The sequence below is a fragment of the Sorex araneus genome, chromosome 2 (genome assembly GCF_027595985.1).
Source record: "Sorex araneus isolate mSorAra2 chromosome 2, mSorAra2.pri, whole genome shotgun sequence".
NCBI classification, from domain to species: Eukaryota; Metazoa; Chordata; class Mammalia; order Eulipotyphla; family Soricidae; genus Sorex; species Sorex araneus.
In genome coordinates, this window is record NC_073303.1 from 36,464,322 (window position 1) to 36,536,083 (window position 71,762).

At 49.8% G+C, this 71,762-nt stretch overlaps 1 protein-coding gene across 1 annotated transcript; it reads left to right on the plus strand.

Moving 5' to 3' along the window:
* The first annotated feature begins 33,682 nt into the window (after positions 1 to 33,682).
* LOC129401646 (patr class I histocompatibility antigen, A-108 alpha chain-like) lies at positions 33,683 to 45,362 on the plus strand. Its single transcript, XM_055124379.1, has 8 exons — positions 33,683 to 33,710; positions 42,529 to 42,795; positions 42,971 to 43,249; positions 43,778 to 44,053; positions 44,173 to 44,289; positions 44,716 to 44,748; positions 44,883 to 44,930; positions 45,078 to 45,362. Exons 1-8 carry the CDS (start codon positions 33,683 to 33,685, stop codon positions 45,080 to 45,082), a joined length of 1,053 nt encoding a protein of 350 aa, XP_054980354.1. The 3' UTR covers positions 45,083 to 45,362.
* Positions 45,363 to 71,762: the final 26,400 nt, after the last annotated feature.

Consider the following 71,762-nt stretch of genomic DNA (forward strand, 5'->3'; position numbering starts at 1 on the left):
AAATGGTATCTCATTGTTGTCTTGATTTTTATTTCCCTAATGCCAAATGATGTTGAGCCTTTTTCATGTGCCGCTTTTCATTTCCTCTTTTAGAATTTTTGTTGCTTTTTTTTTTTAAACCCTGGAGAACATATGAGGACACTCCAACTCTGATGACTGAAGAAAAATAACCACACCCTGAATCTCCAGAGCTGGGCAATCTGATCAGACCTCACAGAGGTGACTCTCTGTGGGTGGCAAGAAGAAAGGGAGCCCCAAATGCCAGTGAGCTGAGGAGTCACCTGGATGGTTTCTGAAATCCCAGAGGGTCCGGCTGGAGGAGAGTCTGTGTTTATAACATGGTTGGAGGTGAGGTTGCTGGTTTCAGACCCACGTTAGCAGGAAGAACAGAGACCAGAACACCAGTGACATTACTGACTGCCCCTGTCCCCAGGTGGGCCCTTGTAAATAAGTGACACCTGCGCTCCAGGCCCCACATGCTGACAGAGACTTGGGAGAGGCCTGAGTATGCAACAAGCCCAAAGCAGCCCCGGGGTTCAGCTAGATGGGAAATCACTGAGTCACTCACCAGAGAGTACCCCGGGTGGTGTGGTGCTTAAAATATATGGTTAATTATGTTCAATTTCCATATCTTCTGGGAAGAAAAATGCAAGAGATCCCTGTGATTGGAGATCCTGTGTGTTTCTCTGTGTGGGGTGTGGGGTTTGGCCATCGGAATGAGGAGGTTGGTGTGAGCCCAGCAGCAGGAAAACATCTGAATCTATTTCCTAGGTGGATTTCCTATCAGTGCAAACAGTGGATGACAAAAATTTTTTAATTTTTTTATTTTATAAAGTAGTTCACAATATTTGATTGCACTTTATATTCAAACACCAACCCCAAACCATTACGCCTTCCCACCACCATATTTCAGATGAAATAATATATTTTGTATTATTTGTTATGAAAAACCACTGATAATGCTACAAAAAATATCCTAAGAAGAAAGGGTATGAAGATTGTTGTATTTCACCCAGGGACCATTAAGACCTTTTATAAAACTGTAAAAAAAAATTCCCTCTAAGATTGGTCGCCTCCTACTGTGAACCCCGTAAAGTGTGTGCGGTCCTCTTGGAGTGCACGTAGGGTGTGTCTTATGGAGTGTCGCTCGGTCCAGGAATAGGCTCACTCTTGGGTGAGACTCGGCCCGAGCGTGTGGAGAGCTTCTGTGCACAAGGCGCTGTTGAGTGCTGGAGGTTTTCGGCTGCCGGGGCTGGGTGCCTTGGGGAGGGGAGGGGTCTCACCCACCCCCCTCGGGGTGCCCCAGATGAAACAGCATGGCGTGGGGTCCAGCAGCATGGTTATGGTGAGTGTCTGACAAATTTTCTTAATATCAGATTTAGTAAAGGGCTAGAGAGACTTGAAATGTATCTGTGCATCAGGCAACACATGGTACTTATACATGTAACATGCAAAACAGACACACTCAGAGCAGACATGGAATACATAACGATATCAGTATAATTATGTGGGCGAGTTCATCACAGTAACACTAGCAGGCTGGAGGCCACACAGGAGCAGAACCCACCATCCTCTCTCGTCCCCTCTCACAGGACACACAGTTCCTGCTGCAGGTCACAGAGTCACTGCCCACGCCCCTGACTCCCTGACACTGTTCACTGGGCTCCACACGAGGTCACAGCTGCTTCTGGACACTGAGGACACTGCTGCCACTCACCTCCATGACAACTGCACCTGCACTGGCCCAGCTTCTGAGCCACCATGTCCTGAGTCAGAGTCCATCATGTGGTCTCCTGTCTCGGGCTCATGTCGTGTCCATGTAAGACCGTGCGGTGGAGATTCCTCTCTCAGGGAGGGAGGGGCTCTGCCCCCCAGCCATGTAGACTCCCCTCATGGGGGAGGGTGAAGGGTCTGAGGATGGGGGTGAAGGGTGAGGAATTGGGAGAAAAGACAAGTTTCCGTTTTCTGAGCTTTATTGGAGCATTTCCCCTCATCAACTGTGTGGAGAGGCTCCCCCGTGCCTGTCGCACACCAGAGACTAGGGCTGTGGGGAGGTGACTTTCTCTATTCACAGCCCGGTCAGGCGGCTCAGGACCGTGGAGGCGTCACTCACACACATGCTCTCAGCAGCCTCCTCTGCACCCGCCTGACTGAGATGTTGACACTCGGGCCTCTGCGCTGAGTCTGGATGGAAAGAGACTTTAGGGCCTCGCCTGAGGGAGTTTATTTTGCGTGTAGAAAAATACAAATGATTTGTGGTCATGGTGGAGTGTGGTGGCTGTCAATACTCCCCACATCCTTTGCCCCTGAGAGTGGAGACAATCCCCTCTCCCGAGGTGGCTGGACTTGCGGGCTCACTCCCCGTGGACAGAACAAAGCCAGGGGCTGTGCAGCTCCCAGAAGGCTGACGAGCCCTGTGGGCCCTGCTGGTCTACACTCCTGGGCACTCATGGAGATCAGTCACCGTGTAGTGTGGACACGGCTGAGGACACCCACACGGCAGGGAACTGAGGCTTGTCTCCAGTGGCACATGGATGAGCTGTGACACTCTGAAGCAGACCCTTCCTGCCAGAGACCCAGAGTCGGAGCCACAAGCCCGACACACAGCGGCCTCCCACACAGTGACAGTGAGTCCTTGTTAGTCCATCTCCCAGGGCGGGAAGCTGGGGAATCATTTATCTCAGAGGGTAAATAGAGGATCAGTCTGGTGGTTTCCTCCTTTAAAACAACAGAGACAGAGAAATTGATCTGATATATTTAAATTGTGATATAAATAATATGCCAGAATGACCAGCCAGATGCCCAGAGCTGTGATCTGGGATGAACCTAGACCCCCTTGTAAAGTCGTACTGTGCGCCCCAGAATCAGGAACCTGGACTGGCCCCCAGGGCACACAGGCCTTGTCCTCCCTCCCCTGGGTGTTCTGGGTCTGGAAGGAGCGAGATCCCTTAACCACCTGCCCCTGTTCATCCCCTGTTTCCTTCTCTCATTGTGGGCTGGTTCCCAGGAGAAGGTGCCTTCCTGCCTAGAAGCAGAAGGAGAAGAAAGTATGGGGACCCTGGGACCTATATTTCATCTGTGAGCACCAGACATTCAGGGGAGTCAACCTGGAACGTGGGAACCAGCTATTATGACCTGTTCTTCCCTGAGACATGAGTGTGGGCTCCCCAGATTGGGACAAAACACCATCAGACCCTTCAGCTGACAGGGAACACCCGCTTAGTGCACCAAACCCTGTCCTTCCTAGAGACCCAGGGAAGGCCTGGCTGAGCAGGAGAAAGGGGCGCTCTCATCTCTGCCACACGAGGGCGCTGTCGTGCTGCTCTCCGGCTCTAAGCAGCCCTGGAGCACTGAGGGGTCTGGGTCAGCATTGTTGGTTGACCTGGAGACCAGTAGTCAATGGAGTGAAGATTCTCTCTGAGGAGCCCTAGAAGCAGGACTCAGAGGAGGGAAAGCTCAGGAGTCCGTCCTGTTCCTGACATTTACATCTTTTATTCCCAGAACGCGGCTCTCCAGGCCCTTGATGGCAAGCCCTGAAAAAACTTAAAATTAAATCCATTCCCTTCATGAAGGTTATTTTTATTTATATTTAATAAAATTACATAATAATTTTGATTTGCAAAATTATTCATAATACAGTTGTTTCTAGCATTTAAATTTCCAACACCAATCCCACCCTCAGTGTGACCTTCCTTCACCAATGCCCCAGTTTCCCTCCCACCACACAACCCTCCTCCTTATTAGGCACATAACAAATTTATCCCATATTGCTTGTTCCAAGAAAACTTAAAGGAATGGCACATGGAATGATTGAAAATAAAGCAATACAATTTCATTTGTGAGGATTGATTTTGATAGGATTTTAACCCATGTAAATAAATTAAAATAATTTCATAGAGTAGAATACTCACTCTCCACTGTATAAATAAGTTTTCAACTCTGGTGTCTAATATATATTACATTAACTTGAATTTTGTAGGTAGCTCTCTCGTTATGGCAAGAATCATGTCTTCCCTGTTGTTTTTTTGCTAATCTACTTTGGAATTTACACTAAATGTGCAACTCCTGCAACTGTAAAATTTAGTAAGAGAGACGAGAATGAAATTTAAGGGGGAAAATATGAATATGCCGATAAAGTATAATGTGTTTTATCCAAAGCGAGGGAATTTTGGTTTATCTTAGAAGAAATTATATTATAGAAACTGTTTAAGTGCCTACTAAAGCAGATGAGAGATTGCTATAAAATCTCTATTGATGAATTAAAAGACTGATAAGACATAAAGACATAGAACATTCAATATTAATGCTATGTTAATTAATTGTTGAAAATATATAAAATCCACTGGCAACCTAAGAGTAAACATAAATCTTCATCTAGTAGAGGGCAACCATACACACCACGAGTGAGTGCCACACTCGGTGGCACGTGCTGAGAAATGTGTCCTTTAGAGAAGCTCCTTCTTTTTTTTATTGAATCACAGTGAGAAGATTTACAAAGCTTTCCAGTCTGAGTCTCGGTCATACAATGATCAAACACCCATCCCCTCACCAGTGCACACCCCCCCACACACCAAGAATCCCAGTCTACTCCATCCCACCCCGCCCACCACCTATGTGGCAGATGATTTCCACCTTACTCTCTCTCCATAGAGAAGTTCCTTTTAAACTTCCTTTAAATCTGGTTTCAGGGCTGTGCATTCCCTAAGCCCGTCCCTGAAGCTTTATATCATTCCTCCAAATGTGAATGATGATCTAGCTGACTAGAGTATGGTTGGTGAGATGTGCGTTTTGTTGAGGTTTTCTACGATATCCCTCTCTTCTGGCTCATTTGATAGATCTAATGCAAATTATATGGGCGTTCCTTAGCATGTATGTTGCTTTATTGCACTTGCTATTCTCAATATCATGTTTTCGTGTTTGAAATTTGTTACTTTGAGTATGATGCATCTTGGAGTTTTTCTAGTTGAGCCTATTTTCTTGGGGACCCTTTCAGTCTCCTGGATCTCTATGACTATAATCTTCAAGTCTAGGAAATTTCTACTTATGATTTTTCCAAATGTTGTTTCTTCATCAAATTTTTGTCCATTTGTCTCTTTTCAAAGACTCGAGTGATTCTTCTATTTTTCCTCTTGAACTCATCACATAATTCTCTTGTAGGCTGTTTATTACTTTTTAATATTTTCTACCTTCTGTTATTTTCTAGTGTTTTCCACTTGAGATCTTTGAGATCCTTGATATTTTATTTAGCTGCTTTTAATCTTTTGTTCATACCTTCTATTGAGCTTTCTGTATCACCTACCATAATCTGCATTTCTGCTGGTAGTACTCTCATTTTAGTACTCATTCTTCTGCACTGCTGGCCATGCTTAATACCTGTACTATTGTTTCTTTGACCTCATCCAATAATCTCACAATGGTGTTATTAAAATTATTGTCTGAGAATTTGCTAAGTTAGTTGGTGCTGGTGGCGCCCTCCGTGTTCTTGTTTTCACACATTGAGCTTGGTGGCCTCTGTGTGTCTTCCCCATTGGGCTTTCTGTGCTGCCACTATGTTGTGAGTAGGGAAATTTGGAGGAGCTGTTACTTTAGGAGTCGTGGAACTGGCCTGTTGATATGGTGGAGTTAAGAGTTTGTGTTTGCGGGGCTGGAGCAATAGTAAAGTGGGTAGGGAGTTTGCCCTGAACGCGGCCAACCCAGGTTCGATTTCCAGTATCCCATATGGTCCCCCGAGCACCGCCAGGAGTAACTGTTGAGTGCAGAGCCAGCAATAACCCCTGAACATCGCCGGGTATGACCCAAGAAGGAAAAAAATGAGTTTTTGTGGCTTCTGGAAATATACCCTGGGGGCCCAAAAACACATCAGAAATGTCATCTGCACTTCGATGTTCATTGCAGCACTGTCCACAATATCCAGAATCTGGAAACAACCCGAGTGCCCAAGAACAGATCACTGGGTAAAGAAACCATAGTACATCTACGCAGAAGAATACTATGCAGCTGTTAGAAAGAATCACTGTATCACTGTCATCCTGTTGTTCATTGATTTGCTTGAGCAGGCACCAGTAATGTCTCCATTTATCTCAGCCCTGAGATTTTAACAGCCTCTCCTTACTCATCTTTCCCAATGATTGGAGGCTCTTTCAGGGTCAGGGGAATAAGACTTGTTATTGTTATTGTATTTGGCATATCGAATACACCACAGGGAGCTTGCCAGGCTCTTCTGTGCAGGCAGGATACTCTCAGTAGCTTGCTGGGCTCTCTGAGAGGGATTGAAAATGTATATCAGAGAATACAAGCAAGTATGTTCTAGTCTAGCCCATTGATGTGCCTAAAGCAGCACGCATGTGTTTGGTTTTAATATACTTGCTTGGTATATCAAAAGTAAACGAGGACTGGGCTGGAGAGATCATACAGCGACTAAGGCACTTGCCTTGCACACAACCAATGAGATTCGATCCCCAGCATTCTTAAGGGTCCCTCAAGCACTGCCAGGAATGATTCCTGAGAGCAGATCCTGGAATAACCCCTGAGCATTGCTGGGTATGACCCCAAAACAAAACAAAGAAAGAATAAATGAGGGAGGGCCAGAGACATAATACATAGATTGAAGAACTTGTCTTACATGTAGCTGACCCTAATTTGATCCCTGGCACAACATATGGTCCATATATATATATATATATATATATATATATATATGGAATATATATATACACATATATATACACATAAATATATTCAGGTATAAACCCTAAGCACAGGAGGTGTAGCCCCAAAATAAATAATTAAAAATAATTGAGAGGCTAGGTATGGTTCAGTAGTAAAGCACTTGCTTTGCACTTGGGAGGCCCTGAGTTTGATTCCTGGCACTGAAAAAATAATTGTAGTCATATTTCTCCCAAACAGAAATCCCAGGTAATGTAGAAAAATCAAGTACTGATACCGATGCTGTTCCCACTGGTATCACACTATCACAGAAAAGGAAGAAAATTTTGTTGTTGGACAGGGAAGTTGCTAGATAGCGAACATAAAAGATCTCGATGCTCACTTAGGTGACTTATGAGATCCATGGGGGTTGACAAATAATACAGCAGGTAGGGGGCTAGTCTAGCACCCCATATAGTCCCAAGCACCCCCAGGAGTGATCCCTGAGAACAGAGCCAGGAGTAAGCTTTGAGCCCCTAGGAATGATCCCTGTGAATAGAGCCAGGAGTAAGCTCTGAGCAAAGCCAGGAGTGGCCTGAAAAAGAGAGACAAAAAGAAAAAGTAAAAGAAAGAAAACACCCAGAGGCCTCAGATCACTCATCCATAGCTGTTCATTCTCTCCTCTCTCTTTTTGTCTTTGGACAGTTGCTAAATAAATTTTTAAAGATAGTATGTTTGATCAAATAAATTAGTAATAACCCTGCAGGGTCTTTTTTCTTTAAAAAATGTTTTGGGATCACATCTGGCAGTGCTTAGAGCTTACTCCTGACTCTGCACTCGGGGATCACTCCTGGCAGTGCTGGGATCACATGGGATGCCAGGGACCCATGTACTACTGCTCTGGCCCTTCTTATTGATTTATGTATTTTTCTTGCCGAGAACTCCAGTTGTTTTCTAGACTCGCAATACTTCTCCTTCTGGTTTCCTTCTATAACATACAAAAGTCCCAATATTTGGGTTAGTATGTGGTGGTACAAGCATTGAGTTGACTGTCCAGTGTTTGCTCTGGACACTGAGCCCTCCAATTTTTTTCTAATGAAAATCAAGAGTTTTATTTAGGAAATATGAGTGAGAAGAGTGAACCCCATAACATAAAGAAATGATGAGTCCAGAGCTGGGGTGTACAGACAACACTGGAATGAGGCATCTCGTAAGATAAAGGGGAGAGCCACACACCTAACGTGAGTAGCTTTGGGCACCCCAAAGTGGGGTGCTGACATGTTCATGTAATTATACTTTACTACAGCATCTAAGAATGCAATGTATTTTCTAGAAATTTATTGTGATACTGTATATTATTGTTATTATCATCATCATCATCATCATCACCAGTTAATGATCAGTTGGGAAAAACACAAACTTTCCTTTTGCCACAGATGTTTTTGCTTTGCTTCTGCAGCAGTGATGCCCCTGGCTCTGCACTCCATGGTCATTCCAGGTGGGGATCGAACCAAGGCTGGCTGCAGTTACTGGCTGTACTAGCTCTGGTCTCTACTTTGGCCACAGGTAATTTGAGAAGCACTCAAAATAATCCATCGGGTCATAGGTAGTTCAGAGTCTTGAAGTGAACTTATGGTTTTGCTTCGGTCAGGTAGGATCAATAGATCATTAGAAAGGATCATTAGAAAGAATGAAGTCATTAAATTGGCTTAGAAATGGATTGACATGGAGAGTATTGTGTTGAGTGAAATGAGTCAGAAGGAGAGTGACATTCATAGAATGAATACTCATTTGTAGGATATGTAAATATATGTGCATACATATATAAAGGGAGAAAGAAAGAAAGAAAGATAGATAGATAGATAGATAGATAGAGAGAGAGAGAGAGAGAGAGAGAGAGAGAGAGAGAGAGAGAGAGAGTGGGAGAGAAGAAAAGTACCTACCGTTGTGCTGGGGATGGGACTGGGTGGGAGGTCAGGAGGTAACTGGAACCATTGGTGGTGGAAAAAGTACACTGCTGAAGGGACGGGTGTTGGAATATTATATGACTGAAAACCAACCATGAACAAACGTGTATATCACTGTAATTCAATTTAAAAAATAAATAAATGGGAAAAAAGAGTTTGTGTTTGGAGACTGTCGGGACAAGCTGTAAGGGAGGGGAATTCAACTGCCCCCATTCCAAAAAGACCTAGGGTTGTATTTTGTGCAATGGAAAGCTGTGTGGCAGTGTGTAAAGTTCCAGGAGCCACTGAGATGATGCAGTTCTCAGGTAGAATCACTCAGAGGTTTTTTTTTTTTATTAAAATGTCAATTATATTTCACCCTATTCCAAGGCACTTACTAAATTGTACTTATTTTAAATGCATCATCTGCTTAGCCTGACAAACTATAGATAACAGGTCTTGTTTCAGACACAAACACCTGAGTCCTTTTTTCAAATGTTGTTTGCTTTGGTTTTTTATTAATTTGGTTAGTTGTAGTTTTAAATTTTTGCTTGTACTTTTTTTTCCTTTTTTTGCTTTTTGGGTCACACCCAGTGATGCTCAGGAGTTACTCCTGGCTCTGCACTCAGGAATTACTCCTGGCGGTGCTCAGGGGACCATATGGGATGCTGGGAATCAAACCTGGGTCAGCTGCATGCAAGGCAAATGCTCTACCCTCTGAGCTATACTCCAGTCCCTGTTTTTAATTTTTTTAATTAAAAATTAATTTTAATTTACTGGCTATCTTCACCAGGGCCCCTTGGAGGGGGTGGGTTGAGTTTCCCTTCTCTCCTCGAGCAGAGGCCCGGCAGCCGAAGACCTCCAGAACCCAGCCACAGCTATGCTGAAGGCCACTCTCCACATGCTTAGACAAGCCTCACACATGAAGGAACTGGCAGAGGAACCCAAGTGTGCAAGACCTGGGGCTAAGATCTCCAAGACTGCTTGAATTGGGACTGGGCCTCCTCCACCCAGATCCCCCATTTTCCAGTAGCTAGGCAGTCACACCCACAAACTGCCCATCAACAGCCAAGATCCAGAGACTATAAAGCAAAGCTCCTGGAGCTCATGGCTGCATTTGTGGCTATGTGGCCTCTTATTGTGTAGTTCTCCCTCTCAGAGAATCCAGAAAGCTATTGAGACTATCCTGTCCGCAAGGGAGAGCCTGGCAAGCTCCCCGTTGCGTATTCAATATGCCAAATACAGTAACAATGATGGGTCTCATTCCCCGACCCTGAAAGAGCCTCCAATATGGTACTGTTTGGAAGACGTGTAAAGAGAGACTGCTAAAATCTCAGGGCTATGACGAATGGAGACATTACTGGTGACCGTTTGAGCAAACTGATGAACAATGGGATGATAGTAATACAATGACAGAATAATTTTAATTTTTTAAATTTTTAATTCTTTGCAGTTCCAAGAACAGAATCCAGGACCTTGTCACATAAAATCAGTGCTTCTTGCTCCTTCTTCTCCTTTTCCTCCTACTTTTCTTCCTTTTCCTCTTCCTGCTCCTTCTCCTCTTTCTCTTCTTCCTCTTTCTTTTCAATCCGCTTCCTCCCTTTCCTCTTTCTCCCTTTCCTCTTCCTCCTTTTCTTCTTCTTCTTCTTCTTCTTCTTCTTCTTCTTCTTCTTCTTCTTCTTCTTCTTCTTCTTCTTCTTCTTCTTCTTCTTCTTCTTCCTCTTCTTCTCCTCCTCCTCCTCCTCCTCCTCCTCCTCCTCCTCCTCCTCCTCCTCCTCCTCCTCCTCCTCCTTCTTCTTCTTCTTCTTCTTCTTCTTCTTCTTCTTCTTCTTCTTCTTCTTCTTCTTCTTCTTCTTCTTCTCTTCTCCTTCTCCTCCTCCTCCTCCTCCTCCTCCTCCTTCTTCTTCTTCTTCTTCTTCTTCTTCTTCTTCTTCTTCTTCTTCTTCTTCTTCTTCTTCTTCTTCTTCTTCTTCTTCTTCTTCTTCTTCTTCTTCTTCTTCTCCTTCCTTCTTCTTCCTTTCTGTCTTCTTCTTTGTCTTTCTCACCACCAGTGTCTCTTATTACCTCGTAACCCATTCACAGACTGCCTCTGTGGCACACACCCAGAAACCAACCACCACCACTTTTTAGGCAGTATACTACCCTGAACACGCCCAATCCCATTTGGGTCAAACAAATGCAAGGCAAATGCCCTGTGGGTCTGTGATTGCTCCAGTCCCTGGGTACTGTGGTTTGCAATGCACAGTCGCTTTGCCTCTTTTTCACCTCTCAGTCTTGTCCATAGTGAGCATTTGCCACTATCATTGACATAGTGACCTCTTCTCTGTCATAACCACTCTTCCGCTCCAGTACCCAACTGTGACAAGCTTCCTAACATGGAGCACAGAAACTTCAGTATCCTGCTAGCTGACTTTAGAGCTCTACTTCTCATCCACATTCCCCTTCCAAACTCATGATTTGGTGAGTGGGAGAGCGACACCTAGTGGCACTTGGAACAACTTGCAGTTTTGGGAATTGGACACCTGGGACTGGACATGCAAAACTGGTGCTCCAGCACTCTGAGCATCTCCCCTGGAAGCTATCTTTTTTTTTTTTTTTTTTCAGTTTGAAAGGGGAGGATGGCAATCTGAGAGAGAAAACTGTGGCTTTGTCTTTCACTGGCAAGGGAAAAAGAAGTTTCCTCTTTCACTACAAAGGTCACACACAGCACAGAGATTAAAGCATAGTAAATGCAGCAAGGGACCGTTCAATTCCCTGAATCAAATATGTCTCCACGAGAGATTCCTGAGCACAGAGCTAAGAGTTTTAAACTCTGAACAGAGGGGTGTGGCCCCAGAAAAGAAAGAAAAAGAGACTGAAACTACAAAGCAAAGGTGGCCGTTACATAACCCCAGGGACTTTCCAGGCTGAAGGGCGCTTTCGACTCTGGGGGTGGGGGAGGGGAGCGGTCACCAGGGCTGGAAAACCACTGATTTAAAAGCAATCAAAGCCGTCCTTGATAGACAAGCAGAGCTGCCGGCAGCGCGGGAAGCGGGCCTTTGGGTTTCTGGCCTCCAGCCCTGGGCATGTCAGGTCGTGATCACGCCCCTGGGCAGGTCCCTGGGAAACCTGGCATCTGCTTCTCCACAGCCTCTGGGGATCCCGGACTGTGGTGGGGAGAAGCTCCCTCCAGCTCCTCCCGAGGCGCCCGGGATTCTCAGACCCGAGAACGCGTCCTGCTGCCCCAGCCTGGGGAACCGGGAGCTGCAGGGCTGGAGAGAACCGGCTTCCAGCCCGAGGAAAACAGCGGCCACAGAGTCGGGAACCGCCGGTCCTGCCCGCGTCACTGAGGCACATAGTGCAGATCTGGGCGACTCCCACAGAACAGAGTGACTTTCCCTGAAACAGAAACGCGAGACAGGGACGCTTTACCGCTCGCAAACGCCCAGGCGCGCATGCCCGGGACTCTGTACCCGACTGTCCTAGGAGGACAAGTCAGCGGGTTTGAACCGCGCGGAATAAGAGCTGGATTCCAGATTTACCAGGAACAGCTCCTCCCGGCAGGGACAGTTCTGTCCCCTGGTCCTTCCTAACAAATCTGAGAGAAGGACAGAAATCTCTGGCTCGCCTCAACCGGACCCTGGCTTGGCTTTGCACATACAAGGGGAGCGAGCTTCAGGAGGCAGCCAGGGGGCGTTTATTGATGGTCCTGGTGCCCACAGCGTGCAAATTCCTGTCCTGAAAATGTGCTTTCCTGGTTCCTTTCTCTAAAAACCCACTCTTTGGACCTTGTAGACAAGGCAGTTTCTTTGCTGTAACTTATATGGGGGGGGGGTGGAGATGGGGGGACGGGACTCCCACATGCAAAGAAGAAAAGAATGTGCTTCAGCCCTCTGAGCCTTCTCCCAAACCCCCTTTACTTGCTTTATATCCCTTGGGGAGGGCCAGGGGTGGGGTCTTGAGGAGAAGACAACTCTAGACCCACCACCATCTCTTTCTTGATGGGCCTTGGGTGAATCTGATGTGAAGGACAAAGTGGGGAAAGAGGAAAGAGAGAGAATGAAGAGAAAATATATGGAAGAAAAAAATATAAGGAGGAAATACTTTTTGTTTGTTTTTGATACCTAGGGCTTTCTTCTGACTTTATTCTCAGGGATCATTCCTGGCAGACTTGGAACCATATTTGGATGCCAAGGATCAAATCGAGGCAGGATAGATAGCTTGTTTAATGCAAGGCCCTTGGTTCCACCCCTGATGCTATACATTTTCACTTTGACAGTGATGTAAAGGACCAGAGTGTAAGTTCAGCTCCTTGAACTGCATAGTTCTTAAGCCCTGTGGAGAATATCACACACACACACATGCGCGCACACGCACCCACACGGTAGTAAGAGAGATGGTTCAGAGGGCTGGAGTGCATGTTTTGCAAGCCAGAGTCCTGGATTGGATCCAGCAGTTCGAGTGGGACCGTGCAGTGCTCCACACCCTCAGCACCAAGGCCCCCTCCCCTTGCAGGGCAGACACTGTGAGTCATGGAATCAACCCCATGACTTCAACTTTTGGGGGCTTTGGTTGATTTGTTTTGGCTTTGGGCCACATCTGGTGATTCTCAGGGCTTACTCAGGTCCAACTTTACCTTTTTAAATATGTTTCTCTTCTGTTGTTTATATATATATAACAAGTATGTTTTATATATATAAAGTATATATATAACAAGTATATATATATACTTTAAACACTCATATTTGTTGCTAGAGTGACAATACAGTAGAAAAGGCTCTTGCCTTGCAAATGACTGATCTGGGTTTGATCCCCCACATCACATATGATTAGAGATACACCAGGAGTGATCCCTGAGTGCAGAGCCAAGTGTAATTCCTGAGCAGTGCCAGGAGTGTCCTCAAAGAAAATAAAACACATCATTTTATAAATGTATACAATATTAGAAGGGAAGAATTCTCTCAAATTTTATATTTAATATTTAAGTATGTCTAAAAGTCTACTAGTCTACTATTCTGACCTGTTATTGCAATCAGTATGTGAACTCTTTCATTTATTTGTTTGGTTTTTTTTTGTTTGATGGCCACATTCAGCTGTGCTCAGGGCTTATTCCTGGCTCTTTGCTCAGGGTTCAGTATGGGTATTACTTGAGGGACCATAATAAGTTTGGGGATTGAACCCAGGTTGCGTTTGGAAGACTAGTGCCCTACCTGCTTTATTATTTCTCCAGACCCCCAGTAAAATGTTTTATTTGCTGTTTGTTTGTTTCAGACCAACCCAGTGATGCTTAAGATTTACTGGTGACTGTGATCAGGGATCACTCCTGGTGATATTCAGGTGAACATATGTGGTGCTGAGTATTAAACTGTGGTTGGTTGCACACAACATAAGCACTTTAATGCCTAAAATAGGTCTCCAGCCCCTGAGTTCTTTCTTTGTAAGCCTCATGACTCTCTTTAGATGTATCTCACTTCCTTTCATGCTATCAAATCCCCTCTGTATGGGACTAGAGGTGTGGAGAGAGTGGAGAGGCTGCACAAACAGCTTCTGTAGGACGAATTCATAATTGAGGACATGAAACACTTGTGGGTACCCTAGTGAGGGCAGAGGGAAGAAGCAAAAAAGTACAGAGTTCCAAATATCTGGCACTTGCAAATTTTAAGAATAAAGAGTGTAGGACCAGGGGGAGAACCACAGTAGAGCAGGTGGGGCACTTGCCCTTGCCTTGTACACAGCCAGCCTTGGTTCAATCCCTGGAACCCCATATGGTTCCCTAAGCCCTGTCAGGAATGATTCCTGAGCACAGAATCAGGAGTCATCCCTAGGCACTGCTGGGTGCAGCCCAAAATCCAAACTAACAAACAAAAGCAAGTGAGGCACCAGAGAGGTAGCACAGATTGTAGGTCTCTTTAATCAACCTGTGTTAAAGTCCTGGTACTCTATATGGTCCCCCGAGCCTGCCAGGTGGGATCCCTCAGTACAGAGCTGGAAATAAATCCTGAGCACCATCGGGTGTGACTCCAAAACATACATATATACAAGCAAACATACACACATACATACATACATACAAATACACACATGCATACATACATAGTGAGTCAGAGAGAAAGAGAGAGAGAGTAACAGGGTTCAGGCACTTGCCAGCTGACAATGCTCCCATGGCCGGCTCCACACGCACTCCTCCAAACACCACCAGGGGTCATTCCTGAGTACCAGGAGTAGCCTCATAACTTCCTCAATTCCACCCCCACCCCCTAATAAGTCCTAAGACAGTCCAGGGATAGGTCAGTAATAGAGCACAACCTTATAGGCATAAACCTAAGAGCTGGCACTGAACCACATATGACTAATGTGATCCCAATGACACTGCCCTTTGGAATCCCAGGAACAAGAGCAAAATATATGATCTAAGTGGCTCCTGCCAAAATAGAACAATCTTCACACTATTTCCTACATGAATATTTTTTGTAAGCATGTTCAGCAGTTCTTCATAACAGACAATATGAAATGTATTATTTGTGTTGTGTTTTGGGACAGAGATTGGGACTTGGGATGGAAACATCCTGAATTTGATGGTGAGAAGGTATAATGGTGGTGGGATTGGTGTTTGAATATTGAATGTAATCAAACATTGTGAACTAACTTATAAAATAAAAAATAAACTGTTCAAACATCTGTGGATTTTCTCAGATCTTAGCTCTGAGGAAAGATGCTTTAATCAGTCATCCATCTCCCAGGCCAGTTTATATGATGCCAGAGGAAATTCATGGATGGACTGCCAGGCTCCCAGAAGAACCAGGGAATGGGGGAATGTTGCCCCATCTGGGCCTCATTTCCCTACAATTTCATAAGCACTGTGATTACAAAATGGATGAAAGGACAGTCATGACCAGAGACAGAAATACTTCCAACATGGCGCATCCGAGACACCAGACCCTGCGTGCCAAACAGGCTGTGCTTTGTCTTCCCTCAGGGTCTGACATTCTCCTTTTACTCTGTCTGAGCCTCTGAGTCAGGAGAGAAGCCACAGCCCCGCTCCACGCTTGGGCAAGGAAACCGCAAAGCTGCAGCAGTATTTTTTTTTTATTTTATTGAATCACCATGTGGAAAGTTACAATGTTCTCAGGCTTATGTCTCAGTTATACAATGCTCAAACACCCATCCTTTCACCAGTGCCCATATTTCACCACCAAAAAGAAAAAAAAAAGTATACATCCCACGCCCCACCCCCCAACCACCCCCCTGCATAACTGAAAAATTTCACTTCCTATTCTCTTTACCTTGATTACATTCCATATTTCAACACAATACTCACTATTGTTGGAGTTTCAACACAGAACTCACTATTCTTGTTGGAATTTATCCCCCAAGAATATGGTCCTATTGACAGGGAAATATTTGATAATTAGTTTTCCACTGATGAGAATGAAGAGATATTAGGTTTTAGGATTTCTGTATTTTAGTAATTAAGTCCAGGGAGATTTAAGTTGGAGATTGAATCATTTCCCTTCCTGGGGCAGCATGGAGCAAAAGCTTAGTTCACAGTCTGGAGACATGGCTGCAAGCACTCGTTGGAACCCCAAGTCATGTAGCTGGCTCTGGATCCTGCTCGTTCAGCAGCAAAGCGCCTGTGCAAAGGCATGGCCACCGGGGTTGAGTCTCGGCGGAGCTCAAGCCAGCACCAGCCCCAGCCCGAGACTGCCCAGGCGTCCTGCTGTTTCAAGCTGAAAGCACATTTTTTTTTCCCCATGCCACCAAGTTCATACCTGCTTGAAAGTCCCATAAAATGGTGGACACCACACCTCTTCCTCCTGGAGGGAAGAAAAACCAAGGAAGAAGGATATTTCCTCCATTAGCCGGTGTGGGGCAAAAGCTTAGTTCACAGTCTGGAAACATGGCTGCAAGCACTCGCTGGAACCCCAAGTCATATACCTGGCTCTGGATCCTGCTCGTTCAGCAGCAAAGCGGCTGTGCAAAGGCATGGCCACCCGGGTCAAATCGTGGCGGAGCTTGAGCCGGCACCGGCCCCAGCCCAAGACTCCACAACAGTATTTTTTATTTTATTTTTTTAGTAAAACAAAATAGTTTTTATTGAAAGAAATTTAGCGAGAAGAGATGTGAGGGGTAAGGAGGAGAGGAATATGTGTTCAAGAACAACTGCTCCAGACAGGAAAAAGCAGAGAAGAGAAAAATTCATGTTCAAGAGAGAACAGTGACTTGGAATAAAAGAAAGCAGGCCTCATTTTATTGAATGTGTGATTTGTTTTCATTTTACCCACAGCACCAAAATTCTGGTTCACAACTAAACTAAAAGTCACACTAGATTTTTTGGCCAAAAGGTCTTTCCAGTGAGGTGAAGAAGACACACTCCATGGTTAGAAATAGAACCAACATGTGGGGCCAGAGTGATAGTGGGTGGGGCATGTGGTTTGCAAACAGCCAACCTGGGTTTGACCCCCAGCATCCCATCTGGTCTCCTGAGCACCACCAGGAGTACTTCCTGAGTGCAGAGCCTGGAGTGACCCCTGAGCACCACCGCAAGGCAAGGCCTTTAAGCCCTGTACATCACTCTGACCCCCAGTTTGTATAACGTTTTCAAATCTCTTCAAAATCATTGGAAGCGTTATGATTATTACCTTTAAGCTATTCACCTTTTCTATTTTAAAATATAAACCTCCCATCAAACCATAATGCTACTATTTCTTTGTGAAAATAACTAAGATTCTCTTCCCCCCCAAATTTTAGGGTTACATAAAATCATAGTAATTTCTTCCAAAGTTTAATTATTGCACTTTTTTTTTGTTTTGGGGTCACCCTGGAAGTGCTCAGGGCTTATTGCTGGCTGTGCACTCAAGAGTCACTCCTGGCAGACTAGGGGACTATATGGGGTGCTGGGGATGAAGCCTGGGTTGGCAACTTGCAGAGCAAGTGCCCTCCCCACAGTACTATCACTCTGGCCCTACATAATATTTTACAGTCATTCCCGAGGGCAGGGAGTGGCCCACAGGGCTGGGCATATGCTGTGCATGCAGGAGTCCTGGGCCCCACCCAGCAAGCACAGAGCTGGGAGTGTCTGTCGTTATTTCTGGGGTCAGGGGCAAAGTGAAAATAAGTATTCAAAATCCTCTGCTATTTGGAAACTCCCTCTAACATCTACATGATGCTCCTCCAAGGTGTGGATGTGCACACTGAGGCGTCTGAAGTGAGGGCACAGTTCGCCTGGCCTCTGCTCCCTCAGCAGGGACAAGAGGGGTCCCTGTACGAGGGTCACACTGTAATCCCCGAACTCTGTGTCCTGAAACAAGTGTTAGGGAGCCCTGGCCTGCTGCAGGTGTCCCCACCTTTGCTTCCAAAGGATCAGGAGAGAACCCAGGGCACCCCTCCCACCTCCCCAGGAAGAGCACCCCGTAATCAGCGGTCAAGGAAGGATCTGTGACACAATCTTGTAGCCCTTTTCCACCATTGTCTGCAGGGAGGGCAAATGGGTCTGTGAGGGGTGTGTGTGTGTGTGTGTGTGTGCGCGTGCACGAGCAAATATGTGTGCATGTGTGTGTACACGTGTGCGCATGTGTGTGTGTGTGCGTGTATGTGTGTGTGCATGTGTCCATGTGTATGTATGTGCCGGGGTTGGGGACACTCCAGTCCGGCTTACCAGAGGGTCACTGAACGTGATCCAGTGCTTCACCCGGTCCCCAAAGGCCTTGAAGCACAGATTGGCGAAGTCACGGAAGTAGGCGGCCATGCTCACATTCTGCCAGTCGCTGAACCTGGCCTGGAGCGCCTGAGAGAGTGGACAGAAGCTGGTCATTCTGTGTCCAGAAGGGACTCTGGAGCCGACCGGCCCTGCTTGTGTGAGAAACACGGGTGATGACGGTGACAGAGTGCAGCCAGAGGCACAGGCAGTGAGGGCAGGGCTGTGGGCTTGAGATGTGAAGAGCCATGAAAGGGTTTAAATGTGGAGCTGGGGGCTGAAGCAATAGCATAGCGGGTAGGGCGTTTGCCTTGCACGCGGCCAACCTGGTTTCAATTCCCAGCATGCCATATGGTCCCCTGAGCACCACCAGGAATAATTCCTGAGTGCAAAGCCAAGAGTAACTTCTGAGCATCATTGGGTGTGACCCAAAAAGAAAAAAAAAAAGTGGAGCTGAGGCGTGATGTGGAGTGATAGCACAGCAGGAAGGGGGTTTGCCTGGCACATGGCCGACCCGGGTTCGATTCCTACGTCTGGCTCAGAGAGACCAACAAGCAACCGAGGGTATCCCACCCACATGACAGAGCCTGGCAAACTACCCGTGGCGTATTTGATATGCCAAAAACAGTAACAGCAAGTCTCACAATAGAGACGTTACTGGTGCCCGCTCAAGCAAATCATTGAATAACTGGAAGACAGTGCTATAGTGCAGTGCTACAGAGGGCTGATGAGAGAGAAGTGAGGGTAGGTGCTTGCACTGCGCATGGCTGATGCAGGTTCAATTCCTGGAACTTCACACGCACCTCCCCTCCTCCCCCCGAAGCCCAACGTAGTGATTCCTGAAGTCAGAGCCAGGAGTAACCCCCTGGCAGGAGTAACTGCCAGGAGTGACCCCAAAACTAAAATATTGAGAAAGAAGCAGACCTGGAGCTGAGCTCTGGGAGGAACTATGCAAATGAGGGGCGGGGCGGGGAGCTGAGCAAGGCTGAGGCTAATAATTAAGAGTAACTTGACAGGGGTCAGCACCTTAGCACAGCAGGGAGGGCGTCTGCCTTGCACATGACTGACCCTGGTTAGATCCCTGGCATCCCACAAGGACCCCGAAACACTACCAGAAGTGATCCCTGTGCAGAGCCAGGAGTAAGCTCTGAGCACCTCATGGGCTCACAGTCCCGAGCAGGGGGCAGAGACAGATCCCAGCTTCCAAACCAGGCATGCTGCAGCTGCCTGAAGGGGAAACTGAGGCACATGGCAGAAGTTTGATGAGCTGCCCTGCCTGGGCCATCGTAGGACCCCTGTCCAGCCCCACCTGTGGAGCTGAGCGCCTGGCTGCACCTTTGCTCACCTGAGGAGGTCCCAGTGGTTCAGGGTCACGATTGGGGTGGTGTTGTCCCTCAGGAGGGAGTCGATGAGGTCTCTGTAGAACCGGACCCCCTTTTCATTCACCTGCTCGGCTGAGAGCAGACAAGCAGGGCGTCGAGGGGCGCAGGGCCCTGGCTCTTCTCGGGCCACAACTCCCCCCCCCACACCCTGCTGCCCCCCCGCCGTCCAGGCCCTTCCCCAGGGTCTGTAGCTGTTCCTCCTCCCCAAGTGACCTCGAAAAACCAACAGGACACAGGGCGCCCCACGGGCTGCAGGGACGCCGCCCTCCTCACCTCGGACCCCCGTGGGCAGGAGTCGGGGCCAGGACACGGAGAGTCAGTCATGGCTCACGCCCAGGCTCCAGAGCAGGCCCACACCCTCCTGCACAGACGGAGGGAGGAGTCAGATGGACCGAGAAGACCGGGGTGGGGGGTGTCCCTGTGGGGGGCCAGAACTGTCCACCCTGCCACTGCGCACTCCAGCTGGCCTGTCCTCATCAGGTGGGGGTGGGCTGGGCCCTGTGGGAAAGGCCCCCCGCCCCCTTCCCCCAAGCGCCCAGAGTCACATCACTGAGGTTCTGGTGGGATCTGCTGAGAAGTGAGGCCGGAGGGGAGCGAGACGCAGAGTGAGCGCGGTCTGGGCACTCCGGGCCTGGGAGGCACCAGCAGGCAGCGGCCCAAGGCCCTTCAGGTGGACCCTGGCCCTCCGAGGCCACACTCTGAAACCTCAGGGTGCACCCCAGAACCACAGGAGTGGGGGTGCTGAGCAGGGCACTGTGAGGGGAGTGAGAGCTGGACCACCCCAGCCTGTCTGTCCCCAGGGGTGTGCCTCAGTCATTCTTGCTCCTTCTCTCCTCCTCCCTCTCCCCCCCACACACCACACACACACACACACACACACACACACACACACACACACATACTCACCTTGTAGCCGTCACCAGGCCCCTGGGCCTGCCCGTGTCCAGGAGGGCTCCCTGCCCTGTGCCGGGTGAAGTCATCCCAGATGCTGGGCCCCTTCCCGTCCTGCTCCCACGCGCCCTCCGTCGGGAAGGCAGAACTGCCCACGCCCCAGGAGAAGCCGACAAGCAGAGACCCCACATCGGACCCTCGGCCCCACTTGGGTGTGTGTTGGCCCTTGGGGGTGTGGTTCTGTGAGTGTGTGTGTTGTGGGGGTAGGGGGGTCTGCCTATCTCCCAAAGAGGGCAGGAGAGTGAGGAAAGCGACTGTCACAGGTGTGGCATGTGGCAGTGCAGGGGGCCATGCCGGTGAGGGTCGGACTATACATCACCTACCAGCCTGTGGCCCCCCCTCACTGAGCCTCATTCCCCTCTGCCCCATTCTGCTGACCTGTAGAGAACAGCGCTGAGGCTAGAGAGACAGACAGTGGGGAGGGCTCCGTGTCCCAACCAAGACCCCCATTTGGTCTGGCGCCCCCTGCCAGGCTCGTCCCTGGGGGCCCCCCCACCCTTTTCAAATAAATGCATGAAAAACAAAATTGCAAAGGACTTAAGGAGCCTTTTGTTTCTGAGCCCCCACCTGGGTTTCTTTTCCCCACCCTCTCTGTCAAGAAGCTAAAACAACCAAACTCTCCCGCAGCCACAGATGGGACAGACGGGTGGACAGACCACCCAGGACGAGGACGTACCCCGCAGGAAGGTCCTGTAGCAGAAGGTGTCTTCTGGGGGTCCCGCCCTGGAGGCCCACCCGCCTGCACACCAGCAGCAGCAGCGCCCCCCAGAGGGGGCCTCCACCCCGGTTTCATGCCACAGGGCCCTTGGCCACGCCTGGGGAAAGCACAGCCTACAGTTGGGCCACGTGGCAGAGAGGACAGGTGGGGACAGGGACGCAGGGGTGGGGCGGGGGGAGCCTGGCTGGGGCCGTTACTTCCCGGTTTGGGACCCACATGCAGAGCCGAGGCTGGTGTCTGAGGGGGCTCTGGGCGTCCACACTAAGGGCAAAGATCGGCGAGCCCCAGGGCTGATGTGAAAGCCCCACCTCAGGGACACTCCAGTCTGATGGCAGAGACTGGCTGCACAGACACCTCCCCCACCCCCGCCACCACCCGTGGTGCAGCCTGAGGGCAGGACAGAGCCAATGGACCCCTGGATTTCAGCCCCGCCCCACCCTCAGGCTCCAGTCCACAGCTTACCACCGACTGTGCTGGGTCCCAGAGGAGCCCAGACAGAGCCCCCGCCTGCGCTGGCCTTGACAGCAGGACCCACAGTGCCCTGGAGTCTGTCTCCGAGGCTGCGGTCAGTGGCAGAGCCCCACAAAAAGGCCCGGGGTGACAGGGATGCTGAGCCGGCCGGCAGGGCCTGAGTCAGCAGCCCCAGACCTGGCCCAGCCCAGCTGGTCACGAGCTACAAGGACAGGGGCAGCTGCCTGGCTGCAGGGGCCCTGACGGGGGCTGCGGGGTGGGACCTGCTCCTGAGCCCTCCCCTCCGCTCGGGTCACTCCCTGCCCAGTCAGGACGCCTGCTGCAGCATCTCCCCCGGGCGGCTCAGTAGCTCCTGCTCCGCCACAGCTGCCCACAGGGCCACACGCCTCCCTCCCGCCTGTGGCCCCCTGCACCTCCACTCCACTCTACTGTTATTTTTTTCTTTTTGGATCACACCTGGCAATGCGCTGGGGTTACTCCTGGCTCTGCACTCAGGAATCACTCCTGGCAGTGCTCCGGGGACTATATGGGATGCTGGGAATCAAACGTGGGTCAGACACAAGCAAGGCAAACGCCCTACCCGCTGAGCTATCGCTCCAGCCCCTCCACTCGACTCCATTTAACCAATCTCGCCACATGGTTCTCTCACTGGGCAAATCTTACCTCTTGGTGCTCAGTTCATTTATTTCTACTCCTTTTTCAGGTCTTAGACAGCACGTCCTCCAGGAAGCCTTTCGAGGCTCACCTTCCATCCCCTCTCCCCAGCAAGTTAGGTACTGCTGGCTTAGACTGGCACCTCCAGATCAGCCACATAGCCCCTGGGAGGCACAGACACACTTGCCTTCCTCATGCAGAGTTCCCAGCGCCAGCATGTAGGAGCCACCGGGGATGTGAGGGGAACGTAAATCATAAATCACTGCCCCAAGCAGGCCCTTAAGGTCCAGGAGTTCGTATATGTGGATTGACCGGAAGCTCCGACATCCCCTGAGCTGGAGGGGATTTCCAGCCTGAGCCTGGGCAGGTCAGCTCTGCTGTGACAGACCCCTGCGGGGCAGCGGGAGGTCGCACCCACCTCGGGGGCCACAGGTGAGCTCCCCCTCCTGCTCCCACCGAACTCCTCCTGACTGACACGGGACCAGTGCTCAGAAGCTGGCTTTGGGCACCTGGACCTCACAGGACCAGCTTTTCCGCTACGGGCGCTGGGCCCTTCCCCTGACCTGGAGGGACGAAGCATCTGCCGGCCAAATCCTGAGGTGCCCCAGCACATTCTCGGTGTCAGGGTGGAGAGATGGGAACCCTGAACTGGGGGTGTGTTGGGTGGAGAGGGGGCTCCCTGCCAGGTCTCCTGTGCCTTCTGAGGGCGCTTCCTGTGGTCTCTGCTGACACTCTGGGATGGGGGTGGGGGAGAGGGACATGAGGTTTGCCTGTGTCCTCCAGGGACCGACTGCAGGTGCAGCAGAGAAGGGATGGGGTGGCAGGAGAAAGAGAAGGATCTGTTCCGGTGTCAGTTCCAGAGCAGAGTGTCCCAAAGTGGGCAATACCGCCCCCCACCAGGGACTCTAGAACATTCCATGGCAGAGATGGTGGCAGTGTAATTGAGGTGCATTCTGGTTTTATTTGTTTTTGAGCCACACTCAGTGGTGCCCAGGGGCTCCTGGCGGGACTCCTGGACCATACATGGTGCTGGGGCTCAAACCATGCCAGGGAAGAGCCATAACCCCTGAACTACCTCTCTGGCCCCCATAACAGCTAATTAGTTAAATACGTGTTCAGGCCACACCCAGCTGTGCTCAGGGATCATTCCTGGCAGGGTTCAGGGCACACTTGGGGTGCCAGGGATCATACCAGGGTTCCTGACACATGCAAGGCAAACACCTTCCCGGATACTGCCTCTCTCAGACTCCCACTGACCTCTGCTGGGGGTCTTCAGGCTCGGGAGCCCTGGCCGTCCAATTGCTGGAGGAGGAACCACCCTCAGGTTCAGGTGCAGCACGAACTCCCCGAGGAGGCACCAACCTTGGCTCCGAAAGGGCACAGCGGAGCTGCCAAGACTCAGGTGACCTCAGCGCACATGCGCCCTGAAGCGGGGAGAAGCATCAGATGCAGTCATCGGAAACTCAACCTGATGCCGGCGGCTCTGCTGAGGCCCCCTCGCCCCCCCCCCCCACTAGGCCGCTGCGCCCGCCAGCTCACACGCAGCAGATCCAGGCCACTGCCAGGGCCTGTGACCTCTGTGGGCAGCTAGGGCTGATTTCCTGCCTCTGTTCCAGGGCCACCGCCAGGCGAGCTCTGGGTAGCACAGACCTGGCCGCAATACGTGCCCACAAGGCGCTCACCCTGTGTGCATGCGCGCCCCGCCCACGTGCTCCTGTGTGCTTTGTGTGCTTGTATCCTGCTCACTTGCTTGTGTGTGCTATGTGTGCATGTGTGCCATGCCCGAGTGCTCATGTGTGCTATGTGCACATGCGCAGGGCCCCACCACATGCTCGTGTGTGCTGTGTGCTCTTGCAAGTACCGCCCACTGTGAGACTATAATGAATCATGACAGGCTCCACTTTAAGACCGAAACTCAGCAGGCCTAAGTCTCGGCTTCCCCCATCAGAAAGTCCCGACTTCTCAGGAAACAGTATCACCCTGGGCAGATAAACCGACCCGTGGCAACAATCTATCAGAGCAGGGGGCACGGGCAGTGGGGCCCAGCCAAGCAGAGAGGGCTGAGGGCGTGAAGTCTCGGGACAGGACTGGGACCAAGAATTGGAAACATACTGCCAGTTACTGGAAAAATACTGTTATGTAACCAAACCCTATATAAGCTGCTCAGAATTTGGAGTCCGGGTCCTTGTCAAGACTCCACTGAGTTGGATGGGACTCGGACCCTAGCTCGAGCTAGCAATAAAGGGGCCTTGCATTCACATCCTGCGTCTGGTCAGGTCAATGTGTGAGCGAAACTCCCTTCCCGGGGCAGAACAGCAGAGATTCCGTCTTCCTCCAAGTCGCACAGCCCCGTGGCCAAGAGCTACTTCAGCTGCATTTGCCAGTGTCACCAACGGGCAGATTCACTTCCTAGGGATCGGGAGATGGTCGAACTGGGGGTGGGAGTGTGTGGCCACATGCACGGCAAGAACTACCTCTCCAGCACTATCGAGTTCTTTCTTTTCTAATGCACCAATATTAAGACATTCTGCCACACTCTCTCCTTATACAAACAAATATGGGGGTGTTGCTTTAACAAGAAGCATTGTTTGTGTCACAAAAAGAAGATTTTTGTGTCACTGACAGAAAAATGTTTAAGAATCAACTGTCAAGTCTGTGCCTTACACTCAGAGACTGTTAATCTATGCTGCAATATGTTTTCTTTCTTTTTATTTAGTGATTGAGAAGCTACAAAGTTATTCATGATTTGGCTTCAGGCATACAATGTTTCAACACTGATCCTTTCACAGTGTCCAGTATCTCCTCCAACCCCCCATCCCCCACCACCACCCCCAGCCCCTTTGCCTCCCACCCACCAGTCTGCATCCAGGAGAGGCACTCTTTGGGGGCCATACCTGGCCCTACTCCTGGCTTTGCACTCAGAAATTACTCCTGGTGGTGCTCAGGGGACCGTCTGGGATGCCTGAGATCAAACCCAGGTTGGCTGTGAGCAAAGCAAACGCCCCACCCACTGTACTGTCACTCTGACATCAGCTATTTTAACTTTTGCACTGTGGTTTACAGAGCTGCTCCTGGCAGGATTCCATAAATAACACATTACCACCTTTCATATCTGGATTTTTTTATCCCCTCTTCCACAAAAGTTTCCCGGTAGCACATGCCATGGCCTACAGCTGTCGCTCTCACATTCTGTGGAACTCTGGAAACTCAGAACCGGTGTCCAGGGCTGACTTCCCGAGGGTGCACGGGCCTTGCTCCCTCCCGCCCTCTGGGTCCCTTTTTTTCCCCATCAGCGTAAATGGGTCTTACTCTAGAGGGGGAAAGTCTTTAATACCTTCTGTCCTCTCCCCTCTCCTCAACTCCAGTTCCCTTCCCTTCCCTTCCCTTCCCTTCCCTTCCCTTCCCTTCCCTTCCCTTCCCTTCCCTTCCCTTCCCTTCCCTTCCCTTCCCTTCCCTTCCCTTCCCTTCCCTTCCCTTCCCTTCCCTTCCCTTCCCTTCCCTTCCCTTCCCTTCCCTTCCCTTCCCTTCCTCTCCTCTCCTTTCCCTTATACTCTGCTCTTCCCTGTGTTTGAGTTATGTCAGACTTCAAAGCATGGGGAATTGCCTGAAAGTTCATTGTAGTTTCCCAGTCAATTGCGGAGCTAACTCCTGATCCAATAATTGATCTCAGATGACAAACAGACTCTATTACTCCGCCTTCCTGTGCCTGATCCACACAGAGTCCATCCCTCCCCACAGGTGTCCACTAGCTGGCCCTGCCCTGCCCCTTTCCTCACTTCTTCCCCCTCATGTTATTTGGCCTCCATCCCCTAAAGTCACTCTTTCTTCCTATCTCCCTTCTCCATGAGACATTCCCCTATATCCCTAGTCCAGGGCCTGGGGCTCTTTTTCCTCCTTCTTCCTCCACGTCATCCTGGGGATGAAATTTTAGAGTTGGTTCAGAGGAGTCACCAGCAGTGGAAGTGACAGAGACTGGGGATCAATATCTCATCTCAGCGTGGGGCGGGGGGGGGCACCAGTATGTTTGTGGGGCTCACTCTGGGCCTGGGTAGAGCACTTAAGACCTGGAGTCCTTGGTGTTTATTTTTATTTAAATATTTTTATTGATTAAGATCTTGTGGTTTACAATGCTATTAACAAGGATTTCTCAGGCACATGTTGTTTAATCACTCTTCTTAAAAAATATTTTTATTAAATCACCGTGAGATAGTTACAAAGCTTTCATGATTGAGTTTCACTCATACAGTGATCGAACACCCATGACTCCACCAGTGCGTGATCACCACCAAAGTCCCCAGTAGCCCTGAGCCACCCCGACCTCTAGGCAGGCACCTTCCTTTTTCTCTCTCTCTGCTTTTGGGCTGTTTAATCACTCTTGAAACTAGTGCTCACAATTATGCAGGAAGAGGAGTCCTCCATGTGAATGTGTTTAGCACCTGACCCCAATAGAGCGCCCCCTAGTGAGCACAGCCTGTCCTGTTGCTGAGAGCCCAGAGATGCCCCTGCTGAGGAAGCACCATTAAAACTGAGTTTTCTTTCTCCAAATGGCCACACGGGGGCCCCGCTGCTCTGCTCGCTCCTACTTTGCAGGGGTGGGGCTGTGGTGTGACTCAGGCTGAGATGCTGACCTGGAGGAGGACACCCATGGGATGAAGGTGCCCTCAGGGCAGCCCTGGGGTCAGGCTCGGGAGCTGGGCGGGGAGTAGAGGAAAGGAAACCTCTGGGGCCTTGTGCTGTGTCTGATATTCCATCATGTCCCCAGAACCCCTCTCTCCGGCCCATGATGCCAAAGCTAGAAACTACAAGGGAACTTTCCTTCCACTCCCTGTTGCTTTTCTTAGGAACATTCTTCAGCTTTTATTGCTACCATATTTCTCTAGCCACACTATACTTGGATGTTACTGTTTTCTTTTTTCTCCTCAGATCTCACCCCAGGATAATGCACCTGAATTGAGGTCCCAGTCATGTCTCCCAAAGGCACCTCCGGCTGAGTCGGTCTCAGATTCTGTCTTGGATGACGTGAGATTGTAAGGAGGCTGCTCTGCTGTATATTGGAGAAAGCCCCTCAGTTTGGGTGTGGTGGCCAAGGCTAGGGGTGTGGGTAGCCCACAGACACAGTGTCATTCTCAACAGCACTTCAGGGAGAGCAGGAGCTATTTGGTCATCACTGATGATGGTCACCCTCACCCCTGATGACACATAATCCTCAGTTTCTTCCTTTGAAGACACACATTTCTTTTATATACAAATATATTCATTGTTGCAGTAAAGTAACATATGTACAGATAGTGTTAGTGTACCCTTACTGCATCTCACCACCAAGAGGAGCCTAACACCATTCACCATATCCTTATGGTACTTTTTAAAAAATTATTAAATCATTGTAAGATAGTTATAAGCATTCATGTTTGGGTTACAAACTCACAATGATCAAACACCCATCCCTCCACCAGTGCACATTTCCCACCACCAATATCCCGGGTATACCCCCTTTTTCCCAACCTCCCCCTACCACCATGGAGGACAATATTCCCCATACTTTCTCTCTACTTTTGGGCATTATGGCTTGCAACACAGACACTGAGAGGTCATCATGTTTGGTCCATTATCTAGTTTCAGCACGCATCTCCCATCCCAACTGGTTCTTCCAGCCATCGTTTTCTTAGTGATCCCTTCTCTATTCCATCTGCCTTCTCCCCTCTGCTCATGAAGCAGTCTTCCAGCTATGGGGCAATCTTCCTGGCCCTTGTGTCTACTGTCCTTGGGTGTCAGCCTCATGTGATGCTACCCTACACTCCACAAATGAGTGCAGTCCTTCTATGTCTGTCCCTCTCTTTCTATCTCATTTCACTTAGCATGATACTCTGCATCTCTATCCATTTATAAGTAAATTTCATGACTTCATCTCTCCTAACAGCTGCATAATATTTCATTGTGTAGATGTACCAAAGGTTCTTTACCCAGTCATCTGTTTTAGGGCACTCAGGTTGTTTCCAGATTTTGGCTATTGTGAACAGTGCTGCAATGAATATATAGGTACAGATGTCATTTCTACTGTGCTCTTTTGCATCCTTGGGATATATTCCCAGAAGTGGTATTGTGGGGTCATATAGAAGTTCAATTTCTAGTATTCGAAGGACTGTCCATATTGATTTATGTCAATTATTTAAGTCAATTCTCCCATTCCCTAACCCACTCCCCAACGAGTAAATATTTTCCTTGCCCTCTTTCCCACACTTTAAAGGGATTGTGTAGATGGATCCCTATGCACAGAACACACTAAGGGCTATGCCACAGGTTTTTGTGAAACCTTAATTTTGTTTGTTTAATTTTAGTTATGACCTCCACTACCCAGACACCGCCATGCTCCAGGCTGCTTTCTGTACACTCGAGCCGAACCTTACGCATGAGTGAAGCCCCACAGAACCAGGTGAAGCAGAACTTTGTGACCTTGAACTCCAGGCTCAATGAGACCCAGAAACAAGATCTTCTGCCTCCTCCAATCTCTAGTGCCCCACCCCATGGATCAAAACCAGATGACCCACCGTACTGGAGCCAGATAAATACATCATCAGCCAACCTCGACTAAGACACACGATAAGACTCTTAATACCCGGTTTCCATAATTTCTACATCATATTTTATGGGATTCAAATATGGTGTGAACCATGGGAACACCTGTAAGGGCGATTAGAGGTCATCCTAAAAGTCTCCATCCCTCTTGGAGGGCCTGGCACGCTACTGAGAGTATCCGCCTACACAGCAAAGGCTGGCAAGCTACCCGTGGTGTATTGGATATGTCGAAAACAATAACAACAATGGGCCTCATTCACCTGACACTAAAAGAGCCCTGAATAGGGCAGTGTTAAGGATGAGCAAGGAGAGGCTGATAAAATCTCAGGGACGAACTAGACTGCCAAAACGACACTGTATCACTGTTGTCCCATTGTTCATTGATTTGCTCGAGTGGGCACCAGTAACGTCTCCATTGTGAGACTTGTTGTTACTGTTTTTGGCATATCCAATATGCCATAGGTAGCTTACCAGGATCTGCCATGTGGGTGGGATACTCTTGATAGCTTGCCGGGCTCTCCGAGAGGGATGGAGGAATTGAACCCAGGTCAGCTTCGTGCAAGGCAAACGCCCTACCTGCTGTGCTATCGCTCCATCCTACCAAAATGAAGAAGGACTAAAATGACTGTCTGTACTTTCAATGCACATACGCTTGCATCAGAAGCATCCACCAAGGACCTGATGGTGCAAGCTCAGATGATCAAGTACGACATCATTGGTCTGACCGAAATAAGAAGGCATCGATCAAATCATGCCATTTTCTTTCTTTCTTTTTTTTTTTTTTTTACTTTTTGGGACACACCTGGCGATGCACAGGGATTACTCCTGGCTCTGCACTCAGGAATTACCCCTGGCTGTGCTCAGGGGACCATATGGAATGCTGGGATTTGAACCCGGGTCGGCCGCATGCAAGGCAAACGCCCTACCCGCTGTGCTATCTCTCCAGCCCCGAATCACGCCATTTTCAACACTGGAAAAGTACTGTTCCTTGGAACATGCGATAACAGAGGCGTCAGTGGTGTCAGTGTCCTTGTCAACATGAATTTGGCTGTGAGCATTGATTCATTCAAATGCCTAACAATGTGAATTGGATGATTATGCTTGAATTGATGTGGCTCACTGCGGGCAGTTTCTATCTTCATTGTCTATGCACCAACATCCAACTACAATGAAGAAGAAATTGAGAAATTCTACATGGAGCTGGAGAAGTTCTATAAAAAAGACCACACCTTTTACAAGATCATTGTTGGTGTTTTCAATAGCAAGATAGGACTGAGAAGGTCGCCTGAAGAACTCCACATTGGGGCCCACAGCCTAGAATGGAACAAACAGGGTGAGAGATGATCTAATTTCATCATGTTGACCAAGACCATCCATGGTAACACACAGTTCCAGAAGGCCGAATATAAATGTTGGACATATGAATCTCCCAGTGGATAGTTCCACAATGACATTGATCACATCGTATTCAATCGTTGGTTTTGCCTAACTGATGTTGCTGTTTTCCCAAAATTCCAAATGGGATCAGACCACAGTCTCCTTCATGCAAAATTCTACTTCACAGAGTGGGGAGAAAGGACTGCAAAGTTTAAGCTTAAAAAGAGAACTCCCAGAATGACCACCAACTGGGAGCTCTTTGGCACTATTGCGGCAATGTGGGAAGATGCCATCATTGACAACATTGACGAGGAATATGATAGACTGCTTCAGCACCTCCATGACTGTGCAAGGAATACCGAGAATGGAAAAGCCACAAACAGACGCCTATCTTTGGGAACTCTCGAGCTCATTAGCCAACGTGGTTTTTCACAAGCTTCAGGCGATCACAAGCTAACATCAGAGCTTGCAAAGCTGAGCAGAGAAGCAATAAAGGAAGACCTCAAAGAGAGAAGAGCAGCAGTGTTGGCCGATGTGACAGAAGCCAGGAAAAGTATTCGTAACGCTCGCCTATCCTTTGCCAACTACAAGTCAAAGATGGCTGTTCTCCTACATCCTGATGGATCTATCACATCTTCCAGAAGGGGAATGGAGAGGATTATTTATGACTTCTACTCAGATCTCTTCAACAGCCACGTCCACCTTCCCACATACCAAATTCCGCAGGATGGATATGTTGTTCCCAACGTCCTCCCTTCAGAAATCTGACACACCATTTCATAGATAAATGCGTACAGCACCCGGTCTGGACAAGGTCAGACCCAAACACCTGAATAATTTGCTGCCAGTACTCGTCAATATACTGGTTTGGCTCTTCACACACTACCTGTCTGAATACAGGTTCCGTCCCAATGGAAAACCAGCAGGACCATTCTGTTGTACAAGAAGGGAGACATCCACGACATCAGTAACTATCGCCCAATCTGCCTCTTCCGTCGTCTACAAGTTGTTCACTCGAGTCATCCTGAATAGAATAGGCAGAACACTAGACAAAGGACAACCATACGGGCATGCCAAGTTCCAAAACAGACTCAGCACGATCGACCATATCCACATGATGACCAAGGTCATTGAAGTTTCTCGAGAGTTCAAGATGCCGTTTTGTGTAATGTTCATTGATTAAAAGAAGGACTTTGATTCTGTCGAGACTGAAGTGGTCTTCGAAGCCCTAGCCAAACAGGGCATTCAAACTCAGTACATCAAGATCCTCCATGAGCTGTATTACAGATTCACCACCAGGATCTCACCATTCTACAAGGAAATGATTGTTGAAGTAAAGAGGGTTTGGCAGGGTGATACCATTTCACCGAAAGTCTTTAGTGCCACACATACGACAACTGAAATGGGAAGAAATGGGAGTGAAGATAGATGGTCGGCAACTACACCACCTCCTCTTCGCTGATGACATCATTCTAATAACATCAAATATAAGCCGAGCAGCACAAATGCTGGCCAACTTCGACCATAAATGTTGAAAGGTCGGACTGTAGCTGAATCTCACCAAGACAAGTTCATGTAAATCAAACTAGTTCCTGACATTTCATTTGTTCTCAATGGAACAAATATCTCTGAATTTAGCAGCTATGTGTACCTGGGTAGAGAACTCAACATGAGGAATGACTTGAGGCCAGAACTGCTCAGGAGGAAGAAATCAGTGTAGAACACCTTCAAGAGTGTCGAATAAGTTATTAAGAGGACAAAGAACCTCCGGCTCTGGGCACATCTTTTTGACTCCACCATTCTTCATGCACTAACGTACTCCTCAGAATCGTAGGCCCTGCAAAAACAGGACAAGAACGCTATTCAGGTATCTCAAAGAGGAATTGAAAGAGTTATTCTTGGAATATCACGTTTCACTCAAGTGAGAGAAGGAATCTGGAATTCTGACCTCCATCAACTATCAAGAATCAGGGACGTTGTCTCGTTTGCCAAAATGTTGAAAATCAGATGGGCCAGACCAGTAATGCAATTTAGAGATGACGGCTGGTAGAGCTGTTACCGACTGGATTCCACAAAAGGTCAAAAGACCATATGGCCGCCCACCTATGAGATGGTCAGACTTCTTTGTCAAAACCCTGAATGAATGGTTTGAGGTTCTTTGTATTCCTGGAGCAAGCAGATGCCATTGGGCTACACTAGCATGCAGCAGGGATGAATGGAGACATTACTGGCTCCCACTCGAGCAAATGAAAGATCAACAGGATGACAAGTTATATAAATGATGGGGACCAACAACAAAAAGACTCATTAGAATCAGGACAAACAATAAAACCAGAATAATACACTCAGGCACAGACACACAATGGCCGTGAAAGATTGCCTAATGATGTGCGCTCCAGACTCTTATTCTAACACCACTAAAATTCCTACTGTTCTTGGAGTGTCCCAGGTATAGTGGAAAAATCTCCCACATTACCAACCAGAGACCCTTGGGCGTGTCTGCCTAGGTCCTCTGCCGGTCTTCCAGATCGGGCCCTTCCGCTAGTCCCCCTGACTAGAGTCCTGCCAGGCTGGTTTTCTATGGAAGAAATAGCTGGTTCAATCCGTTTTTTCTATATCTGGCAAAGCCTGGTCCGGTCCTTCTATGGAAGAAAGTCCAGCTTGGTCCAATTTTTCCAAACTGGCAAAATCTGGATAAAGTTCCTATGTCATATGTGAAGGGATCTTCACATATGGTGAAGCACTAGGTGTCCACTAGGTGTCCAGAATGTTGTGCCGAATTTCAGATCCACAGTGGCAGAGAAACCCAGTTCCACACACAATAATACAAAAGCAAAGGAACTTTATTACTAGCCGGGCCATTGCTAGCTCGAGCTAGGGTCCAAGTCTCATCTAATGCACTAGAATCTTGACAAGGACCCCAACTCCCAGTCACAAGCAGATTATTTGGGGTTGAGAATAAAAAAGCAATTTATATACTGGTCTATTTTTAGCATCGGCCCTATTACAACAGTGGTCAGCTATTAGACCACGGCTAGTAACAGTTTCTAAGAGGGGTACAGTGACTCTTCATGACTAGCCAGACCCAACTGCCCAATTTTTTATCTCAGCAAATTACTCAACTGGGAGTTTACCAGAAACTGCTAGTCCTGTTCTGGGGAAACAGAATCTAAGGCCAGTTGAGACTTAATGTTGGCTAGAGGCTGTCCTGGCTGCTGAGGACCTGCTTTTGGGCTGCACAATGCTTCTCCCTCGAGCAGGGATTCCATGTCCCTCCAAGTCACACAGCTCCATGGCCAAGATCTTCTTCATCTGGATCTGTCAGTGTCACTAATAGGCAGATTTGCTTGCCAGGAACTGGGGTGATGATCAAACTGGGTGTGGATGCATGCATGCTAGCACTATCTCTCCAACCCCAAGAGGTTCATTTTAAATTTTTTTATATGGTAGTTCACAATATTTGGTTACATTTAACATTCAAACATCAATCCTACCACCATTAAACCTTCCCAAAACCATATTTTGGATTTTCCATCCTGAACCCTAATTCCTGTACCAAAGCAGAACTAAAATAATGTATTTTTATTGTTATGAAAACCATTGAAGATGCTCCAAAAGAGTATCCTTATTTTGGTGGTGGGATATGGGCACTGGTGGAGGGATGGTTGTTTCAGCATTGTATGACTAAGACTTAAGCCTGGAAGCATTGTAATTTTTCACATGGTGATTCAATAAAATAAAATTTTTTAAAAAATGAAAAAAAAAGTATCCTTAGAGTAAAGAGTGTAAAGGTTTTTCTATTTCGACAGGGGCCATTAGGACCTCCTATAAGAGATCACTAACATTTTGGGTTTGTTTTTTTTTTTTTTTTTTTTTTGCTTTTTGGGTCACACCCAGCAATGCTCAGGAGTTACTCCTGGCTTTGCACTCAGGAATTACTCCTGGCGGTGCTTGGGGGACCATATGGGATGCCGGGGATCGAACCCGGGTCGGCCGCGTGCAAGGCAAACGCCCTACCCGCTGTGCTATCGCTCCGGCCCACACTAACATTTTGTTAAAGGTTGAGCCTTGTGTGCTTTTTTAAATATATCTGTGTGTATATATATGTATATATTTTCTTCTAAGATTGATTGCCTGCTACTGTGGACCCCATTAAATGTGGTGTGGTACTTTTGGAGTATGGGTAGGGTGTGTCCTATGAATTGTTGCATGGCTGCTTTTGCAGGAGCATTGTCCAGGAAAAGGTTCACTTATGGGCGAGGCTCAGGCTGCGAGTGTGGAGAGCAGCCTTGAGCGGGACGATTGGGTTCTGCAGGTTTTCCACTGCAGGGGTTTGGTCCTTCCGGTGGGGAGGGCTCTCACCTGCCCCCTTTGGGACACTCCGAGTGAAACAGCTTGGCATAGGATCCGGTGGTATGATTATGATGGCGAGTGTCATGTTATGCTCCCCTCTGGAAGAGGGTTGTTTTTTGGTTTTTTTTTTCAACAATTTTAAGATATTCTATTGCACTCTCTTACTCTCTTCCCTAAACAAACGAAATGTGGAGACGCTGCCTCAACAAGAGTATTTTTGGTCACTGACAGAGAAATGTTTAAAAATCAACAGTCAAGTTTGTGCATTAGACTGTTCATCTATGCTGGATTCTGGTTCTCCCTAATTTTATTCAGTTACAGTGAAATGACAAAGTTTCTTATGATTTGGTTTCAGGCATACAATGTTTCAACACGGATCCCTTCATCTCTCCCAACAGCCCCTGCCCTGCAGACAACTTGCCTCCCACCCACCAGTCTGCTCTATGATGGGAAGGTTTTGTGGAGCCTTGTCAGGGGTTCCTGTTATGTTTTGGTTTTGGGCCAGAGTTACTCCTGGCTTTGCACTCAGAATTACTCATGGAAGTGCTCAGAGAATCATATGTGATATTTGCGATCATTCTCTGGTCAAACGAAAGCAAAGGAAATGTCCTACCTGCTGTACTAACACTCCTGCTCCAACATTCTTTTTTTAAGTTTTGTACTGTTGTTTACAGTGCTGTTGTTGATAGGGTTTCATAAACAACACATTGCCACCTTTCGTATGTTAGATTTTTGAAAATTCACCTCTCCAGCAAAAGTTTCCTGGTAGCAATGTCATGGCCTACAGCTGTTGCTCTTACATGCTGTGGAAATCTGGAAACACTAGAACCAGTGCCCAGAGTTGAAGCTTCCAAGCAACACAGACTTTGTTTCCCTTCTTCCCTTCCCTGGGTCTTTTCATTCTTCCATTAGTGTTAAGGGGTCTTATTCGAGATGGAAAAAATCCTTAATATCTTTTCTCATGAGGGGTGTGATGCCGCCAACATGTTGATCTGTACCTGTGGGGCGAGTGCATCAGCAGCCTGATGGTGTCTTCAGGCTTCCTGACATCCTAAAATTGTCGCTGTGCCTTTGGCTAGACCGCAACAACTTAGGACCAAGTTTACCAAGAAATTAAACAGCCAAAATTAAGTATGTGGGAGCCACGCCCACAAACCACCTCTGACTCAGCTATATAAGCTCATTTATTGACCCTATCTCAGAGACCCAGAGATAAATCTCAAGAGAAACCAAAAGCCACAGTTAATCTCAGACCAATGTATGGCTGAGCAGACTGGGGTAGATCGGAGGAGGCAGGTTGGCCTGTGCCTGCCCAAGCAGAGCCCCCAGCAGCCACTTTCTTCCACAATCCAAAGTTGCTGCCATATCCCCAGGCTGACTCCACTGTCTCAGGACGGACCTCACCAAGATATAATCTGCTGAAAATTCGGGTATGTGGGTTTTGTGACTGAAATCTCCAGGCTTTCACGAACTTGGTTTGGCTACCTCTCCCCACTTACAATACACATGGTAACACTGGCAGTCACCCCAACAAACCAATCCCAGGCCACCCTGTAAACTCTATTACTGGCCTTGCTTCAGAGACCCAGGAATACATCTCCAAAGACATCAGAAGCCAGAGATGCAGCAGGGAGTTCCAGCAGACACCACAGGGCGCCCCCTAGTGTGCACAGCTGGGAGCTCATGGAGAGCTCCCTGCTCAGAAGCACAATTCCGACTGAGTTGTCTTTCTGTTCTATGGCCACACGGGGGCGCCGCTGCTCTGCTCGCTCCTACTTGCAGGGGCGGGGCTGTGGTCTGACTCAGGCTGAGATGCTGACCTGGAGGAGGACATCAATGGGATGAAAATGCATTCAGGGCAGTCTTGGGGTCAGGAACTGGAGCTGGGTGGAGAGATGCGGAAGGGAAACCTCTGGGGTCTTGTGCTGTGTGTGAGGTTCCAAAATGTCCCCATAACCTCTTTCTCTAGTCTGTGATGCCAAACCTAGAAACTACAAGGGAACTTTCCTTCCACTCCCTGTTGCTTTTCTCAGGAAAATTATTCATCTTTTATCGCTACCCCATTTCTACAGCTGATAAGTCCACATCAGGACAGTATCACGAATCTCTACACTATATTTTGATGTTACAGCTTTCTTTTCTCTCATAGGATCCCATCCCAGGGTCGTTCACCCCAAGTGAAATCCCAGTCATGTCTCCCAAAGTTTCCTCTGGCTGAGACTTGGATGATGTGGCATTGTAAGGAGGCTGCTCTGCTACACACTGGAGAAAGCCCCTCAGTTTGGGTGTGGTGGCCAAGGCTAGGGGTGTTAGAAGCCCACAAACAGTGTCATTCTCAACAGCACTTCAGGGAGTGCAGGAGCCATTTGATGATCAGTGATGATGGTCACCCTCAACCCCTGATGACACATGTTTATCTATTTAAGATATGTGCTTTATTTTGTACATACAAATATATCTATTGTTGCAATTAAGATGACATGTACAGTGTTAATATAGTTTCTGCATCTCACCACCACCAAAGTGCCCAATACCATCCAGCATCTCCTTATGCTACTTATGTTATCAACATTAATTCTCCTCCTTCACCTAACCCTCTCCCAAAGAGTACCTATGCTTCTTGTCCTCTTTCCCACACTGTTTCTTTAGAATGAATCCCTCTGTAATGTTCACACTAAGAACTGTTCTTCAGGTTGTATGAAACTTTCAATTTTGTTTGTTTATTGTTGGGTCTCACCCAGCAGTGCTCAGGGCTTACTCCTAGGAGGACTCAGGGAACCATATGTGGTGCCAGGGATTGAACCCCAGTCAGCTGTATGTCAGGTGAACACCTTACCTGCTGGACTCTGGCCCTGGCCTTAAGAATATTTTTAATTCTTCTGTATGAAACCAGTTTTAAACATTACTTTAAATACTTTAAATGTTGTGACACTTATAAAGTATGTGTCAGATCATACCCATTCTAGTCTATGGCAAATATATTTTCATGGAACTAAACATTTTTTTGTTTCTGCACAGCCAGTATGGGCCCCTGCTTCCATACGTGAAAGGCCTGAGCCCTACACTGAGCCTTATCCCCAACTCACAGAACTAGCTTAGCTTTCCTGACTGGGAGAGGAGGCTAGATTGAATGTCTGGAATATTGCTCAGTGTAGACATTCTTGGGCCTGGGAGTGTTGTTCAGTGTAGACTGTCTGCCTTGCAGATATGAGAGCATGAGTTTGACTACTGGCACCATCCCACATGCCTCGGCTGATCCTGGTGATGCTGTCTTGTGTGATTCCCAGCCCCAAAACAAAAAATAGTCCTGTCTTTCACACCACACCCAAGTGTGCAGGAGCTCCACAACTAAATGATGTTACCTAAATGATGCAACAACTGAACAGTGTGTGACCACTGCGAGCAAGTGTGCAACCCTGGCAGGCACCACAACCAAGTGTGTGAGCACCAGTGAAGGCACCAACAGAAGCAACAACAAAGGGAAGGAAAAGGACAGAAATAAATCAGCAATAAAAGAATCTTTTAAACCGTCTTCTTACAAGCATCAAACCTCACAAGACAGGGAACCATGCCCAGGGGCCAGTGAGATACCTTAGCTCAAGGGCCCGGGCGCAGGCTGTGTGTGCAGCAAGGCCAGCACAAGGCCCCAGGGGTTTCCCTTCTGCAACTCTCCATCCGGCTCCAGATCCTGACCCTAGGAAGCTCCGAAGGCACCTTCATCCCATTGCAATCCACTTTCGGCCAATCTTCTACCTGGGCCAATATATCTTGGGCCAAATTATCTTGGACCCCTATCTCCTCCTCCTCCAGGTCAGCATCTCAGCCTGAGTCAGACCACAGCCCCGCCCCTGCAAAGTAGGAGCGAGCAGAGCAGCGGCGCCCCCGTGTGGCCATAGCTCAGAAAGACAACCCAGTTCGAATTGTACTTCATAGCAGGGAGCTCTCCGTGAGTTCCTAGCTGTGCACACTAGGGGGCGCCTTGTGGTGTCTGCCAGAACTCCCTGCTGCATCTCTGGCTTCTGATGTCTTTGGAGATGTGTTCCTGGGTCTCTGAAGCAAGGCCAGTAATAGAGTTTACAGGGTGGCTTGGAGTTGGTTCGTGGGGGTGACTGCCGGTGCTTCCACGTGTATTAGGAAGTGGGAAGAAGTACCCAAACCAACTTCGTGAAAGCCTGGAGATTTCAGTCACAAAACCCACATACCCGAATTTTCAGCAGATTATATCTTGGTGAGGTCCGTCCTGAGACAGTGGAGTCAGGCTGGGGATATGGCAGCTATTTTGGATTGTGGAAGCAAGTGGCTGCTGGGGGCTCTGCTTGGGCAGGCACAGGCCAACCTGCCTCCCTCCAATTTACCCCAGTCTGTGCAGGCATGCGCGGGTCTGAGATTAACTGCCGCTTTTGGTCTCTCTTGAGATTTCTCTGGATCTCTGAGATAAGGTCAATAAATGAGATTATATAGCTGAGTCAGAGGTTGTTTGTGGGAGTGGCTCCCACATACCTAACTTTTGGCTGTTTAATTTCCTGGTAAACTTTATATAATTATATAATTCCATTGTAGTGGCAGTTCTTGCAGGGGTAAATGAGGTGGCACTTGAGTTCTACCTCTCAGAAGTCACACAGGTGGCCTGGCTCTCTGAGGTCGCACAGGCTGACTGGTTCTCTGAAGTCACACGGGTGGCCTGGCTTTGAGTTCGCACAGGTGGACTGGCTCCCTGAGGTTGCACAGGTGGACTGGCTCTCTGAGGTCACACAGGTGGACTGGCTCTCTGAGGTTGTACACACGCTCTGGCTCTGAGGTTGCACATGTCAGCTGTGGTATTGGCACACTTGGCTGTGCTGCTCATTATTTTGGTTGCACACACTGGCATTTCCTCCCACCCAAGAGCCTGAGCCCCGAATGGGCACAAAATAATTTACCTTATGTTGCTTGTTACAGTAAGAAAGTATTGGGAAATAGATCAATAGAAGTCAATCTGTGATCATTGTTCTATCTCATAATGGTGTTACTAAAGCGGAGTGTCTCAGTGTTTACTGGATGTTTTGTGCCTCTGAGCCTTCTGTGTTACAATTTTTGCTCACTGAGCTTGGTGGGCTTCTAGGAAACAATTTGTTTAATATTTTTATTGAATCACTGAGATAGACCCTGACAAAGCTGTTCATGACTGTATTTCAGTCATACAGTATTCCCACACCATCCCTGCACCAGTGGACATTTCCAGCACCAGTGTCCCCAGGTTCCCTCCCATCACCCCCACTCCACATCTGCTTCCTGCCTCTATGGCAGGTGCTTTACTTCTCTCTCTCTCTTTCTCTCTCTCTCTCTCTCTTTCTCACACACATACAGACACACACACACACACACACACACACACACACACACACACACACACCCTCTTTCTTCTTTTGGACACTGTGGTTTGCAATATCCTACACAACTGTTTATCAAATCTGCTGTTTTCCTACTGGGCTGGGGTCAGGTGGCTCAAACTACTATGGAATGCAGTGTCGCTCCAGAAGCTGGAAGCATTTGGTGGATTGGCAGCTTGATGAGGTTCAGGTGTGGAGCTGGGCCATTTCTATGCCTGAAACTTTGGGTGTGGGTGGGCGCTGTTGGCCCTGGGCAGGGGAGGGTGGCTGGGGTGTTCGGGGAATCTGCCCAACCCCGTTCTGAGGAGGGCCCAGAGCCCAGCCCTGATTGGTCTACATGGAGGATTTAGAGCTTTGCATTCTTCTCAAGATTACTTGAAGAACTGGACCATTTCTCTGCTGAAAAAGAAAATTTTGGGGGACTAGATAAATAAAGGAGCTGGAAAAGGGGTTCTTGTGGGACCCCTTGGTTCTTTATGGGAACTTTATGGGACTTCTATGGAACCTTTCAACCCAGAATACTTACACTAGAGGTGGAATATTGCCTTGGCGAGGGGGGGTGGAGGGGAGGGTCCTGTATCTGCTCTATCTCTACTTCCACTTCTGAACGAATCTACCCTTGAGAAAGCCCATTACAAAGATGCTTTTCCCCATGAACTAAGGCCCTGGATGTGTAAAAGTCTGTCTTTTTTTTTTTTTTTTTTTTTTTGCTTTTTTGGGTCACACCCAGCGATGCACAGGGGTCACTCCTGGCTCATGCACTCAGGAATTACTCCTGGCGGTGCTCGGGGGACCATATGGGATGCTGGGATTCGAACCCGGGTCGGCCGCGTGCAAGGCAAACGCCCTACCCGCTGTGCTATCACTCCAGCCCCCTAAAAGTCTGTCTTGTTTATTACATTATATATATTATATTTAATACAATTCTTGGTATTTGCACAAAGAATGTTGTTATGATGATTACAGATTCTAAGTAATAAATATGATTCATGGAGAAGAGTCAGGGCTCAGTCCACAGGCTGTGAGCCCCTCACTGCAAGCTTTTTGCTCCCATTTCTGCCTCTTTCTTAGTCCTCATGGCGTCCATGGATCAGGCCTGCTCAGCTGGGGCTGGTGCCTGGCAAAAATCTAATATGGTTTTTCTTCAAAGGACTTTCAAGGGGCTGGTGAAATAGTATAACAGGTAAGGAGCTTGCCTTGCACCTTGCCAGAAATAGGTTCTATTGTCTGCATCCCATACGTTCCCCTAAGTGCTGCCAGGAGTAATTCCTGAGTACAGAGACAGTGAGCATCACTGGGTGTGACCCCTTGCCCTCTCCCAAAAGACTTCCTGTTAGCATTAATCTGTTGTTGATATTATCCCAGTTGAAGTCATTTTCAGGCTCTAACTGAGCAGGAGAGCTATTACAGAAGGTAAGATGCTTGACTTGAATGTGGCCAACACGGGTTTGATCCAGGGCACCACATATAGTACCATGAATCTGCCAAGAGTGATCCCTGAGCACAGAGCCAGGAGTTGTTCCTGAGCGCTGCCTGGTGTGGCCAAAAGCCAAAAGCAAAAAAAAAAAAAAAAAAAAATCGTCACCACCAACAATAAAGGGCTTTAACTCAGATTCCTCGCTCGGCAAACACTGACAGGCATAACCTGAATGCACAGAAGCATCTCTGGGGTACTCAGGAACTTGTAAGATTGTAGCGAGATACTGAAATGAAAACCATGGAAAATCGATGAGTCAGTCTCAGCCCTGGACACGGGACACAGTGCGACAAAGATCAGGTGAGGGAGCAGGTGAGAGGGCGAAGTCCCAGGTCCCAGGTGTGGTCCAGTGTCCCCGGGGTCGTGTTGGGGGCGGGAGATCAGGCCTGGGGATTCCTGATCTCCCCAGAGTTTCACTTCTCCCTCAGCAACCTGTGTCAGCGCCTTCTGCCCGGATACTCCTGACGCGTGCCCAATCCTCACTCCCATTGGGCATCGCTGTCTATTTCAGCCAATCAGCGTCCGAGACGCTCCCGGTTATAAATTGACGGGACTCGGGAGGGAGTCAGAACCCTCCTGCTTGCTTCAGTATGTGGGAGCCGCGACCCCTCCTGCTGCTGCTCTCGGGGGCCCTGGCCCTGACCCAGACCCGGGCGGGTGAGTGCGGGGTCGGGAGGGGAGTTCGTTGCGGGGGGAGGGTGGGGACTGCCAGGCACTCATGTGCAGGACCCCGAGAAGGAGTTTCTCCGGTTCCCTGCCGGATGCCCCAAATGTTCCTCCTTGTCCCCCCAACCCCCAACTCCCCCCGCGCCCCTTAGTCTCGCCCTTCTCGGTCCCTCCCCCCTTCCCGTCTCCCGAGCCCCCTCCCTTTCCCTCACCCTGGCCCCGGGGCGCGCGGGGGGCGGGTCTGGCCGGGTCTCACCCCTTCCCCTCCCCCAGGCCCCCACTCCCTGCGGTATGTCTACACCGCCGTGTCCCGGCCCGGCGGGGAGCCCCGCTACACCGAAGTCGGCTACGTGGACGACACGCAGTTCGTGCGCTTCGACAGCGACTCGGCGAGTCCGAGGATGGAGCCGCTGGCGCCGTGGGTGGAGCAGGAGGGACCCGAGTACTTGGAGCGGGAGACGCTGAGAGCCAAGCGCAACGCACAGGGTTTCCGGGTGGACCTGAACACCCTGCGCGGCTACTACAACCAGAGCGAGGCGGGTGAGCGCGGCCGGGCAGGGACGAGCCAACACGGGGACGGGCCGGGTCGCCCCGAGGCGGGTCCGAGCGTCCCCGAGGCTGAGGGACCCGCCCCGGACCCTTGACCGGGAGGCGCCGCGGGGACCGGGCCCCGGTTTCGTTTTCGGTTCGGGGTTAATCTGTGCGGGCGGGTCAGACTCTCACACCCTCCAGCACATGTCCGGCTGCGACGTGGGGTCCGACGGGCGCCTCCTGCGCGGGTACGAACAATCCGCCTACGACGGCGCCGACTACATCGCCCTGAACGAGGACCTGCGCTCCTGGACGGCGGCGGCGGGCACGCAGGCTTGGAGAACCCAGCGCAAGTGGGAGCAGGCGGGTGACGCTGAGTACACAAGGAACTACCTGGAGAACATCTGCGTGCCTTGGCTCCTCAGACACCTGGAGCACGGGAAGGACACGCTGCTGCGCGCAGGTACCGGGTCCCGGGTGGTGACGACCCCTGACCGCCCAGGGGAAGGGCGACTCCCCACAGGGGGGACATAGTGGGGTTCAGTGTCCGAACAGCGCCCCTTCTTCAGTCAGGAGAGGGACGGACCCACCTGGTTTCCAGGTTCTGTACCAGAGACCCGCCCTGTGTCCTCAGGACCTTGAAGTTACTCCCTGTGGGAGGGTGGGGGAGGGGCGACCTTCTCTGAAATAAGGAATATGGCTTCCCTGGGACCCGGCAGCCACCTGTGAACTCTCTCAGGTCTCAGCTCTGATTCCTGCTTCTCTCAGTCACTCACCCTCCACCCAGGGCAGGACAGAGTCAGTGTCTCCTGAGAGACCCGAACCTCCTTCCCAAACCCTGTTCTAGAACTTTCCAAGGAATAGGATTTTATCCAGTTTCCCCAGCCAAGCTTGTGTCTGGATATTTGCCTCCTATTCCAAACCAATTATCCTGTTCAGCCTCATTATGAAAGTGACCCAAAGCATGAATTTTCTCATTTTTCCTCCTCAGAAGCCCCCAGAAATCACATCACCCGCCACCCCTTCTCTGACCAGGAGGTCACCCTGAGGTGCTGGGCCCTGGGCTTCTACCCTGCCGACATCACCCTGACCTGGCAGCGTGATGGGGAGGACCTGACCCAGGACACAGAGCTGGTGGAGACCAGGCCTTCAGGGGATGGAACCTTCCAGAAGTGGGCGGCTGTGCTGGTGCCTTCTGGAGAGGAGCAGAGATACACGTGCCGTGTGCAGCACCAGGGGCTGCCGGAGCCTGTCACCCTGAGATGGGGTGAGGAGGGGGACGGGGCACAGAGCCTGTTCTCAGGGAATCAAGGTTGGCCCCTCTGGGGAACTGCTGAGGGTGAGGCTGGGGCTGGGGGTCAGACCCTCTCCTTCCTCCCTTCCCAGAGCCCCATTCTCAGCCCACCATCCTCACTGTGGGCATCATTGTTGGCCTGGCTGTCCTCGGGGCTGTGGTCACTGGAGCTGTGGTGACAGCTGTGATCCGCAGGAGGAAGCGCTCAGGTAAGATGGGGGCGGGTTGGGGAGAATCTGTCCAACATGGCAGGTCTTGAATCTTGTCCCACTTTGGGGGTCTCCCCCCATATTAGCTCTCCTGCCTCATTACTGGGAGCACCACCCGCCCCTGTGTTGTCGCTCAGACTCCCCTGTGTTTGCTGCTCTCAGGCTTGCTCAGGAAAGACACTTTCACCTCCATAAGCTGGGGATGAACCTGGTTCCCAGGGTCCCAGGTTACAGGGACTGTCCCTGTGAGTACAGACTGCTGGGAGAGGCTGGTCAGTCCTGGAGCAACTCCTTTCTGCGTGTTTCCTGGTCCTGCCCTCAGTCTTCTAGTTCTGATGCTTCTCTGGGGTCCGGGCCTAGAGAGCTGCTCTGTGGCTCAGGACCCAGTGCTCTCCCCGACCTTCCCTGGATGTTTCCTTCCCACAGGTGAGAAAGGAGGACAGTACACTCAGGCTGCAAGTAAGTGTGGGCAGGGCTGGGGCCCTGGAATCCTGGGGACAAAGACCTGAGCCCACAGGAGCTCCCGCACCCCTAGATCCTCCTCTAGTCCCACCCCCTGGGGCTCTGACCTTGGCCTGTTTGTTCCTCCCCAGACAGCGACAGTTCCCAGGGCTCTGATGAGTCTCTCTCAAACCCTAGAGGTGAGACTCTGGAGGCTGGAGTGGGCGGGATTGGGCAGAGGGGACAGGACTGGGTTTGGGGGTTCTTTGAGAGGGATGCTGAGAGCTTGCTCAGGATGTCACCACTTCTGTCACTCACCTGAGTCTCTTCATTCTTTCCTCTCACAGTGTGAAGCAGCTGCCCTGCTGGGTTCCTCACATCCCAAAGTTGTCTCAAGAACTGATGATTCTCCTTCTGCCCTGGGACGTGAATGTGTCTATGTCCTGTCACATACTGTGATGGGGGAGACTGACCCACCCCTGCCCACTGGGCCCTCCACACTGACCTGCGTTCTCTTCCCTGATGCTCTGGGCTGTGCCAGCAGAGATAGGACTCAGCTGTCTCCATCTGTGTTAGCTTCTTGGTTTCCTGAATAATGCTTCTCCCTTATTGAAATCAGCATCTGATTTGCATTTTTCTATTTCCTGTTTTGTGGCATTGAGGGTTAATAAAGGAAATCCCTGAAATTTGAGAAGAAAAAAATAAAAATCTTGGAACCTTCCATGTGTTTTCTGTTTTGATTTGAGTCTGTCCCACAGGTGACCGGAGAGGCAGTGAGGGAAGGGAGGGGACAGAGGTGTGCCCAGTCTGTCTCTGTCTCAGTCATTGTGGGCTTTGATGCACCTCTAACTCCTTTGTTGCTTTAGGGGAAGGAGGCCCAATCCTGGTTCTGCACTCACTGGTCATTCCTGGCAGGCCCAGGGAACCATATGGAAATCAGATCCAGGTTGGCCACATAAAGTAAGCGCCTCCCCCTATACTATCGCTCAAGGTCCCTCTAACTCCTGTGTTTTTTCCTAAAATCCCAGTGTGTTACTCTATTTAAAAAATTTCTACATTCTATATCTCAGAGATTGTGTGACCCACAGCAAACCCCAACACATGAGAATATGTCTTATTGTAAATTTTAACTTGAGTTTACAGACAAGCGTCAATTGCCTCAAACTGCAAGTGTTTGTTTCTCTTGGGCAGAGCCTCACCCATGAGTAAACTTTCTCCTGGACCTGGAGGCTGCATCTGTAGCCGCCCAACATGTCTACCTCACACCACTGATATTCCAAGAGTAGCATATTAGTGGCATTTAAAGTAGAAGGCAACCAAACTTAGGGGGAAATATATTTTTACAGACATATATATACATATAGTCAGGACTGGACCTCTCTACCCAGATTTTCCATTTTCCAGTAGCTAGGTGGTCACACCCAGGAACTGCCCCGGCGCTGTATAATCCCACAACAGCCAACATCCAGAGACTTAAACCAAGCTCCCCGAAGAGAGCAACACAGAGTCTCTTCCCGAGTGCCTGGCCGTCTTCCCCGGGGCCCCTCGGAGGGGATTGGCTTCAGCTTCCCACCCTACCCCGAGCAGAGCTCCTGTGGTCGAAGACCCCGGAGCCTAGCTACAACCATGCTCAAGGTCCCTCTCTACACGTTCAGATGGGCCTCATGCATGAAGGTACTGGCAGAGGAACCCAGGTGTGTGGGACCTGGGGCTGAGACCTCCAAGCCTGCTCGGATCAGGACTGGGCCTCTTCTGCCCAGATTTCCCATTTTCTAGTAGCTAGGTGGTCACACCCAGGGGTTACCCCCAGCTCCGTGTAATCCCACCATCGGCCAACATCCAGAGACTATAAAACCAAGCTCCTGTTAGCCCTCGGCTGCAAAGCGGCCGTGTGACATCTTATAGCCTAGTTCTCCCTCTGGAAGAACCTGGCAAGCTACCGAGAGATTCCTGCCCTCATGAGAGAGCCTCGCAAACTCCCCATGGTGTATTCATATGCCAAAACCAATAACATGATGGGTCTCATTCACCTGACCCTGAAAGAGCATCCAATGTGATATAGTTGGGAAGGATGAGTAAAGAGAGGCTTCTAAAATCTCAGGGCTGGGGCCGGAGCGATAGCACAGCGGGTAGGGCGTTTGCCTTGCATGCGGCTGACCTGGGTTGGATCCCCGGCATCCCATATGGTCCCCCAAGCACCGCCAGGAGTAATTCCTGAGTGCAAAGCCAGGAGTAACCCCTGAGCATCGCTGGGTGTGACACAAAAAGCAAAAAAAAATAAATAAATAAAATAAAATAAATAAAATAAAATCTCAGGGCTAGGACGAATGGAAATGTTACTGAGACCACTCGAGAAATTTGATGATCAATGTGATGATAATGATGATGATATATACATATATATCTCTAATATATATAAATATTAGAAAAGTGCTTACTTAATGGCCCCTTGGTGAAATACAATAATCTTCACACATGTTCCTCTAAGGAAACTTTCTTGGATCATTTTCAGCAGTTTATTCATAACAAATAATATCACTGTCATCCCATTGCTCATCGATTTGCTTGAGCGGACGCCAGTAACGTCTCTCAATGTGAGACTTATTGTTACTGTTTTTGGCATATCCAATAAGCCACGGGTAGCTTGCCAGGCTCTGCCGTGCGGGCGCAATACTCCTGGTAGCTTGACAGGCTCTCCGGAAGGGGTGGAGGAATTGAACATGGGTCGGCCGTGTGAAAGGCAAATGCCCTACCGCTGTGCTATCGCTCCAGCCCCAACAAATAATACAAAATGTATTATTTCGGTTCTACTTTGGGGCAGGGGTTTGGGTTCGTAGGGAAACATCTGAAATATGGTGGTAGGAAGGTGTTATGGTGGTAGAATTGGTGTTCCAATATTAAATGTAATAAATATTTTTATTTGGACTACTTTATAAAAATAAAATTTTTTAAATTAAAAATAAAATTTGAGGCTGGAGCGATAGCACAGCGGGTAGGGCTTTTGCCTTGCACGCAGCCAACCCAGGTTCGATTCCTAGCATCCCATATGGTTCCCTGAGCACCGCCAGGGGTAATTCCTGAGTGCAGAGCCAGGAATAATCTCTGTGCATCGCTGGGTGTGTCCCAAAAGCAAAAATAAATAAATAAATAATAAATTTTAAAAAGCTGTGTTTGATGCAGTCAAAATGCCCTTCACTGCTCATGCATGGCCTGTGTTCATGAAGTACATGGTTTAGTTATTTTTATCTTATTAAGTTTATTTCCTCTCCTTCTCTTCATTGTTGTTCTTAGTGATGCTTTGATAACCGGAGGCTGTGCACATGCCTGACTGGTGCATGAACGTTTCTAGCTGTGATTCTCAGCACGAGGTCAGTGGGACTATCCCACGTGCTTGCTGGGGGTAGGGTGCACTCCCAGTTGAGGCACAAACTATACTTGTGGTGTTACTGGAGTCACTGTGATGCCCACCACATGCCCACCAGAGGCCACAGCTGCTGGTCCTGGTATCCTACTCAATATGCCTCAACCGTAACACCATCTGTTAGAGATAAAAGACTCCATCTATGAGACTCTGCCACTCTGCCTTAGATGCCAATCTCAAGTCCAGATTATTTCCTGAATTTACAACCAATCAGGAATAAATCTGAGGTTGCTATAGTTACCTCCTCAGGCTCAATTTTCTACAGTGACTCTAAGTACTTAGGAAACTTCTATGCCCAGCACTTTAGTGACATGATAGAGTACAGAGGAGGATCTTGATGAAGAGATAGAAGTGGTAAACTGCAGAATCAAAGGAGCTTCTGTTACCATAGAATGTGGGTTTATACCATCCAGTGTGTGGATCACTAATTGGCAGCACTCTGAACTGGATGCTAATGGAATAGGAGTTTTCATCTCATAGGCATTTGCTTTTTTTTTGACTCTTCTCCATTTTTAAGAGGTGGAGTGGGGGGCAGTGCACAATATTCTGTGACCTTGATTTCCAGTGGCCAGCTCTATTCAGGAGTCCATCCAGAGTTGCCTCATTAGAATAAAGATGCTCCTATTCCCCTCATCCCCCCAAATTCATGAAGTTTCAGGAGCCCTGTGTCAGGAACCACAGGCAATGGCCATATATTAGAACTGAATATGTGTCTAAAGCTCTGACCACTGAGGAAATCCCAAGAGTTTTAAAAACTCTCCATCAGAAATGGAAATGAGGCAAAAATGTGTGTGTTACTATAAACTTCAAAATCACAACCTCAGTTGAGATAATTGTGCAGAATCCCAAGCTTACCCACCACATCCCCCACTCTCACATTAAAGTTCTGCCTTGGCTAAGTCTACACATTTCTGTAGTGACCCTCTCAATTGTATTTGCAACTGCCCTTCAGTTCTCTCTGCCCATCCTCTAAAATTATTTTTAGAATATACTTTAAAAAGCTCATATATAAATCCATTATCTGCTGGTTAATAATCCTGGGACTCATACTTTTATAGGGAATCTATGATAAAATTCCCTTTTTAGGGCTTCCCCTAAAAAATTCCCTCTGAGTGTGACCTCATCTTGGCTTCTACTTAGAGGATGTAGACTGGACGACCAAAACCATATCTGTTGCTACACCAACACCAATGGTTGATTCAATCCTTTAATTTCTTGTTCCCCTAGATTCTTCCATCACCATCTGATTTCACTTGATTTTATCTCTTTGAGCTAATAGACAATTGTTCTCCCAAGCCACTAATTTTAGGATTATTTGTTACAAAGTAATGAGTATTAATAAGGTTTTCCTGTTTCTGCTGTTCTATAGGTATTACTTACATCGACTTTGTTTCCTGAGCCTTGTCACTGTTATTCATATCAGCTTTAGATTCTTCTCTACTACTTCTTCCTTTTACTTTTTTAAATGTATTTTTCACTCTTCCCTTCATTGACATTATAATGACAGGGGTGAGAAGTGTGTGCTTACAAGTGTGTGTGTAAGTGTGTGTATCTTGGATACAACTGTCAGAAACATACTGTTAACATATGATGTAAAAGGGGATATATTTTGAGGAAATAAGTGATACACAAGTGACAGAAATGTAAATTTACCAGTAGAAGAGAAATAAGGGGCTGGAGCAATAGCACAGCAGATAAGGCATTTGCCTCACATGCTGCCGACCCAATTTCAATTCCTAACATCCCAATGGTCCTGGAGCACCACCAGGAGTAATTCCTGTGAATGAGCCAAGAGTAGCCCCTGTGCAACACCAGATGTGACCCAAAAAGAAAAAAAAAAGGGAATACATCGTAATATTTGCAAATTTTTCTCCTTTCATACTAAAATAACATAGGGCATATTTCACATTTTTAAAATATTTTCTCATCATTCAATAAAAAATTTGTTCAATGTATTATAAAAAATTAATACTAGCATCTTTACTCTCAAGGATGGCTAATAAAGTAGTAGTGATTTAATTGGGCTAAACATAAAAATTGTGTTCTAGTCAAGTCTCTTTTTTTATTGAATTATCATGAGAAAAGTTACAAAGCTTTCAGGTTTAAGTCTCAGTCACACAATAATCAAACACTCATCCCTTCACAGTGCACATGTTCTACCACCAAGAACCCCAGTATACCTCCCATCCCACCCCACCCACCGCCTGTGTGGCTGATGATTTTCACTTTAATTCTCTTTGCTTCGATTACATTCAATATTTCAACAGAAAACTCGCTATTGATATTTGGATTTTCCCCCCAAGAATCAGACCTGGTGAAAAGGCATCATTTGATAATATAAAGTTTTCCATTGCTGAGAATGAAGAGCATATGAGGTTTTGGATTTCTGGTATTTTAGTAATTAAGTCCATCAAAAGAAGTTACAGAAAGAACATTAAGGTAGCAAGGCATGTATTGTTTCCTTGTGTCTGCAAATCAGTGGATTTAGGGTTCTGGAAAGAGATACAGACCCAAAACTGTAACCAAAACCTTTCCTGGACTACAAGCATCTGGGTTTGCATCCCAAAGACAAGCTGGGCAAGATTCTGGAATCTACATCCCAAAGACTAGGCTGGGCTAGCACCTGGAATATGCATGTCAAAGACCAGGCTGGGCTAGCACCTGAATCTGGATGTCAAAGACAAGCCAGGCTTCTGTGAGAAAGGAAAACTAGCTATTTCAGTAAACAAAGTATTTACTGAAGGCAGCTTAAAGGAAAAGATGTTTTGCTTCATCCAAGCCAGTCAGGACACATAAGAAATCTCACCCATTTTCATGGGCCCTATGTTCCTGCCTTTGTGAGGTGCAGTTTACATAGGCTCATGCTGATGGCTCAGTCCCAGCCCAACACTTATCACCTCTGGATAGATCAACAAGATTAAAACTCAGCAAGGAAACACTGGCTTTGAAGGAAAAAATAGAAGAGTGAGGACTAATAGATGTGTAAAGGGCTTTACATACCCCCCAAAAAAATACGCATTCTTTTCCAGTTCGCACAGAACATTTTACAAAATAGACCACTTGCTGGGTCACAAAACATACCTCAAAAGAATCGGGAAGATAGAAATTGTATCAACTATCTCCTCAGACCACAATGCACTGAAGATAGAAGTTAATCACACACAGACTGTGAGAACCAAATCACGCACCTGGAAATTAAACAACTCAATGTTGAACAATGAGTGGGTCAGAGAGGAAATCAAGGAAGAAATCAAAAGATACCTGAAAACAAATGAAAATGAAGACATGAACTACCAGAACCTTGGGACGCAGCTAAAGCCATGTGAAGGGGAAAATTTATAGCTCTGCAAGCATTTCTCAGGAGAAAGAAAGGGCCCTTATAGATAACTTCACAGCTAAAGATCTTAGAAAAGGACCAACAAACGGAGCCCAAATCAGGCAGAAGGAAAGAAATAATGAAATTTAGAGCAGAAATGGAAACCCAAAAAACAATCTTAAAGATTAATGAAATCAAGGACTGGTTCTTTGAGAAAATAAACAAGATTGATAAACCACAAGCAAGACTCACAAAGAAAGAAAGAGAAAGAACCCTAATAAACATAATCAGAAATGAAAAGGGGGACATCACAACAGACACCAAAGAAACTCAAAGGATTATCAGAGACTACTTTGAAAGTCTGTATGCCATGAAACAGCAGAACCTAGAAGAAATGGATAAATTCCTGGATTCCTATAATCTCCCAAGGCTGAACCAAGAAGATTTGGAATACTTGAAGAGACCTAATACTATCAAGGAAATTCAAACTGTAATCAAAAGTCTTCCCAAAAACATAAGCCCAAGTCCAGATGGATTCACTAGTGTATTCTTCCAAACATTTGAAGAGGACCAATTGCCAGTTCTTCTCAAGCTTAGCCAGGAAATTGAAGAAACAAGAGTTCTCCCAAACAGTTTCTATGAGGCACATATCTCCTTAATACCAATAACAAAAAGAGAGACCACAAAAAAGAAAACTACTGGCTGATATCCCTGATGAACATGGATGTAAAGATCCTCAACAAAATATTAGCAAATAGAATCCAACAACTCATCAAAAAGATCATAAACCATGACCAAGTGGCAATCATCCCGGGGATGCAAGGATGGTTTAACATTTGGAAATCAATCAACATAATACATCATATCAACAAAAGAAAAGGTAACAACCATATGATCATATCAAAAACCGCAGAGAATGCATTTGACAAGATCCAGCACCCATTTATGATGAAAACTCTCATTAAAATGGGGATTAAAGGAACTTTCCTCAAGATACTCAAAACTATCTACCACAAGCCTATGGCAAGCATTATCTTCAATGTGGAAAAACTAAAAGCTTCCCCTCTAAGATCAGGGACAAGGCAAGGATGCCCATTCTCACCACTTCTATTCAGTCTAGTACTGGAAGAACTTGCAATAGCAGTTAGGCAAGAAAAAGATATTAAGGGCATACAGATAGGAAAGGAAGAAATCAAGCTCTTAGTATTTGCAGATGATATGATACTATATTTAGAGAACCCTAAAGCCTCTACCAAGAAGCTCCTAGAAACAATAGACTAGTATAGTAAAGTCACAGGCTATAAAATCAATACCCGAAAGTCCATGGCTTTCCTACACACAAATAATGAGAGAGAAGAAAGTGACATAAGAGCAATCCCGTTCGTAATCATGCCTCTGAAAATCAAGTACCTCAGAATCAGCTTAACTAAGGAGGTAAAGGACCTTTACAAAGAAAACTACAAAATGTTACTTCACAAAATAATGAAAGAGGACAGAAGTAAATGAAAACATATCCCCTGTTCATGGATTGGGACAATTAACATTGTCAAAATGGCAGTACCCCCAAAGCATTGTACAGATTCAATGCGATCCCTATAAGAATACCCATAAAATTCTTCAAAGAAGTGGATCAAACACTCCTGAAATTCATATGGAACAACAAACCCCCAGGAATAACGAAAGCAATTCTTGGAAAAATGAAGATCGGAGGCACCAACTTCCCGACCACAAGATCTATTACAAAGTGGTAATAATTAAAACAGAGGGAATTGGGACAAAGGCAGAGCAGCACACCTATGGAACAGGGTTCAATATCCTTACACACACCCTCAACATATGATCATCTAATCTTTGATAAGGGAGCAAGTAATGTGAAGTGGAGTAAGGAAAGCCTCTTTAATAAATAGTGCTGGCAAAACTGGACAGCTACATGCCAGAAAATGGGCTAAGACTTCTACCTAACACCATGTACAAAGTCAGACCAAATGGATTAAAACCCTCAATATCAGACCAGAATCCATTAGGAACATTGAAGAAAATCCTCTACGACATTGAAGTTAAAGGTATCTTCAAAGATGACACGCCACTGACCTAGCAACTAGAAACAGAGATAAACAAATGGGACTATCTTAAACTCTAAACCACCTTCTTAGAAGCATCAGCCCTTATAAGACGCCCAGGGGCCAGTGAGGTGCCTTAGCACAAGGGGCTGGGGCGCAGGCTGTGTATGCTGGAAGCAGCCCCCAAACACAGAGCCTGGAGTGACCCTGAACAGAGCAGGGTGTAGTATCCCCAGCACCAAATGACCACAGAGAAAGAAAGGGAGAGAGATCCCACACCAGCTCCACAGGAAACAGCGACCTGAGACATGAGGGAAAGGTCTGTGTGTCCTAGTGACAGTAACTGTAGCCTCATGTCTATGGCTACTTTGTCGCACTTTCCTCAAGTCTGTTCCATGTCCTCTCCTGCTGCCCCAGGTGGGTCTCTGAGCCCAGCAGAGTCCAGCCCTGCCCTCCCACAGGCCACTTCCCAGTCAGTCACTCTCCACTTCCTGAGAACTGAGTCCCACTTCCTCCTCCCCGTGCCAACCAGTAAGCTCCTTCCCTACCCCCATACTCAGGGGGTGGGTTCATTTCACTTTGTATTTACTTCTTTGGTTTGGGGGCTCACCTGGCTGTGCTCAAGGATGAGTCCAGTCAGTGCTCAGGTGACCATATAGAGTGTCAGGGATAAAGCCCTGGAGTGTAGTATGCGAGGTAAGTGCCTTACCCACTAGCCCCATAGCACTTTTTCTGTCTGGTCCCTAGAGCACTTTCCCCAGAATAAACAGGGTTTCAGGAGAGAACAGCCCCATCACCTCCCCACTCCCCACAGCAGGCCCTGGATGCTCTTTTCCCCAGTGAGGGGCAGGACAGCAATGGTCCGGCCCTGTCTAAAGGCCCCTCTGCTTGCACAGGATTGGGGCCTGGAAAAGCTGCTAAATAAGTCTAAATACAAGCTTCCAAGATACCCCAATGTCAGCCCCATGTCTTCCACCTGCCGTCACAAGTCTCTCACACTGGGTGCCCAGATGAAGCCCAGGGTTCACCCAAGGGATCCTGTATCTCTGCTGACCATGTCCACCCTTCAATTCTCCCCAACACCAGCAGTTTTGAGTTCATATCTATTTTCCAAACTGATGTTTTATTTTTACCAAATGGAAAAATATGTAGATTCAAAAGTCTAATACAAAGTTTGAGGTCACAAATATTCTTGTACCCCGTTTCCTGAGGCAACTGGTGTTTTCCTTTTAAGTGACTCTATCATTGTTATCATAGCTGACTGTTCACAATTATCTGTCACAATTGTTAAAAATATCATTCCTGTGTATTTGTATAAAGTTTAATATTTTTCCATATACATCAAGCCAAACAACAGATTAAAGGCAGGAGAAAAAGAAATCCAGCTATCTTCTGGTGAGAAAGAGAAGATAAATACTTGAAAAGTGTAAAGGTAAATGATCTACTCTTTCACAGCACCATTTATTGTTGGAACCATTTTTTCCCTTTCCCTTCTAATTTTGGGGTGAGGACTCTGAGCAGTGCTCAGGAGGCCTCTGAGAGAGCTCCGGGGTCTCCTGGGCCACACCTGGAGGTTCTCTGAGGACCATGTCGTGTCAGATTGAATCTGATTCCATGTACCAATTAATCCCTGGAATAATTTCTATTTTTTTAAACTTTACACACTTTATTTTTTTGTAAACCATGATTTCCAAAGTTGTTCATCATACAGTTGTTTCAATAGTTGTTTCAATACAATGTTCCACACCAATTCTACCACCAATGCAACCTTTTCTCCACCAAAGTCCTCAGTTTCCCAACCCATCACTTAAGCATGCCCACTTAGCAGCACAAAGTAGTTTATTTCGTATTTCTTCTTACAACACATGCTAAAACATAAAATTATTTCTACATTAAGAATTCCCTTTCATCATAAATGACTGCTGGATCTTGTCAAATGCTTTCTCTGTATCTATTGATATGATCATATGGTTCTTATCTTTTCTTTTGTTGATATGATGAATTATGTTGATTGATTTCCGAATGATAAACCATCCTTGCATTCCTGGTATGAATCCCACACTGTATGAGTGAAATGCAAACACAAAAGTTCATAAGTTTGTAACTGTATATCACAGTGATTCTCTAGTAAAAAAATTTTTTTAAAAAAAGAATTCCCTTTGTAGTGGTGTGGCAGAGACGTGCTAGCTCTCGGCGGTTGCACAGGCATGCTGGCTCTCTGAGGTTGCACACATGCTCTGGCACTCTGAGGTTGCACATATGCTCCACACACAGAGTGTAGTGTGGCATCAGAAGGTGGCAGGGATCAGAGGGACTTGGGCTTGTTGGGGTCTCGTAGCAATGAATGGCAGGATATGCAAGTACCCCAGGGTCTGACCCACGGTCTCCCCCTCACCTGCTGTCCAACATTTGGTTCAGGGCGAGCCATTGTCTCCCTCAGCCCGGCCGGTGCACTTCAAGGAAAGCTGCCCAGACTCCTCCTGCCTTTGCTGACCTGACCCCCAGGATACCCCCAGGACCCCAGAGGCCAGAAGCTTGCACCATGTGGCTGGAGGGAGGCTGGCCTCACAGCCCAGCCGTGCCTCTCTCCACCCCCCCCCTTTGGTCATCAGCCCCTGTGTCCACCCCCTTGTCACTGTGGCCAAGAAAACAGGAAGTGTCTGAGTCAGTCGCTGTCCCCTGGGTGAGTTCTGGAGTCGGGGAAGGACATGGAGGAGAGGGTGTTGGCCACCTTCCACTGGGGGGACCCCAAAGAGCCGGTGGACCAGGAAAAGCCCCCCCACATACTTGAGATTACAGGAGTTCCGGGAAGAGCCACAGGCCCAGATTTGGAGCCCTGGAGGCGGCCTGATCCCTGCTGGCTGCTGGGTTGGGCTTGTCCATCAGCTCTGGAGCCTGTTTCCATCTTAGAATCTCCTGGAGGGGGCAGAGAGCTGATGCCAAGAGCTGGAGCACAGGCCCCTCCTGTGGGAGATTCGGGTTCGACCCCTGACCTACTGTGGTCTCTCAGCATGGCCAGGTGTGGCCCCCAAACCACAGCAGGAGCAACTAGTAGCATCCCTTGGAGAAGTTTTTCTTAGGAGGGTGGCACACCTGGCTCTGTGCTCAGGGATCTCTCCTGGCAGGGTGCTCCCCGAGGTCTGTGCTCCCTTAGTGGTGGTGCTCACGCTTGCTCTTGTCAGGGGTTACGGTCCTAGTTGAGGTGGCCTGTGTGGTGCTCCCACATCTTTTTTTGGGGGGGTCACACCCCATGATTCACAGGTGTTACTCCTGGCTCTGTACTCAGGAATTACTCCTGGCAGTGCTCAGGGGACCATATGGGATGCTGGGAATCGAAACCGGGTCAGCCGAGTGCAGGGCAAACGCCCTACCCGCTGTGCTACCACTCCAGCCTAACCCCCCCCCCACACACACACATCTTCTTTTGCCCGTTCTCACTGGGGTCAGGCCTCTTTTGTGGCCCTCGGTGCCCCTGGCAGTGTGGAACCTGGAGCCTCACCCTTCCAGCGCTTTGTTCTGTGGGGAGGGGGACCCTTTGGGCTCCTGGCACATGCTTACAGACTGGCGTCTGCGTCCAGCTCGGGCTGGGCCTCCCCAGCCTTGAGTCTGCAGCTCCTGCTTGGGGGACCCTGCCGGTCCCCGGGAGGTGGAGGAGCGCCAAGTCTTCTTTCAGTCGCATCTCTGTGGTCCTCCGCAGCTAGGAGGGGAGGGGCACAGGGGCAGTGAAGCTGCCCATTCCCCAGTGCTCGGCCCCTGCTGGCCACCTGCAGAGAGGCGGGGTGGGAGCGCAGAGGCAGCCTGGTTGTGGGGAGGACAGCCCAGAGCCCAGGGCAGTGCGCAGCATCCTCCACCCCACCAGGGGCGCCCCTGAGCACCACCCCTCCCAGTGGAGATGGTGCAGGTGGTTCACAGTGGTGGCCTGGGGAGACCTGCCTGCAGATCTCCCTGGACAGGACGGGCAGAGGGAGTCAAGAAGCTGGAGGAGGGGCTGGAGCGATAGCACAGCGGGGAGGGCGTTTTCCTTGCACGCGGCCGACCCGGGTTCTATTCCCAGCATCCCATATGGTCCCCTGAGCACCGCCAGGAGTAATTCCTGAGTGCAGAGCGTGCTGGAATGCCCAGAGCGACTGCCATGAAAACATGAGTCCAGAATTTCAGAGAACAGTTAAGCCCCCCCTGTCCGCACCGTCCTGCGGCCCCCAGCTGCCCACTCCCAGCCCTTCTGCTGCTCCCACAGCACCCGAGGTCTTGCCCTGCCTCGCCTCAGCCGGCACATGTGAGAGGCACGGCAGGAGTGCGCCCCCTGGTGGGCATTAGGCGGCACAGCAGCGACCACCGCGAGGTGTGCAGGCGAGCTGGGCCAGGGCAGCGCATTGGGGCAGGGACTGGAGGATGCAGGGTAAGAGGGTCGCAGCCACCCGCGGCAGCCCTGTTGCCCTGCACGCAGCAGTGCACATTACAGCAGCAGTGCAGAAAGGCGGTCGGGGAGGGAATCTTAAACACAGTGTATAGGGGCCGGCCTTGTTCACAGCAGACATCCCCTAGGGTCCCCTGAGTCCCATCAGGAGTGATCCCTGAGCACAGAGTCTGGAGTCAACTCTAAGCAGTGCCAAGTGTGGTCCCCAAGAGAAAACCAAGCAAACAAAATATCTGAGTTTGATTCCCAGTGACCCAAACCAAAGTGACCCTCCCCCACCACACACACACACACACACACACACACACACATATACTGCAACACACTTGGCCCATCAATTCTACTTCTAGGAATTTAGTCTACTGTGTGTGTGTGTGTGTGTGTGTGTGTGTGTGTGTGTGTGTGTGGTGACCCCTGAGCACTGTCGGGTGCAGTTCCACACCAGTAAGTGCAGATTGTGTGGAGGGTGCGGCTGTGCTGCAGCTGGTGCTGGTGGCACAGAGCCTCACTGGAGCCCCCTGGCCTTGCAGACCCCACTGGGAGCTCCAGGTAGGATCTTGTGTGTGTGTGTGTGTGTGTGTGTGTGTGTCTTGGGGCCATACCCAGTTGTGCCCAGGGCTTACTCCTGGTTCTTTGCTCAGGGGTCACTCCTGGTGGGCTCAGGGGACCATATGGGGAGCCGGGGATCAAATCTGGGTCAGCCGCGTTGAAGGCAATGCTGTGGGCCCTCAGGCTGCAGCTAACCCTGGTCTGCCTGACCAGGACTGAGGACCCAGATTAAATCAGTAACTGTGGGGCCATCTGCTGTTTTCTCCCTATCTCTCCAACCCTTCCTTCATTTTTGGGCCTTACCCAGCAGTGCTCAGGGATGGTTCATGGCTCTGTGCTCAGAAGTGACCCCTGGTGGTACCATTTGTGTGGCTGAGGGCTCGAAACAGGGTGATGGCCACCGTCCCTGCAAGAGAGGCCAGCGCCTTAACCCCTGTCCTGTCTCTCTGCCCCACTGCTGTTTTTTGTCCTGGCCTGTGTCCTGACCACCGCCTGCTGCCCAGGAGCAGTGAAAGCTGCCGAGATGACCCCCAGGACACTGGACATGGAACTGCACGAGATTCTCATGTGTTGTAAATTTTTTATTTTTTGAGTTCTCTTCTTGACTTCTCTGGTTTGAAGACCACACTCTGCTGGGGTGGGAGTCGTTCCCCACACTGCAGTGCTGGGGGGCCCTGCAGTGTGGGGAACCTAGCACACAGCCTGGCAGCGCTCAGGTGACCCTGTGTGGTGTCAGGACTGAACCCAGCGTGCCACCCGCAAGGCAAGTGCCCTCTACACTGTCCCATCTTCCCAGCAATGTGGCGGTGAGACACGCTGTCCATCAGGAAGGAGAATCCGCCCCCCACCAGGGCTGGGCCTGGGCCCCTCCAGCAGAGCCCTTTCCTCACGGATTTCCAGGCAGGAGCGGGTGGAAACGGGCTTCTTGAGCAGGGCCCGGGCACGCTCTCGCAGGGCTGCAGAGAAGGAGGTCTCAGGAGTTCTCAGGGTCAGGCACCTCCTGGTGTGAGGCTGAAGTGGAGCCATGACAGATTCCTCATTAAGGCCGAAACTCAGCAGGCCTGAGTCTCGGTTTCCCCCATCAGAAAGTCCTGACTTCTCAGGACACAGTATCACCCTGGGCAGATAAACCGACCCGTGGCAACAGCTTATCAGAGCAGGGGCACGGGCAGTGGCGCCCAGCCAAGTAGACTCCAAATCCTGGAGTCTCAGGACAGGACTGGGACCAAAATTGGAAACATCTTGCCAATTCCTGAAAAAATACTGTTATGTAACCAAACTCTATATACGCTGCTCGGAATTTGGAGTCAGGGTCCTTGTCAAGACTCCACTGTGCTGGATGGGACTCGGACCCTAGCTCGAGCTAGCATTAAAGGGGCCTTGCGTTCGCATCTTTGCTTCTGATCTGGTCAATGTACGAGCGAAACTCCCTTCCCGGGACAGAACACCAGAGTCCTTTCTGTACTCAGTAGCTTCCAGGTTGTCAGGTGTCTCGGCCCGGCTGGGGATATCTGCCTGATGTGACTGTTTGCACCTTTTGGTTGCCCATATCTGTGACTCACTGTGTTGGCAGGAACATACTCTGTGCTGTGTCGGGGGTTACAAGGAAAAACCTCATCAAAGACAGCAACTGATGGAACACGGGAAGGGAGTCTTAGGACAGAGGACAGCCATCCCGCCCTGCTCTAAGACAGAGATTTGCAGGGGACTGGAGAGAGAGCACAGTGGGCAGGGCACTTGCTTCGCACGTCACGTGCCTGACCCGAGTTGATCCCCGGCACCCACGGGATCCCTCGAGCACCGCTAGAAGTGAATCTGAGTGACCGGAGAGCCAGGAGTCAGCCCGGAGCACCACCAGGTGTGGCCCCAAAATACAAAACAAGGAGCAGAGAACAGTGTCCGTGTCTGCGCAGGGTCTTCTCCCCGAGGTACAGCCTTCCACTCATCACAGTTACACGGCGACTGACCATCTCCTGCCTGGCACCCAGGCCGACTCATGGCCAAGCCTGGACTCTGGTTGAAAGCGATTTTAGGGTTTATGGGTTGATCAATAGGGCCAGGGCCTGGAACTCCAGGGGTCCATCCTTAGCTGTGAAATGAAGAATTTGACGCAGAAGGTCTTTGAATCCTCTCAGCTCTTAAAATTAACTGTCTGAGCCCACAGGGACAAGACCCTGGTTCTCCTTTTGGCTCCTGGAAGCCTAGCAGAGACTCGAGATTGGAGCATATATTTGGGGGAATGTGTCAGAATATTCAACCCTGTTCCATTGGTCTGCAGCTCTGCCTTTGTTCCAGTACCATGCTGTTTTAATGACTACCACTTTGTAGTAGAGTTGGAAGTTGGAGAGGTTGATTCCTCCCATTTTCTTTTTCCCAAGAATTGCTTTAGCTATTCGTGGGGGCTTATTGTTCCATATGAATTTCAGGAGCACTTGTTTACATTTTTTTTTGAAGAATGACAAGGGTATCCCTATAGGAATCGCATTGAATTTGTACAATGCTTTGGGGAGAATTGCCATTTTGACAATATTAATTCTTCCAATCCATGAGCAGGGGATATCTTTCCATTTTCTCATGTCCTCTTTTATTTCCTGAAGTAGCGTTAGAAATGTGAAGTGGAGCAAGGAAAGCATGTTTAACAATTTGTGCTGGCAAAACTGGACAGCTACATGCAAAAAAATATGGGCTTAGACCTCCACCTATTACCATGTACAAAAGTCAGATCAAAATGGATTAAAGACCTCAACATCAGACCAGAATCCCTAAGGAACATTGAAGACAAGGTTGGCAAAACCCTCCACGACATTGAAGCCAACGGTATCTTCAAAGCTGACACGCCACTGGCCAAACAAGTGAAAACAGAGATAAATAAATGGGACTATCTCAAACTAAGAAGCTTCTGCACCTCAAGAGAAACAGTGACCAAAGTACAAAGACAATCTACAGAATGGGAAAGGATATTTACGCAGTACCCATCCGATAAAGGGTTGATATCAAGGATATACAATGAACTGGTTGAACTCCACAAGAAGAAAACTGCCAACCCGATCAAAAAATGGGGTGATGAAATGAACAGAAACTTTCCCAAAGAAGAAATCTGAATGGCTGAGAGGCACATGAGAAAATGTTCAACATCACTAATCATCAGGGAGATGCAGATCAAAACAACCATGAGATATCATCTCACACCACAGAGACTGGCCCACATCCCAAAAAACAAGAGCGACCGGTGTTGGCATGGATGTGGGGAGAAAGGGACCCTCCTTCACTGCTGGTGGGAATGCCAACTGGTTCAGCCCTTTTGGAAAACAATTTGAACAATTCTCAAGAAGTTAGAAATTGAGTTTCCATTTGACCCAGCAATAACACTCCTGGGAATATATCCCGGAGAGGCAAAAAGGTATAGTAGAGATGACATCTGCATTTCTATGTTCATTGCCACACTGTTTACAATAGCCACAATCTGGAAAAAAAACAGAGTGCCCAAAAACAGATGACTGGCTAAAGAAACTCTGGTACATCTACACAATGGAATACTATGTAGCTGTCAGAAAACAGGAAGTCATGAAATTTGCATATAAGTGGATCAACATGGAAAGTATAATGTTGAGTGAAATGAGTCAGAAAGAAAGAGACAGACATAGAAAGATTGCACTCATATGTGGAATATAAAATAGCTGAGAAGTGCAAGTTTGCAACAATGCAATTTCTGGCAGATATTTCTCTGGACTTAGTTACTAAAATACTAAAATACAGAAATCCAAAACCGTGCAGCCGCTAGTGAGGCCACTTGACCTCAGATAGCTTCATTCTCAGCAATGGAAAACAAATTATCAAATGCTTCCTTTTCAGCAGTTCAGACTTTAGGGGGGAGAAACTCCAAACAATAATAGTGAGTTTTGTATTGAAATATCGAATGTAATCAAAGTAAAGTGAAAGTAAAGTGAAATTTATCAGTTATACAGGCGGGGTGGGGGGCTGGGGATGTGGGGGGCGGGGTGGAGCTATACTGTGATTCTTGGTGGTGGAATATGTGCACTTGTGAAGGGATGGGTGTTCTAGCATTGTATAACTGAGACTTAAACCTGAAAACTTTGTAACTTTCCACATGGTGATTCAATAAAAGAAAAAATAAATAAATAAATATTTTTTAAAAAAAAGATTGGAGCAGTTCCGGGAAGAGCCAGCAGAGGGCCCTGCACCACCTGACCGGGCACAAGGAAGCATCATGCCTCAAAGGACAGTGGTCCAGCAGGGCCCCCAGGGAGGCCAGCCCTTCCCTCTCTAGAAGCAAACAGGCTCAGGGAGGGGAAGTGAAGGTCGCACAGCTAGCGGGTGATGGGCTCCCAGACATGGCTCTCCTGGCCCTGCATCCGGCGCCCTCTGGGGGTCACTGACATGCCGTCTGCCCAACTTTCCTGACACACCGCACTGACCTCCACCCTCAGACTGGCAGGACCTCACAGTGCTCTGGCGAGGGGTGTGACTCAAGGTCCTTTTGGTTATCAAGAGCCATGACCCAGGTGATGGACATTGGTATGCGTGGTGGACAGTGGTCTGGGAGGTGGTCTGGGCAGTGGACAGTGGTCTGGGTGGTGGACAGTGGTCTGAACATTAAACAGTGGTCTGGGCGGTGGACAGTGGTCTAGGTGGTGGGCAGTGGTCTGGATGGTGGTCTGGATGGTGGATGGTGATCTGGATGGTGGACAGTGGTCTGAGCGTAGGGCAGTGGTCTGGGTGGTGGACGGTGGTCTTGGCGGTGGACGGTGGTCTGTGTGTGGTCTTGTGACAATAGAAGCAGAAGACTCCACTGGCTGGGGTCTCCTCTGCTTCTGACTCTCCCCCCATAAAAGAACTGTGCGGGACTGTGCAGGGCTGGAACCACAGGGAGGTCCTGGCCGTGCATGCCGTGCATGCCACCAACCCGTGTTCGATCCCCGGCATCCCCCAGGGTCCCTAGAACACCACCAGGAGTGACCCTTGAGTGCAGAGCCACGAGTGACACCTGAGCACAGCGGGTGTGGCCCCCAAACAAGCAAAACTTTCTAAAGCACCATGCAGGGGGGGTTTACTCAGACCACTGTGCCGCTGAGTGTGGGCCAGCATCAAACATGTCCCCTGCGTGGCTGAAGAGAGAGCTTGGGCATCCGGGATGCGAGCGTTAGGTGTGGCCAGGAAGCAGCCCCCAGCCCCACTGAGTCTGGGTGTCGTCTCGGGGTGGGGGGAGGGGGTCACTCTCATGGAGGGAGACTCAGCGAATATGAGAAGGGCACAGAACTAGTGTCCTGGCTGAGCCGGGAGGCAGGAAACATCCTGGGTGAGCAAACGCACATCAGGAGATGCGGTGGGAAGGACCCTGGCCCTGCCTGCCAGTTGGGGGTCTGCTGCTCAGACTTGTCGCTTGCACAGTCTCCCCACTAAGGGCGAGACTGAGGTCAGAGTCCTCACTGTAACACCCGCCTGTGGCCATTCGAATCCTAGTTCTCTGAATCTCGCCCTTTCTTGCAACCCCTTTAGTTGGGTATTTCCCAAGGCATATGACTGAGCAACCCCAAGGGGGGCTTGTGTGCCATGGGGCGTCCTAGTGGCCAGACGCTTCCCAGGAGGTCTGCAGGGCCCCAGCACCCAGCCTGGAGAGAACTTGCAACCCCTCCCCATCATTCACCCCCACTTTCAGAGTGGTACCCCACCGTCCCCCGGTCCCCGATGCCAGGGCATGCCAAAGTGATGCAGATTCTGAGAGGCCTCTAAGCTTCCCCTTAGTATCAGGGGCAGGAAAGACAGTGCCAACCCTGTCACTCTGTGGTGGGCACCGGAGTCCGAGCTCAGGGGTACTACCCAGGAATCACGACACCCCCAAACAGGGCTGGCACCTGGAAGAAAGATTGAAGGGCAGGCTGGAGAGATGTCACCGTGGGAAGGGCGTTTGCCTAACATGCAGCCAACCGGGGTTGGATCCCAGCACCCCACATGGCCCCCGGGCACTGCCAGGAGTCATCCGGGAGTACTAATGGGTGTGGCCCCAAAGCCAACAGAGCCCCCTGCCCTCTCCCCAAAGTGGGTGTTCACAGGATGAGCAGGATTGGGCCCCTGGGGAAGCTGGTCTCATCTCCTGCTCCCAGCAAAGTGCTCCGAGTGCTGTGAGGGACAGAGGGCAACATTTGGTCCATGGCAGACACGCCTGGCCCAGGCTCTGCTCTACAGGAGAGGGTCTGTGGGGGGCGTACGCTCCCCAAGGGGTCCCCTGCCCTGTGTGGCTATGGCCCCAGCTACTGCTGACCGTTTACTGTCACATTCCAGCCAGTCCTGGAGTCCCATGGATGGACGAAGCACACAGGCATTTGTGTCATGTTCATGCCCATGGTATCACCACCCCAGTTTCCTGTGCAGCATGCAGACCCCCTGGGAGCACTGAGGAGCCCCCTCCTCGTTTGAACCTGTGCTGACGAGCGTTGGGTCATGCCCAGCTTTCCAAACACTGACTCTCAGTCTGAATATGTTTCCAGGGCAACAGACATGACAGATGTAAAGGATGCCCGGCTCTGAAGGGTACAGCCAGAGTACCGCTGATAACAAACGACAAAGCTTACAGTGTCACATGCGCCCGCCTTGATGCTTTCATAACCTGAAATTGCTCCCCTACACCATGGCCAGGCCCAGCGGTGCTCGGCCTGACTCCTGGCTCGGTGTCAAAGGATCCCTCCTGGCAGGGCTCAGGGGACCCCTGGAGTGCTGGGGGTTGCACCTGGGTCTGCTGTGTGTAGGCCAGCGCCCTCCCCACCACACTACTCCTCAGACCCTTTCTGCTCATCTTTTTGCCCCAAGACGGAGAAGCAGGAGCTGCTGGCAGCTCTCAGTGTGAGATCTCTGCAGTGCAGGGAACTGGCCCATCCTGGGGGCACCTGCCCCTCCTCGGCAGGGCCGCGGGTCTCCCGGCCTGCTTTCCTGAGGGAGCTCCAGCGGGTGGGGTGCCAGGTCACTCCGGACCGACGTGGAGAGCCTGTACTACAGGGGGCCCAGGACTTTCTGGGGGCGGCGGGGCCTTGGCAAGGACAGAGGTGTCCCCCCTCACTCTGAAGTGGACAGGAGGTTCCTGTGCCCTGGACAAGCGAGGACCCCGGTGGCCCCTTGGCATTCTGACGCTGGGGTGCGGCCCAAGGCACAGAGGGGAAGGGGAGAGGCAGCAAGAGATGCCAACCTGGAAATGTGCGCGGCCGCCAGTGGGCACTGCCGAGCGGGCGGGCGAGTTTCCTGTGGCCCTGCACGGCCTGGTGACCTCACCCCTTAGGCATCCTGGGACTGTCCCCCAGCCACGAGGCCATCCCATTGTCCCGGGAATGGCACCCAGGTGGCAGTGCCAGCCTGTCGGCGTCTGACAGTGCCCGCCCACTACCACTGTCCACCAAACACCCATATTATGTGGGCTCCATGCCAGGCCCCAGCTTCCTGAGAGACTGTCGAGCAGTGCTCGGCGCTGGGGCAGGTCCCTATGCACATTCTCCTGGGGTGCTGAGCCCATAAAACAGGAAGAACCCCAGGGGCACATCACCCCCAGGCCCCTGGTTCTGCCCCTGTGATCGCCCCGTCCCCATGGACCCCCACCTTGCTCCCGTGATGCCGGCATGTCAGGACTCAGACCCAGGACGTGGCCGGCTCGGGGCTGGGGAGAGGGCGGTCCAGCCAGGTCCGGGTCCCACACCCCACCAGGAGGGACCCCTGAGCAAGGCCGGGTACCCCCCCAACAGAGCAAAAGGAAAGAATCCCATTTTAACTGAGCATCAGAAGTGTGCCAATGCGTGAGGCCAGGAAGGAAGTCTGAGTCAGGGGTCTCCGTGCAACCGTGCAGCCGGGTCCCCTCTCCTCCCTGTCCCCCTGCCGTTCCCCAGCCTCGTGTGAACACCGGAGTCCCGGATGCGAGGGAAGCGGCCGGGCGGAAGGCAGGCGCGCATCCAGCGTGGGGCTGCGGCATGTTTACTCAGCGAGGCTGACAGACAGACAGACAGACAGACAGACAGACAGACAGGCCCGCAGGCTTGGCGGCAAACACGCTTTGGCCCCGAGGACAGAAGGGGCTGGCCGAGGCGGGCTAGGGGAGAGTCGAATGTGAAGTGTTTCCTCCCGCCGGGCGGCCCAGACTTTTGTCTCCAGCCCGTGGGCAGTTCCTCCAGTGATTCATAATCAGCAGGAACTTATAAATAAACCCACCTTGGCCTCGCGAGGCAGCCCGGGAGGGGGGCGGGGGGGGTGCTCGGGCACTCCAGGAGGCTCTGCGCAGGCTCGGGGGGCCTGGGGCGTGGGTGCACCTGGGGAGGGGAGAACTGCTCCTCCAGGAGCCCAATATCTGGGACCAGAAGGCAGAGCGCCTGGTCTTCCATCTGCTACTCTGAGTGCACAGGCCACAAAGTGGTGGCGGGTGGTGAGGGGTGCTCCTGGCTCTGTGCTCAGGAAGCACTCCTGGGGAGCTCAGGGACCACATGGGGTGCTGCGGATGGAACCTGGGTTGGCTGCTGCAAGGCTCACGCCCTCCCTGCTGTACTACCGCTCCAGCCCCCAAAACACTCACTCTCTCTCTCTCTCTCTCTCTCTCTCTCTCTCTCTCTCTCTCTCTCTCTCTCTCTCTCTCTCTCTCTCTCTCTCTCTCTGACTATATAAAATTTCAAGTCTATGACCAAGTTGCAGAGCAGAGCAGAGAACACCTGGCAACCCACCACTCACGGCCTCTCCCCTTCCCGCGCCCCCCCCACCATGCTCTCACTCATGCTTTTGGGGTATCCAGCGTCACACCCCGCACTTCCTATGCCTAGGAGGCCTCCCGAGTGCATTTCCCGGAAGAGCCCTCCGTGCTCGTGGGCCACTTAGCTACATGTCTCTCGGGCTGCCCAGACCCTCCTCTTCCTCAGCGCAAGGTGCCCGGAGGCCCCCTCGCCACAGTGGACAACCCTGCCCGACATGGAATGGGGCACAGCCCCCTCCTCCCGCAAGGCTACACACACCAGCGATTCGTGCGCTCCCCATATTGCTCCGCGCGGGCACCTGGGGAGGGGGGCTTCAAGGCAGCTCCTACTGGGCGCCCCTCCAGACAGGCTGGTTCCCTGCCTGGACGCTTCCTGCCACCTCCTGCTCCAGGAGCCGCCAGGTCCCTGGGGAGCTGCAATGCCGGGCCTGACCACCAGGTGGCGCCACGCAGACCGCACCCTGCAGAATCCTTTCCAGCACCAGCCCCCTGAGGTGACTGACCAGTGGGCTTTCTGGCCCAAATGTGAGGGTTGAGGGGAATCACCCTCTCTGAGCACGTCACCCTCTGTTTGTGGCTGGGGAAACTGAGTCCAGCCAGCCCATGTGCTCGGCGGGGAGGCCTCAACATTTTGAAGTCTCAGCCTCTTCACATGGGTCCTCGGACACCTGGGGCGTCGGCTGGACTTGGGGCGGTGGCCATTGTGTGTTGTGTGTGTCCTGCGCCCAGATCTGTCCCTCTGGCACTCTGCCTCGGGCCGGGCACAGGCAGCCATGGCCAGTCACAGGGACGTGGGCACGTGGGCCTGGTTCCCATGGCAATTTAATGCTGAGCACCAACAGCAACCCCCCCTTGAAGGCTCTGCAGGGAGAGCAAACGCTTCCCACGGGAGACGGGAACCTCTTGGGTCTTCTGCAGTGACTGCCCTGGCCCAGTGGCTAGGTACCTGTGGCCCAGTGGCAAGGTACCTGTGGCCCAGTGGCAAGGTACCTGTGGCCCGGTGGCAAGGTACCTGTGGTTCTTGACTTCTGGCCTGTGGCAGGTGCTGCGGCCTACAGGCTGGACAGGGCAGGGCCTTGAATGCTAGAGGGAGGACGTCAGGACTGCTCCTGGCGCTGGAGCTGAGTAGTGGGGACTTTTCCCAGGAGTCCCCAGGAGAGCCCAGCTAGTGGGGGGCTCAGCAACTGGCCAGGCCCCCCAGCCTTCCTTTTGCCTCTGCTGCCCGCCCTCAGGTTTTATGCACGGGAATTGGAGGATTTGGAGAGGCAGGAGCGAGTAAGACCAGGAGGACCCTGCTGGCCCGGGGGTGGGGCAGCCCCGTGTGATGGGCAGTGAAGGGCAGCGGGGAAGGCACTGATGCTTCAGGACAGATAGTCCCTTGGCTCCTTCCCCTCACAGGCAGTGCTGACCCCACCCACCCTTGTCTGTCCTTCGGGGAGAGGGCCCTGCCCACGGCAAGAAGGGGCTCCCGGGGACTCTGGCAGGGCAGACACAGTTGGCCAGGCTGGGCATGAGCAGCAGCAGCAGCATCGGCTGAAGGTGTTTCTGAGGTTTGGGGAGTGTCACCCCACACTGCCCCCACCGGCCCCTGGCTGCTCCCATCTAACTGCTGGTCTGCTGGGGCCCCTGGGACGTGGGGTGCCCTCCCTGCCCTGTCCTGGTGCTCCACTCTCCTTCCCTCTGCCCTCTCGTGTGCTCTCCCAGTCCCGCTGCCCTGCCCTGCACCCAGGCCCCCTCAGGTCCTGAGGGTCTTTCTCAGACAAAGCACTGGCACCTGCCTACACAGGGGGGACCCTGTCCTGCTGTCCAATGCTGGCACCTACCTACCTGCACACAGTGGGGTGGGGGGGGGCTGCCCTACCCTCCAACGCTGGCACCCACCTGCTCTGCACATGGGGGTCCTGCCCATGTCCCCCAGAGCTGGCACAGCTCCTGCTCCTGTGGGCTTAAGGGTGGCACCTCCTGGATTCTCTACTTGACCATCAGCCATGAGCTGGGGCAGAGCCCTGGGTGAAGCCTTCATCCTGGCGGTCTGGCAGGGTGGATGGGAAGCTGGAAGGCCTCGTGCCCTCTCGTCAGTCACTGAACGCTGGGAATGTGTCCCGAGGAAAGGGTTTAGCAGCAGCAGCAAAAAAGAGGGGGGGTAGATGAAGAAGAACAGAAAAAAGGACCAACTGTGTATTCATAAATAGTATTTTTGGTATTTGGGGGGGTGTGCACCCGGCTGTGCTCAGGGCTCACTCCCGGCTTTGTGCTCAGAGCTCACTCTCGGCTCTGTGCTCAAGGATCACGCCCAGCTCTGTGCTCAGGGCTCACTCCTGCTTTGTGCTCAGGATTCATTCCTGCTAGGTGCTCAAGGCTCATCCTGGCTATGTGCTCAGGGATCACTCCTGCAGATGGGACTCTGTGTGGTGAAGGGGATTGAACCCAGCTCAGCTGCTGCAAGGCAGACGCCTTGTCTCTGTACTCTGCCTCTGGCCCCTCCTGTAGAGCCTTTTTGTGAAATTGATGAGCGCATCTTTCTGTTTGGGTTCTGTGATTCCTGGAACCAAGCCCAGGCCATCTCAGATGCAAGGCCAGAGCTCTACCTCTGAACCACTATGAGCACATCTAGGTGAAAAATCCACTAGTCACGTGAAACTGTGGAAACTGGAAACACACATACTTGGAGTGTGGTTTTACCCCCCTCACCAGATTTTTGCCTCTGTATCTGGGTAATAGTCTGCTTGATGGATTTTACTTAGAGTCTAGGAAATAAATGGTAAAGTTTCTAGTTCAGGGTTTGGGGTAGGGACAAGAGTTAAGAAACAGAACATAGGGGCTGTAGTGATAGCATAGCAGGTAGGGCGTTTGCCTTGCATGCGGCCGACCCGGGTTCGAGTCCCAGCATCCCATATGGTCCCTTGAGCACCACCAGGAGTAATTCCTGAGTGCAGAGCCAGGAGTAACCCCTATGCATAGCCAGGTGTGACCCAAAAAGCAAAAAAAAAAAAAAAAAAAAAAAACAGAACGTAGAACGCCCAGACCCCGTGCCAGGCTGTCTTCACTGGGGCAACTCAGTGGGGGAGGGGGCTGTTGAGTTTCCCTCCCTGCCCCAACAGAGCCCCAGCAGCTGAAAACTTCCAGAAGCCAACCACCACCATGCTCACGGCTGCTCTGCACAGCTTAAGGATTCTGCCAGAAAAACCTAGGTATGCGGAACTCGTGACTGAAATCTCCAGGCTTGCTTGGAGCAGGAATGGGCCACCTCCCCCCAGCTCCCCAGTTTTCCAGTAGCTTGTCAGTCACGCCCACAAACTGTCCTCGGCACCATAGAATCTCATCAATGGTCAAGACCCAGAGACTCAGAAATAAAGCTCCCAGAAGAGAGCAACATAGCCTCACCCATGAGTAAATCTGCTCTATAATCGCATTCTAAATTTTGGAATTCCTGGAACTTTCATACTCTAACCCATTGATGTACCAAGCTTTAGGGGACACAATTTGGGATTTGGGGTGGAAACATTTGAAATATGGTAGTGGGAAGAGGCAACGGTGGTGGGATTGGTGTTTGAATATTAAATGTAATGAATTATTGTGAACAACTTTATAAAAATAAAATAAAATTTAGGGGGGAAAAAACTAAGAAATATTTGTTTCACCCTTTTTTTTTCTTCTGGAAATGAAAATCTGAGCATTTCAGAGCATTTGTAAATGCCAGAGCAAGTGCATTTGGTGGGGGGTAACTTGATTCCTTTTACCTGTACCAACTCAGGAACCTGGACTGCCCACTTAGCCCTAACTGTGAGGTATTTAGAGAAGATCATGGGGTCTGCTCCACGGGCTGTCCTGAGTGTGGGTGGGCCACGACAGGCCTGGCGTGAGTGAGCACATGGAGGCAGCTTTCCTTATTAAGATTGGAAACAGTGCGTGTTGAGAGGGGCAGAAAGGCAGCTGGAATAGAGAAGAGATCACTAAGAAAATGAGGGTTGGAGGAATCGGTCGGGACGGGAGATGTGTGCTGAAAGTAGATAAAGGAGCAAGCACAAGAACGTCTCAGTATCTGCATTGCAAACCATAATGCCCAAAAGTAGAGAGAGAGAGTGTAAGGGAAATTGTGTCTGCCATGGAGGCAGGGGGAGGGCGGGAAACGGGGGGTATACTGGGGATATTGGTGGTGGGGAATGTGCACTGGTGGAGGGATGGGTGTTTGATCATTGTGTGATTATAACTCAAACATGAAAGCTTGTAACTGTATCTCATGGTGATTCAATAAAAAAAGAAAAAAGATTGGAAACAGTTACACAAGAGGACTAAGCTGATCTTTCTCCTTCCCCTCCCCTCCCCGTCTCTTCTCTCCCCTCTGCCCTCCCCTCTCTCTCCCCTTCCCTCTCCTCCCCAAATGGGAAGAATCAATATTGTCAAAATGGCCATCCTACCTAAATTATTATGAGGTCCAATGTAGTCCCCATTCAGATTCCAATGATATTCTTCAAAGATTAAGTTTGTGTGGGATCATAAAGCAGCCCGAATAGCTAAAGGCATACTGAGAAATA

Coding starts and splice junctions, on each gene's coding strand:
- LOC129401646 (XM_055124379.1), top strand. CDS start 33,683: ATGGCCAAGATCTTCTTCATCTGGATCT. Junction 33,711..42,528: donor GATCTTCTTCATCTGGATCT/GTCAGTGTCACT, acceptor CCCCTCCCCCAG/GCCCCCACTCCCTGCGGTAT. Junction 43,250..43,777: donor GGACACGCTGCTGCGCGCAG/GTACCGGGTCCC, acceptor TTTCCTCCTCAG/AAGCCCCCAGAAATCACATC.